The sequence below is a fragment of the Eleutherodactylus coqui genome, chromosome 10 (assembly GCF_035609145.1).
Source record: "Eleutherodactylus coqui strain aEleCoq1 chromosome 10, aEleCoq1.hap1, whole genome shotgun sequence".
In the NCBI taxonomy this organism is placed as follows: domain Eukaryota; kingdom Metazoa; phylum Chordata; class Amphibia; order Anura; family Eleutherodactylidae; genus Eleutherodactylus; species Eleutherodactylus coqui.
In genome coordinates this window covers 101891306-101963394 of record NC_089846.1, presented here as the reverse complement: position 1 = coordinate 101963394, position 72089 = coordinate 101891306, and the positions used below count along the sequence as shown (strand labels likewise).

Genomic DNA, 72089 nt, shown 5'->3' with positions numbered 1-72089 from the left:
TTATAGATAGTGCAAAGAAGTGAGAGAAGCAGGGGTCATTCTAGGAGTACTTCGGCTAATGATGACAATTCTAGGACTGGTCCAGCTATGAATATCACATGTGGCCATCACCCTGGGTGTAAAGACGTTAGTATGTATCCACTTTCCGTACGATCAGCAAATAGTGTTAGCAACTCTACAGGACAAAATTATGGGGCCAGTCAACCCTATTTCAATTACGTGGCATATCACCATGTGCCAGGAATGGATAACCAAGCGCAATCTTGTGGAGTTTGGGGATCTCAGTATGGATCACCTCGGGAAGACTGGAATACCTATTCTGCATCACCATCCAACACCAGTACCATACAGCCATCTGACTTATCACCCAACCAATTTCCTTACAATTCGCCTGGTTACAATTCTCCACATCCGTCTGGACTTGGGATTTTACAATCGACAGAGGGAAATCATACAGTCACAATTTCTCCCGGCAGTCAAAGCCAAAATTCTTATGAATGGATGAGGAAAACGGTGCAATCTACATCCACAGGTAAATGGAAATATATTTGCATGTATTTTTTTTTTTTTTTTAAGTGCGTAAAAACAATTTTCTTTTTTTTTTCTTCGTTTTATGAAAATTACAAATTACACAAAAATTACAAATTATGTGGCCAGGGTGAATTTCAATGTATTCCTTCTTTGCAACTAATGTATTAATAATGACTGAAATGAATGATTTTAAAAAAATCATGTTTATGTATTTAATGGTAAATAAATATACATAATAGCAAATAATAACATAAAAAATATATAAAACCTTTCAAACATTTCCATATTCTACACATAATATGTTTTGCCAACACTGAATAATACCATGATTGTCCCGCGGTTCCCCTTCCCCAGATGATTAACAGACATAGGCACAAGGGATCAGACATTGAAGCTCTATAAATCACACCTCAGCGGCGGGTTACTGACATCACGCAAGTAAATATTGTACGAAAACCCCATTAACACGAGTCAGGGAAATGGTAGTAAAATGGTGCGTTTATTGGAGGGCGTGCCGGGCATAATAAACCCTTAAAAACTGTCAAGCTGATATGACTTCAGCAAGGACTTCTTAGATTTGAGGGGTTTATGGACGTGTAATCACATATTACAGGCCAGCCTAATATATATTAGTAGATTTCAGGCTATTTGATCATGTAACCTACTGAAATTTCGTATAGCGCTGAAGGCGATCTAGATCTGACAACTTTCAAAATTTAGTCATAAGTTGTTAAAAGTGAAAGAAAATCAGAAATGAAAAGAAAATTATCAAACTGTTACAACCTATGGGGGGAAAAGTGTTCGCACAGTATCTCATACCAATAGAGATGAGCGAACGTACTCATTTAGGGCGATTTCGCAATCGAGCACCGCTTTTTTCAAGTAACTGCCTACTCGGGCGAAAAGATTCGGGGGGCGCCGGGGTGTGGGGCAGAGGGGAGTTGGGGAGAGAGAGAGGGCTCCCCCCCTGTTCCCCACTGCCACCCCCCGCCCCCCGGCGCCGCCGAATCTTTTTGCCCGAGTAGTCAGTTACTCGAAAAAAGCTCTGCTTGATTGCGAAATCGCCCTAAACGAGTTCGTTCGCTCATCTCTAGTACCAATAATCGTTACTGATCCTCTTATCTGATCTGTATTCTCTACGTGTTTCTTACGTCTTACGGCAGCCCGCTCACGTCAAATTGGTGCAGGCATAACGGAAAACCTGCAGCAAATATGCAAGGGCCAGATCTTCGCCTAAATAGGACCAATGGGCCATTTATATGTAACGGTTCTCGCTCAAAATTCGTTCAAATTAACGAATTTCAGCATTTATCCTGCAGTGTAAATGCAAAAAAAAACGCTCACTATTCATTCAGTTGTCTTTAAAAACCATCGTTGGATCGCGGGCTTCTCCTTCCGTGTAAATGCTCCCCGCTCAGCGCTTCGCATAGAAGGTGAGGCACTGAGCAAGAACCCAGCGAGAAGCCCACGATGCGACTATAAGTCTTTCCGTCTAAATGCTCTGCACGAGCGCTAACGACCTGAGTGGTGACGACTGTCGGCCCGTGTAAAAGGCCAGTTACATGCGGAGATGCTGCAGAGATAAATCCACCGCAGAGACAGACTCGCTACGGATTTAGAAAATGCTGCGTTTTCCAAAAAATGCTGCAGGTTCGTTGCAGAAAATTTTTACCCATGCGGAAAGGAATTTTTTTTAAATCTGGACATGGCTTGCACCGTAACGGCGGATGCACACGGGCGTATGCGTATGTGCATTGCTATGGAAAGCGCCGGCACCTGTCCACGAGCGGAGAATCATTGCGATTCTCTCCTCGCGGCGGGCAATTCGCAGCATGCTGCGAATTGCCCTGATTCTCCGCGGCCAGCCTATCTATCAGATAAGGCTGACCGTCGGAGATTCGGCAGCGGGTCCAGCTCCCACAGCGGAGATCTGCTGCGGGACTTCGCTACGCCCATGGACAGGGGGACTAAAGGATGAGGAATTTCTGCAGTGATTCCCGCTGTGGAAGTTCCACAGAGTTAGACTCCCTTCATATACTTTTTGATGAAGTTTTTTAGTTGTCTGTTCTGTTTTTGGGCATTTCAGCATTTTTAAATGTGATGCGACGGCCATTTAAATGAATGGGAAGCGTTTTCAACACTGTCAAAAACCCGATAGAACACTGTATACTGCGTTTTACCATGCTTTTTAATGCAGCGTTCTATGCCACCTGGCGGGCGGGGGGGGGGGGGGATGAAAGTGGTGACGTCATCGGCTTGCTTTGCCTGCATTGTTACTGCGCTGAAAGCGTTTTTACTATCGACTTAGTGAGAGTGGCCTAAAAAAATACATGTACATTTTTTTTACTCCATTACACATATTTCATGCACTTTCCTACAGAGAAGGCTTTGCAAAAATGTCAGAGAAAAATACCAAACCTACAAAACATGAGAAGTAAAAAAAATCTACAGTTTATAGCGCGTTTCATGATTCACCTACCGCTAAACATCTGGCCGTAGTGTTATGTTCCAAAAAAACGCAGTGAGTGAAACCACCCTTAGGACGGCTTCACACAGGGGCATGTGCGCAAAATAACCACAGGTAGTGCGCAGTGAATAAAAGCCATTGATTTCAATGGGTTCATTCACATTAGGGTCACGCAGCATGCTCTACTTGTGCATTTTCACACCAAAAGTCCCCATGGAATTCTATGGTGGGGTGTGCAAATGTGTGCGCAATAAGCAAGCGGATGAGTGAAAAACAGTGGAATTCCGCTGGAAAAAGAACACATCTGGAACTCATTCGATTAATTTAAATCGGGGTGTTGTCGCCTCCCACGTGCGTATGAACATGCCCTGCGGGTGTAAAAAGGACATCAAAATACAGCGATACGCATGCAAGAAAAACTTGTCCACGGCGCAAATACTTTATGCGCAATTGTGCATATGCTGGTGTGAAGCTTAGAATTGGCCCTAGCCAAATATGTCTTATTCACTAGATTGTTCAAATGAGCGAAAGTGAGCAATAATCTAACGGCACGCCAGTGACAGAACGGGAAGCAACAGGCAGGCATAAAAATCATCGTCGGCTCGTTCGCTAATCGTTCGGTTTAAGTACCGTTGGGTCAGTCGTTCTCCCTTATACAGCGAATGTGACGACTGTACGATTTCTCGTTTGGACGAGCCACTGATGTATCTGCCTGTATGAGCAGGCGGCCCGAGCGGACGAGTGAACTCTGACATTATTCACCTGTTCAAATGATAATCGTTTGGTGTAAATGGATCCTAAACACATAAATCATTTCAGGATCTAAAACCAATTTTCCTTGCAGGGATTAAAAAGTTAAATCCATGGCAAACATTCGCAGGAGGCACACAGCCTATAAGGCACGCTATGGATTTGAAGAATCTTGCCTTAAAATGGGGGATTTTTACTCTGTGCCTGAATGGTGCTGTAAGGCTGGGTTCACACGGGCCGGATTTTCAGCGTAATTCTTGCAGATTGGCCGCACCGAAAATCCACAAGAATTCCGCTGGAAAACCACAGCTTCGGGTTTTGGAGTGTCTGCGCTGCCTGCATTTCCGCTGCGGCCATCTCTCCCCATAGAGAGGCCGCTGCGGTAAAAAAAAGAATTGACATGCTGCGTCTTTAATTTCCGCGCAGCATGGCCGCAGCATATGGACAAGATTTTTGCAAAATCTCGTCCACTTTGCTGGCTAATCCCGGGATTAGGAGCCGCGGGTGGAATTTCCATACGGGCGATCCGCACGGAAATCCTGCAGCAAATCCGTCCTGTGTGAGCCCGGCCTAAAACTTGTTTCACAGAGATTGTTTGTTTGTTGCTTTTTGTTTGTTTATGAATAGGCATCATTTTTGAGGCAGTTCTTTGAGCCAAAGCCAGAAGTGGATCCGGCAGGAAAGTATAAAGTCTTTCCTTTAGATTTCCCCTATCTTTTCCCGTATCCAAAAAAAAACGGCATGAAAATGTACCCTAAGGGCGCCCACCCACTGGCGTTTTTTTTCACTGCGAAATTCGCAGGTTTTTTTTTTCTGCAGGGGGTCTATGGGACTTGTAATGTAAAAATCGCGATCGCGCAAAATCGCGATTTACCGCGATATTGCGATTTTGCGCGATCGCGATTTTAGCTTTGCATGACCCCTGCAGAAAAAAAAAAACGCTGCGAATTTCGCAGTAAAAAAACGCTAGTGGGTGGGCACCCTAAGGGCTCCTTTCCACTTGCGATTGCATTTTTTGTAAACGCGATTGTCAATGGGACTTTCTATTGTAAAAAACGCAACGCAATGCACCAAAAACGCAGTTGCGTTTTTTACAATAGAAAGTCCCATTGACAATCGCGTTAACAAAAAACGCAATCGCAAGTGGAAAGGAGCCCTAAGGGTGACTACCCACTAGCGTTTTTTTTCTTCTGCGAATTCCCTATTTTTTTTTCCAATTGTCAATGGGACTTTCTAATGTTACCCTAAAACTGCAGCTTTTTGCAAAAAAAATGTGTGTGAATCCACCCTAAAGTCAAATTCTATTCCATACTTAGGGCGCCCACCCACTGGCGTTTTTTTTCCCTGCGAAATTCGCAGCATTTTTTTCTCTGCAGGGGTCTATGGGACTTGTAATGTTAAAATCGCGATCGCGCAAAATCGCAATTTACCGCGAAATCGCGATTTTGCGCGATCGCGATTTTAACATTACAAGTCCCATAGACCCCTGCAGAGAAAAAAATACTGCGAATTTCGCAGGGAAAAAAAACGCCAGTGGGTGGGCGCCCTTAATTGCAGAATTTTGGTGCAGAATCCCCATTGAAAATCTGCAACAAATCGGCCGTGTCAGAATATGACCTTAATATAATGTAATAACCCGATGCTGGTAATTGACTGACCTAGGGTCTATTCCTACAAGGAAACTCTTCATGTCTCTGCAGCCCCACAGAGGAAATCTTATTTCCTAGGATGACAATGAGTTATCCTTACAAGGACTCTTTATAATAGCTGTAATTGCCCCCCTGTAAATTGGATTTCAATGGGAACTTCGGTCGTCTTTCTAAAGAGACAGCACATGGGAAAGACGTAAAATATGTCATGACACGAAATGCTGAGTATGACTTAACGATATGCGATAACCGAAAATGTACAAATGAGCCGGATCCATTTTTAAAGTGACAGTGAGGGTCCGGTGACTTCTGCATATGCTGCACCGCAGAACAGACAGAGGGGCAGCCTCTTCTTTACATGCTAATGCCAGTACTTTGTAAACTCATTGTGAGGTCACATTGTCCATGCTTTAAGGACTATCTGTCATATAGAGGTAGCAAGCCTCTTTTTCTCCACACTTCTTCCCCTTTTCGCTTTGATATGCAATTTTGTCTTCCCATATCCCCATTTCTCCAGAGGTTATACTACCGGAAGGGGTGTTGATTTTCACAGCAAATAAGACACCAAGAGCTTTTATTGCCCCTGGAAGGCTTTTATGACTAAGGGATTATATATACTAAAACCTTGGTTGACATAATCTATACATAGTATATAAAATTGTATTTTATTTTTTTATGCCCTGCCTATTCTCATCGTTTCCGTTAGTTTAGATAGTTTTTGAATACTTTTTTTTTAAGCATCTTCTCAGCATCAGGTGCTACCTATAGATCAATACAGCTGGCAAAGTCATAAAGTTGGGGGTTGAGCATGGGAAGAATTGGACATGAATTGGCTCTTCCTACCAGCGGACACAAAGAGCGCACCAAACGTCTTTTCTTTTTGTGCATGATACAAAAGGAATTTTTGTGAAGGTGCAATAAATAAACCCGGGGGAAAGGAGCGTTCTGTAAAAATAGCGGTAACAGGAAAGAAGCAATTCACTCGAGTAAAGAAAAAAGTAGAAACGTTGTATTTGCCTGCGAATGCTAAATTTACATTTATGACACATATGTATGTTTTAGAGCTATACACTTTGGTAGTACATTTAATTCATGCCACCGGTTGGACTTCAATATCTGATTTTTACTGCTATTTTAAAAATTTGCATTCATGTGGGTCCATCTTTTTACATTAAGGATGAAGCTTATCTCCACAGGTTAGGTGATCAATATCGGATTCTGGGGTTCAACCACAGGGATCTCCAGCAATCATGAAAACTGAGGTGCTGAGCATCCCTGAATGACTGGAGCGGTGTTCACGCATGCACACTACCACCCCATTTATATCAAAGGGACTGCTGGAGATAGCCAAGTACTAAGTGGCACTTGGCTGTCTCCAGTAGTCAAGCATGCCAACTTTATTAAAGAGGCCGTGACCTCTTAATATATTTGGCGCATCTTATTTCACCAGTAATCATTTTAAGATTGGCATATGAAGCATTGGCATAATCTAAGTAAATCTGCCCTGCTTGGTTATGTGTTATGAGTAGTGATGAGAGAGCATACTTGCTAAGGGCAATTGCTCGAGCGAGCATTGCCCTTAGCGAGTATCTGCCCGCTCGAGACAAAAGGTTCGGGTGCCAGCGGCGGGCAGGGAGCTGCGGGGGAGAGCAGGGAGGAACGGAGGGGAGATCTCTCTCTCCCTCTCCCCCCCCCCCCGCTCCACCCTGCTGACTGCCGCTACTCACCACTCCCCCGCGCCGGCACCCGAACCTTGTGTCTCGAGCGGGCAGGTACTCGCTAAGGGCAATTCTCGCTCGAGCAATTGCCCTTAGCGAGTATGCTCGCTCAACCATTTCCCCTAGCGAGTATGCTCGCTCATCTCTAGTTATGAGCAGTAAGCAAGTGGTTCTTCCTGCGATAACACCCGATTTAGCATGTGACTTGTCCAATCCAGACAACCCCATTGAAGTCAACGGATGATGGGTTGGTTCACTACTGCAAAACTATCCAGCTCCTATAAATCACCAAAAAACAAACCTACCAACAATCGAATGGCTATAGGGACCAGACATCATTGAGCTTCAGTACTTAGGGGGAAAAAAATCAATCAGTTATGTTGCATTTTTTGTCTGATTACCTAGGAAACAGGACCGCTGCTTCTTTTGCTGTCACTTTTAGGCTTTTTGTAGGATACATGGCCGCAGTCCTAATTGGAGGTATACTTTCTTTAATGTATATGGGCAGCCTAAGGCCGCCTGCACACAGGTGGATTTGCATTGCGGAATCCGGATCGGGCGTCCGCCTCCAGATTCCGCAGCAAATAGCGTTCATACCATGCTATGGCGAAACATGATTTTCTCTACATGAGTGGAAATTGAATGTGATTTTCCACTCGTGGATGAAAAATCGTGGCATGCTGCGATTCAGTGTGGATTCCACACGGATGGCTTCATTGAAGTCAATGGAAGCCGTCCAACCCCTGGCCCTTCTGCAATCATCATTGCGGAAAGGTTGCGGAATTCGTGTCATCGCCTGGTAATGGCGCGGCATAATCTGTTCTGCGCATGTGCAGCACAAATCAAAAGACTGTGGACAGGTACACGGGGGTCACTGACCAGTCACAGGGATCCCGCATACAGAATCCGACTCGTCCGTGTGCAGGCGGCCCAAGGCTTATTAGTCAGCTGGTCAGATCTTTCAGGTGGGTATAAAAATCCCTGTTTGTGGCGGCACATCTCATGCAAACAGCTGCCAACCAAAATGGTAACAAACAGCCACATCAATGAAAAAAAGTTTTAAACAACTGTTCACGGGGCCCTTCATTCCGCCAATCCTTGTCCTGTGTGAAGTCCTTTTAAATGAGCCGCTTTGGTATTTGGTCAGCCGGCCTAAAAGTGCCCTAAGTTCACTTACTGTACTTTCCCTAACATGAAAGGGAGTCTGACCAGTAGTTTACAGCTCCAGCCTTTCAGAAATGATAAGATCACCTTGTAGCTTCTTTGTCTGCCTGCTATCTGCCTAAAATTAGCACCTCAATAGCATTTAGAGAACTAATTTAGGGCATCTTTGTTCCTCTATATGATTCCAAGCTAACATCAAAGAAAATTAGGAAGGATCAAAGGCAGTAGCACACTTAAGGCTGTGTTGTATTTGTTTGTTATCTTCACAGTTGTGTTTTGCTTTTGTTCCTTTGCTTTTTCCCCTTGAGACGTTCACATCCTGTCTCAGTAATGTAGAACTCACCTGGAGGCAAGTCCCATCCAAGATTTATCACTTCCTTATATATCAAAGTAGAAGCCAATGCACTATGGCACCAGCCATATACAGGTTGATAAGCTGGTTTTGCTACTTGCCATTCCTGAATATATAGAGATTCATAGAGTTTCTGGGTAAAACGTAATTTTAGGTATTCTTGTCAGAGTGATGGTAATTAGCAGGATATTAATTGGCTATCGTATGATGAATGATATTCTCATCTTATTTGTGTAGGTAAGACAAGAACGAAGGAAAAGTATCGAGTGGTTTACACTGATCATCAGAGACTGGAGCTGGAGAAAGAGTTTCATTACAGTAGATACATCACAATCAGACGGAAAACGGAGCTGGCTGCTAGCTTAAGCCTATCTGAGAGACAGGTAAATGCTTCAAGTGGTCTTTAAAATATCCCTCTCTTTACCCTAAAGGTCTTGTGTCACCAAAACAACTGGTGTGCATACCCCTTGATGAAGGAAGCAGAAGTGCACACCAATGACCATCGCCCAACGCTAACCAGGAGAGTCTGGACCCCCATTCTTGTGAGCAGAGGGGTCCCAGCAGTTAGTTCTCCACCAATCAGACACTTAGGCCCAATGTCCACGGGCGGATTTGATTTGCGGAATCTGTACGGGTCACCTGCACGGAAGATCCGCAATTCAAAGTGCCCATAAGGAAGCATTGGCATCCGCAACGGAATTTAAGCATGCGGATTTGATTTGCGGACCGTATGGTGCAGAAAGCAAATCGCAGCACGCTCCATTTAAGTGCGGATTCCGTGCAGACGGGCTCAATGGGTGCAGACGATCCACAATCCGCAAATACAATTGCAGATGCACTGCAGATTAGAAGGTTGAAATCAGGTAGGCAGGTGGGGTTGCGGATTATTTTCTGCGCAGATGATCCGCAGTGCATGCCCGTACATCTATTACATCCGCGATCTCCCGCAAATGGTTTTCGCAGGTCTCCCACATGCGGAATCCGACCCGCTTGTGGACATGAGTTCTTATTGCCTATGTTATAGACAGGTGAGAAGTTGTTTTGATGGCACAACCCCTAAAGCAAGTGATATACAGATTTGCATAAACATTAACCGCTGTACCGTTTATGTATTTTATTGAGCACATTGAATAATTGTTCACGGTGCAGAGAGAAAAAGTAAATGAACCTCTGTGTGGTTGACTTCTTCAAAACTAAATTGACAAAGTGTGTTTCTTCAATTAAAAAGATTAGATTTTAAGTCTGGGTTTCACAGGTGCTTTGCTCATTAAATAAAGGTGCACAAAGTCTGGCTGCTGACGAATCTGCACTTCGGTGAACCATAGCCCAATGCAAACAACATGGGTGTACATCAATCCACGGTTAAACAAACTATCTACAGATGGAAAAAATCAGGACTGTTGCTACTACCCCTAAGAGTGGGTATCCTGTAAGATCCCTCCAAGTGCACAATGGGCAATCCTGAAAGAGCTGAGAAAGAATCCAAGGGTAACAGCAAAACTTATAGAAGATTCTCCAAACAAAAAACACTGAACAAGAATGGTGTTCATGGAAGGACACCACAAAGGAAACCACTGCTGTCCAAAAGAGAACATTGTGGCCCGTCTGATGTTTGCTGGGGACCTCCACAATGCTTCTCGGAAAACATTTGATAGACAGATGAGACAAAAGTAAAACTTTTTAGCACAATTCTGTGTTTAGAGGAAAAAAGAACACCGACACCAAAACCTCATCCCAACTGTGGAGCACGGTGGAGGGGCATCATGGTTTGGGGGTGCTCTGCTGGCTAAGGGCCTGGAAGCCTTGTGATCATTGAAGGGACGATGAAATCTAAGATGCATCAAAACATTTCACAGAAGAATATAAGGCAATAATCCATGAGCTGAAGCTGAAGAACCAACCGATCCCAAATATTGATGAACTGAATCACATTCGTTGGGAGGAATGGTTAGAAATTCCTCCACAACCTTAGGAGAATCTTATTTGTAGCTACAGGAAACATTTGATGAAGGTGATTGCTGCTAAAGGGAGATCTAGAGATTATTAAATTCAAGGGTTCACTTAGTTTTTTTCCCCCTGCTCTGTGGATGTTTACTCTGTGTGCTTAATAAAAGACATGAATGGTGCAACTGTTAGTGTATTATTATTAGTTTTGGAAAAGGATTTTCACCAGTTTTTGGTATTAAAAAAGTAGCAAATAGAGATGAGCGAGCATTACCCTTAGCGAGTACCTGCCCGATCGAGAGAAAAGGTTCGGCTGCCGGCGCAGGTGACAGGTGAGTTGCGGCAGTGAGCAGGGGGAGTGGGGGGGAGAGAGAGATCTCCCCTTCGTTCCTCCCCGCTCTCCCCCGCCGCTCCCTGCCCGCTGCCGGCAGCCGAACCTTTTCTCTCGAGCGGGCAGGTACTCGCTAAGGGCAACCGAACCTCTGACACCGATGTGCACGAGCCCTAAGTAGTCATCAATAAAAAATGATACTTTCGAACATTTAGTGGTTAAAGGTACCTTTACATGCGACGATTGTGGCACAGATAGTCGCTGGAAACCGCAAATTTGGGCAATAGTCGTCCAATGTACACAAACTCACCGACGGGGCACTGAGCAAGAATTCTCACTTGTCAGAGTCACTTGGTTTTTAACTCACCAAGCAGTAAACAGGCAGTCATTCATCTATGAACAACTGCCTGTTTGCAGTGAACGGAGGCGCGGTGGGACGGCTGTAGGGCGCTTATGCTCTATTTTTGTTTATTTCTTTCTTTTTAACTCTTGCAGATAAAAATCTGGTTCCAGAACCGCAGAGCCAAGGAGAGGAAACTCTACAAGAAGAAGATGAATCAGTTTGATGGAACAGGCTCTTTGCAAAGTGATTCAAGTTCAGCCAGTCCTAACCAACTTTGTGACTCTCTGCCACATACAGAAATGCCAAGCTCTTTGTACCAACCGCCACAGTTTGCACACAACTTGAACAATGGCCTACAGCCTAACAACATAATACAGCAAGTTACTGTATAAGTCGGATGAACTCACACAGCTTCTCCCAACCAACTAGGATTGATTAAGACATTAGTGGTTTCGTTTAGTGTTGTCCTGATGTATCGTGAAAGCTGCTCACCCACTATTCTCACCTGGTCACTTCGGGGAATACTTACCAAATAGCAAGCATATCGGTCAAAAAAAAACTCACTAGACATGCGAATGGAGGACGGTAATAAGAAAGGACCTGCTGCCTGTTTATCCCACATCACCACAATGTCCAATGACTTCCCTGGCTCTGAAGTGGTTTGTAAATGAACTGTCAGCGAATGAGAAGCAAAAGTACATACAGTGATACATGACGACTGCGTGTGTGAACATAATGACAATGGGTATAATAACTTTACTGCAAATGTGATAGTGACTATTATAGGAATACTGAAAGCAGTCATACACATTAGATAGAAGTAGGTTGATGGTTGGACAACTATTGAGCAGTCTTCTGCCGAACATTGATTTTGCAGACATGGCCATACACATTTTAGACCCTATCGGCCGTTGACAGATAAACAATATTTAGGTACACAGGTAATCTCAACACCAGGTGCTACAAAAATAGGAAGGTGTCTAATTCCTTCAAATACGTAAATAGAAAGTACTTATTATGCTCCTTGAGTGTTGGAAGAGAAGAGTACTGCAACTTCCAACACTTAAGGAGTGCAATAAGTACTGGCCATACATGTTCAAGGACCCCGGGTGACGGATGAACAATCTGTCTTGGAGCATCCTTTAGTCTAAAGTGTAAGGGCATCTTTACACTGGATCATATAAAACTGTATACAGTTTCCATACACATTAGACTTGTGTTTTACTTGTGCGTTTTTTTTCACGCGATTGTCAATGGGACTTTCTAATGTTAAAAACGCATCGCACAAAAATTGCAAAGCACAAACTTGTGATGTGTTTTTAACATTGGAAAGTCCCATTGAAAAAAATGCAGCGATATCGCAGCGTTAAAAAAAGCGCAAGTGGGTGTGATCCCTAAGGCCTCTCTCACACAGCCATAGGTGTTTGTACGTGTGCCCGCCGGCGCCATATAAAAACGTGTGAATGGGTGCACAAATCTAATGTTTGTGCGCCTGTTCAGATGACACGGGCCCCGGCGCATATACGCTGAGGCACCAATGCCTTTGCCTCCCCTTCCCTCCCCCTCGCTGGCTCACCTCCTCTCTTTTTCCCTCTGGCTGTTTGCAATTGGAGTGGGTGGGATGGGGGTGGAGCTAAGCAGCCGCCCCCTCTCTGCAGCCAGGTATGGGAGGGAGAGGAGCGAGGCAGAGCTTAGATCCATGCCCGTCCTGCCCTTCCCATTGCAAACAGCCAGAGAGGAGGATAGAATAGGGAGGCAGTTTAGCAGTCACGCTGCTAAACTCCCTCCTACCTCCCTTCTCCAGCCACTATCATTGGGTCCCATAGGAGTCCATGCAGCGGCCGACATATTCTGGATGGAAAAATAATTCCAGAACTATCTTTTCGGCCCGACGTGAAAGCGCCCGGCGCTATATTGGCCCGGCCGGGAGCTTTAATGCTGCAGGAATACGGCCATGTGATCGGATGCATTGGAATCCAATGCATCAGATCGTAGCATAAATCGTCCGGCCGTGAAAACGGTGGCCTATATACACTCGTGTGAAAGAGCCCTAAGGGTAATTTTATATGGGTTGATTTTCAGCCTGATGTAAACAACGCTGATGGACAAAGTATGTCAAGTAGACTCATTAACCTTTCCTTTAACATGGGTCAAGAATTGCCGCTATAGGGATGAACTATCTTTTGTCCCCGCAGTCCGGCTATACATCTCTGCATTCACACTGAGTTAATGTACAGACAAACACTCAGTATTTTTATGCTTGCTGAAAATCAATCAATGATCAGCCAATGAATGAGCATTTGCTACGGTAGTTCATCGGCTGATCATTGTGCATTCTACACGGATCGATGATGGGGCGAGCAAACGTTTGGACAACCATTTGTGCCTGATATCGAGCCATAAAGAAGGGCCTTTGAATTCATAAAAATAGATGATTTCAACCTAAACAATCATTTGTCAGGCGAACAATCATTTTAGGTGATCAATAGCAGACCGTCATCAACTGGAAAGAAGTCTGTAGAGTTTTAAACTTTAGTCGGACTGTCAAATGCAAAATCCTTTCCAGAAATCTTGTCTGTCCGTCACCCAGTATCACTGAACATGTTTGGCCAGTCTGAATAACTCTAATGGAATGGCCAATATGGAGTAAAATGTGTATGACTGCACCTGCGAAACAAATGTTCACCAGACAATTGTTCAACAGTTGTCCAACCATCAAACTACTTCCATCTAAGATCTACGGCTTCTTCTAGTTTTTAATATATATATATATAATAATGTATCAAGTGTGCCAACCCAAAACCAAAGTTGACTGTGGAAATATCTGTTTTGCTGTATTCCACAGGCCTAAATGTTCCAATACATGTTGCTCTAGCTATCCAACAACTACGATAGGACACTATTCACATGGACAAACAACAGATGTCATTGTTTCTCTGAACTGTTTGTTGCATTAATGACATCCTCATAATTATTAAAGCTCGATTTAATGTACAAGCTTGTAAATTGCATTTAAAGAGGTCAACCATAAAAAGAGAATGTTTTAATGCCTATTGTTGAGCAAGTCTGGTAATTATGTGAGATCAGGGGTGGGAATTTAATTTGGTTACAGAATAAATCTTTCACATACAAATACCAAGCAAAGATGGTAATTTTGTTAATGTATAAAGTACAATTTAGGCATTGTTCACATCTGACTCAGAGGCTCCACCTTTGCTGCACAGATGATCACTTTTTATGGGGAAATTGCACTCATTGTCAAGAACCATCTGTGTTATAGCCAATAGAGCAAATAAGGGAGATGGAACAATACCTCTGCAGCTCCACCTATTGGAAGGCAGCACTCCTGCAAGTCAATGTTAGACTATTTATACAAGCCTTGTAACAATGACTGGATATCAATTCCCAGTCACTGTTACAAGACTTGTATAAAGAGTCTAACATTGACTTGCAGGAATGCTGCTTTCCAATAGGTGGTGCTGCAGAGGTATTACTCAATCTCCCTTATTTACATATTACCCAGAGGAGCATGAATGGCCTTATAAGTCTTCCCACCCACTCACCTTCTAGGCGCTCTCCCTAAGGTGAAAATATAGTATTCCTGACCCAAGCCAATTGAGCAAAATGTTATTCTACCCTGAGGAAGGACCCTGAGAGGTCTGAAAGCTCACTGTGACATCATGTATTTTTGTTAGCCATTAAAAGATATCATATCTACAAGATTACTTGGTTTCTCTCACTGAGAACAATAACATTGTGTTAAAGAAGAATAATGGGTTTGTTTATGTTGGGGTTCTCTAACGAGGTTAATTAGGAGCCAGCTGGGGGTGAACAATTAAAAACCTCCTGTGTCTGTCCCAGAATGCTCCCAGTCTGGTATAATGAGGCAATACTAGCCTGGAGGAGCCAAGAACACCAAGGGGATGAAAAGAAACCAGTGTTGGGTTTCGAGGTGGCAAAGGGTAGACCTGCACCTTTGATAGTGAGGTAGACTATAGGGCATAGTCAGCGGCCGGACAGGCCTAGAACTTATTTTATGATTAAAATAAGGTCGGGGGAGATAGTTTAGCTCTGCTACATACAATGGCACCTATGGCATGAATACCCGGCCGATATACGGTCATCTAAATAAGTCCTAAGGCAGTAAATGGTTATATTCCATTCCCAACATCTGCTGTAAATGGATGGCAGGTGTTAGGTGCCATTGTATGTAGCAGAGCTAAACTATCTCCCCCGACCTGAAGGCATTCCAGGTTCAGCACATATTCGCTGGACCAGGGAGCACAAACGGTAGACTTGTGCACCCACTCACGCAATTTTCGGTTGTGCTGTGGCCATGACACGGCCGACCAAAAATCGCTACGCTTATGTGACATAACCCTCAGGGTGATATTCAAAGGGTCCATCAGCATCAGACCTCCCAGACAAAGCAATCAGAAAAAATGCTCATGAAGCAATTTTAAAAACAGGGAGATAAGGGAATACTGAATGTGATAAGTATACTGTCAGGGTGGCATGGTCATTTCTGGAGCTTATTAAAAAGACCCATTTGGCCCCAAATCCCTGATGAAGCCACGGAGGTGGTGAAACATGTTGGGGGCTATTTGTTGCTTTTTAATTTCCGTAAACTCAACAATTGCTGCTAGTAAAAATATGTGTTAGATAGGATTTCTCTTTCTTTATATGCCTAGCTATCTAGGAAATATGGACTATGGCTAATATCTGCTAGAGCAGCATGTGGAGGATATTGGATTTTTAAAAAACAATTTTTAATGCATACTAATAAAGATTATATAAGAGATAGTATAATTTGGGCTATTTTGCTTCAGGCAAATTGTGAATTGCTGGAGCCTGAACACATAAGTACCACACAGGTAACTTGGTATTTTCCAATTCACTATCCTTGACTACTATGGTAGATTTTCTAGTATTAACCCCTGCGCTACTCAGTGAACCTGTGATTTCTGTCAAAAATGCTAAAAATGTAACAAAAATGCAAGCATTCATATCAGCAAAACCTACTGTTTATTTTCACAACAAATTACTAATAACCCAATGACTGCAGAGAAATTCTTACCTTAGGCCGCCTGCACATGATTGGGTCGGATTCCACATACGGAATCCTGCAGCGGAATCTGGCCCTGGCAGCAGTGGCGTCTGCGTGTACCTGCTTAGCTGCACGGCTCACCATCGGGCATGCGCAGTACAGATTTTCTTTTTCTCACATCATTAACTAGTGATGACACGGAATCCGTGACCTTTCCGCAATGTCAATATACAGAATGTGTAGTTAACATCTCTCTTCTCCTCCTCTCAGAAGAAAAGACCTGTAGGGAGAGATACAGAATGGACACGGTGCTGACAACGCTGGTCTATCTAAGAACAGGTGGGAGTGTCTCAGACAGATTAGAAGGGTATCATTTCTCGAAGTGTGTTTTTTGCGCAAAACATTTGTGCAGCTCGCATAAGCTGAAAACGCGTGAATGGCTAAAGTTTCATATGCGCAGCGCATGAAACTTTGCCCGTTCACTGGAGCAGCTGATTGAATGACTGTGATTGGTCCCTGCGCTCAGCCAATCAGAGGCAGCGCTTCCAGGAGGCGGGGATTTTTCAATCCCCAGGCAGAAGAAATGATGATCGGTGTCAGGGAGCTGGAGACAACAGCGCTGCTTGGTGATGTTTTTTTTTCTTTCCAGCAACTAGAGGTTATATTCAGGGAAGAGCTTATATTTCAAGCCCTTCCCCGAAAATCCCTGAGGGTGTTGCCTTCATTGCATTGCTTCCGATAGGGCAGGAGCAGCGGCAGCCCCATTGAAAGCAATGGGGGAAGAACACTGCTGTGACAGCTGTAGCAGTAGGAATACCCTGCTGCTTGCAGGAGGACATTTATAAGGTGCTGCCCAGAGGACCTTTTAAATTCCCTGCTGTAAGCAGCGGGTATCTATTCCCAGCACAGGAGTTTCCATTAACTCCTGCTCCCATAGGAGTCAATGGAATCTCCTGCCAGCATGCTGCTAATTCCACGCGTCTGAACGCTTCTATAAGAATCCATTGGTTCTTTTAGAAGCATGCATTATGCTCGTGAAAAACTCACGCTCGTCCGAACAAGGCCTTAAGGAGAGCACCTAGAAGATGTGTGAGGATACTTATAGGGCCATGTTGCTCCTCTGGGAAATATGCAAATAAGGTAAATGGAACAATACCTCTACAGCCCTCCTTATTGGATGGCAGCATGACTGCAAATCAATTTCAAACTCTTTATTCAAATTTTTATCAATGATTGGGAATTGACCAGAAGCCAGAATCCATACACAGACAGCTGTTTCGGGTTTTTACCCCTCATCAGTGTGCAGTAAGATTCTGGTTCGGCTAGTGAGTGGTCTATCAAGTGAGTTGGGAAACTACTGCACACTGATGAGGGGCAAAAACCCTGAAATAGCTGTCTGTGTATGGATTTTGGCTTTTGGTCAAAAAAAGGGAAAATACAGAAAGACATCACAGAAATGCTTCTCCGTACAGCAGTTTGGCTTTCTGCTTGTTGAGGGATGCGGTGCTTTTAACTGCCCTCTTGTATTAGTACCTTGGTAAGTATATGGCTGCTTTCTGAGATTTTTTTCTGTATATTTCCTTTTTCAGTGATTTCACCCAAACACATTAGATTAATGTTTGTGGATTCCAACCATTTAGACAGGGTCCACCAACTATGTAAAGTGGCAATCTAATTGTTCCAGTCTGCAAATATCAGGGAAAGTGAGAATCTGGCAGACTAGATTTCAACATTCCTTTGTTCTGCCAGAAAGAATAAGTTGTTGACAAAAGTGTCTGGTAGTCATATGTCCTTCTCACCCCTACTACATAAACACCTCTACTACATGAACACCCCTACTGTATAAACACCCGTACTACATAAAGCCCCTACTACATGAACACCCCTACTGCATAAACACCCCTACTACATAAACACCCCTACTACATGAACACCCCTACTACATAAACACCCCTACTACATAAACACCCCTACTGCATAAACACCCCTACTACATAAACACCCCTACTACATAAAGCCCCTACTACATAAACACCCCTACTACATGAACACCCCTACTACATAAACACCCCTACTACATAAAGCCCGTACTACATAAACGCCCCTACTACATAAAGCCCCTACTACATAAAGCCCCTACTACATGAACGCCCCTACTACATAAAGCCCCTACTACAAAAAGCCCCTACTACATAAAGCCCCTACTACATAAAGCCCCTACTACATAAAGCCCCTACTACATGAACGCCCCTACTACATGAACGCCCCTTCTACATAAAGCCCCTACTACATGAACACCCCTGCTACAAAAAGCCCCTACTACATAAAGCCCCTACTACAAAAAGCCCCTACTACATAAAGCCCCTACTACATAAAGCCCCTACTACATGAACGCCCCTACTACATGAACGCCCCTTCTACATAAAGCCCCTACTACATGAACACCCCTGCTCCAAAAAGCCCCTACTACATAAACGCCCCTACTACATAAAGCCGTTACTACATGAACACCCCTAGTACATAAAGACCCCTACTACATAAACACCCCTACTACATAAACGCCCCTAATACATAAATGCCCCTAATACATAAACGCCACTACTACATAAACACCCCTACTACATAAACGCCCCTGGTACATAAAGCCGTTACTACATGAACACCCCTAGTACATAAAGCCTCTGCTACATAAACATGTATGCTTGCCTGAGCTGAGTATTTGAACTAACCCTGGTCCCCAATTACCCGTCCTTGTAATCTGCTCTTAGTGCTCATGTCCACGGCCGTATGCGTAAAACACATTTTCCTGCCGTACGCACTGCCGGCAGAGAGCACTGTGCATGCCTGCGTATCACACGCTCACAGACATGCGCCGTCTGATTTTTTTCACCTAATTTCCTGCTCAGAGCGGGCATGTGTATGAAGTTGCTGCCAATACACAATGTATGACGCTGGCACTGCGTACGTACGCAGAGAAATAGAGCATGCTGCGATTGATTTTTCTTGCGTATCATCATGCAGTGTCCACACGCCAGTGTGCTCGGATCAATGAAAGTCCATTGACTTTCATTGACTCCATTCACCACGTATCACGCGTCCGAGCAACGCACATGTGATACACGTTGAAACAAAACCGCCCCGCATCACTTCGGGGAAGAAGCTGTCAGCAGCGGCAGAAGATCACGGAGTTTCTCCCATTGTTTTCAACCGGAGACCTCCCATCACATTGCATGCACCTAGCATGTGGTGCGATGCAGCTGCCGGCCTCATTGAAAACAATGGGTGGTGCGATGCAAGAGCACACAGAGAGATAGAGCATGCCGCAACGCACAAATCTTGTGCGATTTCCTCGCCCGTGTGAAGCTGGTCTAAGGGTATGTTCACACGTAGCGGGAATGTTGCAGATTTTCCTCTGTGGCAAATTCCGTTGCAAAATCCACAGCATTTCCTCATCAAAAACAGAATCAAAATCTACATTATTAGTGCGGGATGTGAGGGCTACTCCATGGGCAGCAGTGAGAGGCTACTGATTGGAACGTGGCAGGAGCGGCTAGCATCCACAGCTGATTTTGAGTCAAAATCCAAACTAGTGGGGATTTTGACTTTATGTTTGATGTGGATTTTACCACAAAATTTTCTGCTGCGGCAAATCGTCCGCACTTCTGCTGTGTGTGAAGTCCTAGAGGTCCTTCTATACCAAGAGATTTTTTTTCCTTTTGAAGACTGTCGATCAATAAGATCAAACCGACCTTCACACAGGCAGACAATCGTTCAGGAAGATGTGCTACTAACAATGGGGATTTTTTTCGTGCCACATGAAACATGTGATGATCCACCGAACAGGTGTTTACTTGTTCATCAGATGATCGGCGGCACCTCCACAGAGCCGCTGATCAGGCAAACAGAAGTTCCTAGGAACATTCTTGCCTTATCTGGCCACGTAAAAGGCCCTTGGGTGTATAGCCAGATTAAGATGGAGACTGCAGTTACTGCAGTTTGCAAATATCCAACAACTGCAGTGTGTAGAAACAGGAATTTTTAACCCTTTAACATTCCTGAGTTGCTGACTGTAAAACTCCTGTTTACACGTACATTGTGATGTGAAGATACACCCTGGCATTGGTCATATTTTTCTCCATGGTTAGCGGTAAATACTACTGCCAGAGCGTGTACTTACAAGAAAACTGCACATGGAGCAATATAAGGCCGCCTGCACACGCAATTGATTTCTGCTCATGTACAAAAAGTACAGTAAAACACGCACATGTGTAAATGCGCTTACCCTGTGTGATACTGGCCTAAGGCCAGGGTCACATGGGCGTATAATTACTGCATATTACGCATGCGCTGTACACCCTTGTGATATGTGGTAACTTGCAGGCAATCAATTACATTGCCGTATGAAGTTCCGATCACAATAGCATATACGCGACCATTTTCGGTCGGCGGTTTTATATGCAGCGTGAAAAGATAGTTCTTGCCCTATCTTTTGCCGAGATACGCTGGAAGCTCCCATAGACTTCAATGGAAGCTTAAAAAAAGGGAGAGGGAGGGAGTTACTTGGCGTACAATGCTGGGAAAAGAAGACAGCAGGCCTGATTTTGCCATTATGGTCATTCTAAGCGTTTTACAGCAATCGATGGTTTTCATTGCTTCAGCATATTTTTTTGCTGATACACAGCAGCGGCCTGTGCGAATGTCTGAAAGTAAGTGAATAAAGATTGGGACTCGATTCATGCGATTATATGGCGCATACGGGCAAATGTAAAAACACGTACAGACTTGTAACCCTGGCCTTAACATGTGTTGTGGGAGGCTGAAAGCAGTTGGCTTACTCTTACTGGAGTTTGGATTTTGCTTGCAGCCCATGCTAAGGGCAGATTCACACAAGCATGGCTTATTCAAACGTCCGTATATCGGCCGGGTTTTCACGCCCGGCCGATATACGCTGTCCCTCTCTGCAGGGGGAGGAGGCGGTGTACTGAGCTGTGTACAGAGCTCTCACCCCTCTCCGCCCCATCTCTGCCCCTCGCCACTATTTGCAATGGGAGGGGTGGGATGGGGCGGAACTTAGCTCCACCCCTCCCATTGCAAACAGTGGCAAGGTACAGAGAGGGGGCGGGAGCTAAGTGCCCATCTCCCAGCCCTGCCTACCGCTTCCCCCTACAGAGAGGGACAGCGTATATCGGCCAGGCGTGAAAACCCGGCCGATATACGGGCGACTGAATAAGTCAGCAAATTTGTGTGCGCAATATACAGGGAATAGAACCCATTGATTTCAATGGGTTCGTTTACACGCGCGTATTTTCCATGCGTGTTTCAGTCCCGCAAAAAAAATGCAGCGTGCTCTATTTTTCTGCACCAATTGAACTCATTAAACTAATTGTCCATTTCATTTGCTGGGAGCATCATTGCGTGTTTTTTTTTTTTTTTTTGCATGCGCAGAAATTAATGTTAAAAATGTACTTGCATGAGCAAATATGCAATGCCCATTCCTCAAAAAACTCAGTCCAAATGCGTGTATAAATACGCCTGCACTTGTGTGAATCCGGCCCAAGGCAGCAGCACAGATCCTCGCTGACATGGTTACAAGTTGTAGATATATTTTCACCCTGCTTATCTTAAATCTGCAGGATATTTAATTCTTCGCTCAGAGTCCCAAATTTGTCTTCTTGTTTGTTCCCTGGCTTTGTTGCATCTAACTTTTGTTCTCCTGGATTCCTGACATGTTCTCACATTCTTAAACCACATGTCATCATATCAGTTTATCTGCAAACCTGCAGTGCATTACAGCAGGCACCAGTATGTATCCCTGGCCGTCTGTTTCTAATGGGTGGTCATTATGCAAACCTGTAGACCAGGTTCCCAGAAGACAATAAATCCATTTACTTCTAGTAACATTAAGAGTGAACATAACTAGCAACACTTTGACTGGCTATATTTTTCTTGTGAACCATGGCTATAGCTAAGTCCTACATCTGGGCAAGAAAAATGAAAAAAAGGACGTACAGAATGGGAGGAATTGGGCTAAGCAGCAGCACATGTGAAAAAGACTTGGGTATACTAATAGATCATAGACTGAACATGAGTCAACAATGTGATGCAGCAGCAAAAGACGTATTAAGAGAAGCATAGAGTCTAGATCACGTGAGGTAATTATCCCCTGTACTCTTCCTTAGTCAGACCTCATCTGGAATACTGTGTCCAGTTCTGGGCACACCAATTTTAAAAAGACAGACAAACTGGAGCAAGTTCAGAGACGAGTTAAAAGATGGTGAGCGGTCTGCAAATCATGTCCTAAGAGGACCGGTTAAAGGATCTGGGAATGTTTAGCTTGCAGAAGAGAAGGCTGAGAGGAGACTTAATAGCTGACTACAAATATTTGAAGGGCTGTCACAGTGCAGAGGGATCAGCCCTATTCTCATTTGTACAAGGAAAGACTAGAAGCAATAGGATGAAACAAAGGGAGGAGACACAGATTACATATTAGACAGTGAGGGGGATCAATGAGTGGAACAGGTTACCACGGGAGGTGGTGAGTTCTCCTTCAATGGAAGTCTTCAAACAAAGGCTGGACAGACGTCTGTCTGGGATGATTTAGTGATCCTGCACTGAGCAGGGGATTGGACCCGATGACCCTGGAGGTCCCTTCCAACTCTACCATTCTATGACAAGACTGAAAGTTTTCTTTCTCTTCCTTACGCCACCCCATGGCTGGTGAGCATGTACAAAATTTAGTGTCAAAATATATTGCACATTCAGGCCTCCTTCACGCGACCATATGCGTTTTTACGTTTGACCGTACGCGCTGAAAAGTCGCATGAATGAATATTCACATGGGTGGCTGCAGCGTATCGGTGAAAAAACGCACTGCAGCACAGAAATCCCTCAATCGGCAGAAATCCTGAAAATTACTTCTAACGTTTAAATAACTCCTTTTTTTTCAGCTTCCATAGGAGTCTATGGGAGTCTTCAGTGTATCTCGTCCAAAGATAGGGCAAAACCTATCTTTGGACGCAGCGTATAAAATTGGCAACCGAAGTTCTATTTTTGATGGCGTGATTGTTTTTTATGTGGCTACAAATCGCTCATCTGAACAGGAATCCATTGGAATCCAATGATTCAGATGGCCGCGATTTTTGCCCAATGGAAATGGTGGAGGCACTCTGTTATCCACTGGAGCGAAAATCAATTGGAAGGTATTGTTAACATATTGCATTGTTACCCCAGACTAAAACAACTTCCATGATGTGAAACCGGTTCTAGTATAGGGTAACATCCGCCATTTAAATCTGAATATAGTCCCAATTTTTTTAAGTGACACTGGACTCCATTTTTATGAGCCAGCTTAATGCTTTACATACAGCTTCTACCCTGCCATAAATTAAATGGCTTTTAGGGTGGGGACTTCAGACAGGACAGCTGGGAAAAGGCAGCACCATCACTTACAACAAGGTGGAGTTGGTCGCAGGCTTCTTTTTGCATTGCAATGCTAATGGAATTTCAAAGGCGGCGACTACAACTTCTACCTCCGAAGAGACAAGTTGTTAGCTGGGAACTTCACCACCACCACAAGCAACTGACAGATACTTGGGAGAAGTGATAGGAATATAAGTGAGGACAAGAAGAAGACAATGAAAGGAACCCCATGATTTTGGAATAATCATGTCCTAAGATTTACAACCCGACAATGTATGTAAGTTACTTTGTGGACCAGGAGAACAACATGTACCCAGAATGTAGGAAGTACACAAATGGCAGCTTACCGGTGCAGAATGTTACAGCAAGCTCCCACTACACAAATTATATGGGGAACCATAATGGGCATAGTACGGACAACCATGGACATCCACCAAGCCTATGGGAAAATAACTATGGAATGGCAGAGGAAGAATACAATTACTATGGCTCTGGAATCAGTTCTCCCATTATGTCTGGAGTGACGATTTATGACTCTCACGATTATAGAGACAGGCACCTTCTTGGATCTGGGGAAGTGCCTCTTAATACACTGAATATTCAATCATCAACCAATAACGAAAGACACCAGCCTTATGACTGGGCGAAGAGGACAATGCACCCCAATCCTGCAGGTAAGCTCCGCATGCTGGATATGACTTTATATTTGTATGGAATATTGGGATTCAAATCAGGAAAAAACATTACAAATACTAAATTACGTTACATTACATATTTTTTCTTACTCTCAGTCCCCGAAGTAATATACAATTGTGATAAGAATTTAAGTTAATAAATTGCATCAGCAAACACTTAGGACTCTATATATGCCTGTATATGCTATAAGGCACTTAGACATAGAAGAGAACATTGTGCTGTGTGCAACAGCAAGTAAAAAGCAGATATTATATACTGACAAAATGTCTTAATTTTACCCAAAAGCACTTGTCTAAGATTAATGTATTCTGTGAAATACACATATTAGTCCCATTACCTCTACACTATATCTACACAATGTTTATTAACACACCTACATATTGGAACATACAATACAGCATTAGCTTCATTGGTAAAATCTATCTATCTACTATCTATCTCATATCTATCTACTATCTATCTACTATCTATCTATCTCATATCTATCTATCTACTATCTATCTATCTCATATCTATCTACTATCTATCTATCTATCTATCTCAGATCTATCTACTATCTATCTATCTACTATCTATCTATCTACTATCTATCTCATATCTATCTCATATCTATCTACTATCTATCTATCTATCTCATATCTATCTATCTATCTCATATCTATCTACTATCTATCTATCTCATATCTATATCTATCTATCTATCTCAGATCTATCTACTATCTATCTATCTCATATCTATATCTATCTATCTATCTATCTATCTATCTATCTATCTATCTATCTATCTCATATCTATCTACTATCTATCTATCTCATATCTATCTATCTACTATCTATCTATCTATCTCATATCTATCTACTATCTATCTATCTACTATCTATCTATCTCATATCTATCTATCTACTATCTATCTATCTATCTCATATCTATCTACTATCTATCTCATATCTATCTACTATCTATCTATCTATCTATCTCAGATCTATCTACTATCTATCTATCTATCTACTATCTATCTATCTACTATCTATCTATCTCATATCTATCTACTATCTATCTATCTCATATCTATCTATCTATCTCATATCTATCTACTATCTATCTATCTCATATCTATATCTATCTATCTATCTCAGATCTATCTACTATCTATCTATCTCATATCTATCTACTATCTATCTATCTATCTCATATCTATATCTATCTATCTATCTATCTCAGATCTATCTACTATCTATCTATCTACTATCTATCTATCTACTATCTATCTCAGATCTATCTACTATCTACTATCTATCTATCTACTATCTATCTATCTCATATCTATCTATCTCATATCTATCTATCTATCTATCTATCTCATATCTATCTATCTCATATCTATCTACTATCTATCTATCTCATATCTATATCTATCTATCTATCTATCTATCTCAGAACTATCTACTATCTATCTACTATCTATCTATCTCAGATCTATCTACTATCTATCTATCTATCTACTATCTATCTATCTACTATCTATCTATCTCATATCTATCTCATATCTATCTATCTATCTATCTCATATCTATCTCATATCTATCTATCTACTATCTATCTATCTCATCTATCTATCTCATATCTATCTATCTACTATCTATCTATCTATCTCATATCTATCTATCTACTATCTATCTCATATCTATCTACTATCTATCTATCTCAGATCAATCTACTATCTATCTATCTATCTATCTATCTACTATCTATCTACTATCTATCTATCTCATATCTATCTACTATCTATCTATCTCATATCTATCTATCTCATATCTATCTACTATCTATCTATCTCATATCTATATCTATCTATCTATCTATCTCAGATCTATCTACTATCTATCTATCTCATATCTATCTACTATCTATCTATCTCATATCTATATCTATCTATCTATCTATCTATCTCAGATCTATCTACTATCTATCTACTATCTATCTATCTACTATCTATCTCAGATCTATCTACTATCTATCTATCTATCTATCTACTATCTATCTATCTCATATCTATCTATCTCATATCTATCTATCTATCTATCTATCTATCTATCTATCTATCTATCTATCTACTATCTATCTATCTCATATCTATCTACTATCTATCTATCTCATATCTATATCTATCTATCTATCTATCTCAGATCTATCTACTATCTATCTATCTATCTATCTACTATCTATCTATCTCAGATCTATCTACTATCTATCTATCTACTATCTATCTATCTACTATCTATCTCATATCTATCTCATATCTATCTATCTATCTATCTATCTATCTATCTATCTCATATCTATCTATCTATCTACTATCTATCTATCTATCTCATATCTATCTCATCTATCTATCTATCTCATATCTATCTCATCTATCTATCTATCTCATATCTATCTCAGATCTATCTACTATCTATCTATCTATCTATCTATCTTACATGTTCATTTGCGCGCTGCATATAAAGACATGCCTGTTGAAATGGCTAATTAGTCTTAATAACTTCCAGACGTGTCCTTTTTCCAGTGGAATCACGCAGTAATTCACACATCTCCTTCCGTGTTGCGCGCATTTGTGCATCCCATTGACTTCTAAGGGGACCTACCGTGTGCAAAAAAATAGAGCACGTTCTATTTTTTTTTCCCGACTGAAATGCATGTGCAAAAAAGGAAATAGGAATGGACGCATAGAAACCAATGGGTTCTGTTCTCTGCATATTGCGGGTTTAAATTTTGCAAGTGCAAATATACCCATGTTAAGGGGCTTTGAGGCCTCTTTCACACAAGCGTCATTTTGGCGTAGCGTAGGTGCTTCAAAAATCTCATCTTAAAGAACCTATGGTTTCATATGGGCTCATTCAGATGAATAATTTTTGATGCACCTAAAAAAAATTGTGCGTCAAAAGATAGGACATAGGCACAATTTTTTGACGCCGAGGGACTCACTTCATTCCCGCTGGGGACCCCCTTCATCTCTACGGGGATTCCCTTCACCCCCGCCAGGGACTCCCTTCATCCTCGCCAGTGACCCCCTTCATCGTTGTGGGGATTCCCTTCATCTCGGGGCTACGGCGTCAGTGCACTGCAAGACACTGCAGCCAGACGTGCAAACTTGTGGAGAATAGCCACAACTTGGTCACAGCTATTCTTCGTTCATACGATTTAACACTCTGATAGCAATTTTTTAGCGCGGCTGATGGAGCACTAAAATGACGTTTGTGTGAAAGAGGCCGGAGGGTGGATTTACACGTGAAATAGCTGGGGTGGATTTTTGGGTGTGAAAATCAGCACCAATAGATAAAGAGAATGCACATGAATGGCGTTTTGCTAAATCCCATTCAGCAGATTCTAACTTGCTGAAACCCTGAAACAGAAATTGTTGCAAATTTGATTCATTGTATTGAAATCCATGCAAACATCCAAGTGTAATTCATCATGTTAATTGGGGGCTTACGGTGTATTTTGGGGGGATTGCTGTAGACAAAATAGTTAGGCTGTGAAGTGATCCTTCACCAATCTATTGATACCATTCATGTTGTATATTTCTATGTGTTGTAGTATGTTAGAATGAAAAGGCACTGCTGACTATGGCACTCCCAAGTTCTTGGTTCAGGGAAGACCCGCACTCTAAAGGCTAAGGCCTCATGTCCACTAGGTAATTGTATTTTCAAAATCCGCATGGGTCTCCCGCACGTGTGATTCGCATCCGTAGGGATGCATTGGACACCGGCAGGTAAGTAAATACCTGCGGATGTCTTTTTTCCCTGCCGCGTGGATCGCACGTGTGGGAAATCACCCGCAGCATGCTCCATTTTCTGCGGGCTTCACGCACAGACAGCTCCCTCAGGCTTCTATTGAAGCCTATGGAGGTCGTCTGGATCCGCGGCACACCCGCAGCTGAATTTCTGCTGTGCCACAAGAGAGCAGGAGTTAGAAAAAAAAAAAAGAGTGCATGGCGCATGCGCGGCACGCTGCCGGCGTGCCAAGCACATCCGCTGGGCAGCAGGAAAGAAGATCTGGTCGGGACGTACGGGAAGCCGCAGCGTACGGATAGGTAAGTAAGATCAATTTATAGGCGTCATGTCTGCGGGAAAGGAGGGACCTGCTGCGGGATTCTGCATAGAGAATCCGTGCGGGCCCGAATTTCCTAGTGGACATGATGCCTTAGACTTATAATGTACACCAGCAATGTACAATAAAACACAGCAGGACACAAGGTAGTATATAGCGATGCGCTGTATACAAGGTTTCCATCTGAAAAGTTCAGTCCAAATAATGCATTTAGCAGGAGGTTAGACCCTTCCAACTCTATGCTCATCCATCCAAAACATTTTACCTGAAGCAAGCTTTCACGCCCGGCAGATATACACTGCCCATCTGATGCATTGTTTTACAATGCATGAGTTCAGATGGGTGTATTCCCGCGGTGTAAAAGTGGCCAGCCAAGACAGCGCATAGGAGCACACTTCGGCCGGCTGCTTTTACGTCGGCCAGGAAAGATAGTTCAGGAACTATCTTCCTTGCCGGAATACGGCGGCGGCTCCCATAGACTCCTATGGGAGCCTATGGTAGCTGCCAGAGAAGGGAGGTGGGAGGGAGTTTAGCAGCATGTCTGCTAAACTCCCACCTCCTTCCCTTTTTCTCTTAGCTCACTAGCTAAACTGTTTAAAAGTTAGATAAAAGATGTTTTTGCTAAAGTCTTTTGAATCTTGCAGCTACAATTTGTTGCATTGAAGCAGTAATCGCCTCATAAATTACGTCTACACATTCGTATGACAGGTGTAATAGCACCATTCACATAACAAGATTATTGGAGGCGTAATACTATACAATCTATGCGTTAGGCTCTGTTCACACCATGTTTTTAATCAACATTAAATTATTTGCATATAAAGTTGAAATTTACAAATTTTCATCTCTTTGCAAAAAAGCATAAAAAAATAATTTAAGTAGCTCAACACAACTAATGTGTGGAATCTCTAAAATCAGCACAAAATACCACTGTTTACTGCAGTCTCAGAATTATTCAATCCCATCATTCCCAGCAGCCTCAGTCCTTAGTAGACCAATCTTTGGTTGTTATGACTTGATGCCAATGTGATGCATAGCCAGACACCAGTTTCTGATAACATTCTTGAGGAATCCTCGCCTATTCTTCATAGACAATGGCCTCCAGTTTATTGATAGTTTTGGGTTGGCATGCTGCATTGGCATTCTTCAAACCCCACCTGACATTTCCTATGGTGTTCAAATCAGGCGACTGTGATGGCCACTGCAAAATCTTCCAGGACTTCTGAAACCAAGTCTTGGTGGACTTTAAGGTATGGTTGGGTCCACTATCCTGCTGGAAGGTCCAATGACTCCCAAGTTTCAGCTTCCTAATGGAAGGCATGATGTTTTCTCCTAGAATTTCCTGATACTAGATTGACTCCGTCTTGCCCTCCACACACTGCAGATTTCCAGCGAATCCACAAATCAAATCCACTCGTGGACATTGGGTCTAAAGGTGTACATCTTTAAGTTTGGGCATTCAAGCCTTTAGCGTTTAGTTTGCACCTTAGGGCTCTTTCCCACGAGCATAGGCATTTTTACGTGTGCCTGCCGGCAAGGTAAGAACGCGTGAACGGTTGCATAAATCCAATGTTTGTGCACCCGTTCAGATGACAAGGGCCCCGGCGCATATACGCCAAGGCCGCAATGCCATTGCCTCCCCTTCCCTCCACGGCTCACCTATTCTCTCCTTCCCTACGGCCATTGCACTCACCCTTCCCCGCCCCTTGTCTGCAGCCAGCAATGGGACCTGCCCCGTCCCCTCACATTGCAAACAGCTGGAGGGGAGGAGAAAGGCGGAGAGAAGTTGTAGGGAGTTTAGCAGTCACATTGTTAAACTCCCTCCCACCTCCTTCTCTGGCCGTTGTCATTGGTTCCCATAGGAGCCCATGCAGCGGCCAATATTCCGGGCACAAAGATAGTTCCAGGACTATCTTTTCTGCCCGGCGTTAAAGCGCCCGGCACTATATTGGCCGTCTGGGTTCTTTTTCGCCATGGGAATACACCTGTGTGATCTGATGCAAAGCAATCCAATGCATCAGACCGTAGCGTACATCAGCTGGCCGCGAAAACGGCGGCCGATATACGCTATTGTGAATAAGCCCTTACTGTGGGAACAAAAAACCTCAGTGAATACTGTCACTAAACCTTGGGCCAGGCCTTTTCAGTCACTTAACTGTTTTTGGCCACCTACCTCCACATGAATCTAATGGCAGCCGGTGACGGCTTCCTCTTTCTACACGTATGAAGTGTTGCCAGTGTATCTTTAACCCTGGACTTGTGCACTATGCTTCCAACTGTACCTCTAGGAAGGTTCAGAGCCTCTGCTACCATTCTGTATGCTTTCTCTTCTTTTGTGCAAGACAACGATCTCTTCTCTTAACTTTTTGCACCCCTGTCTTGACTAAGGGCCCGATTACACAGAACGATCATTGCGCGAAGCTGAACGATAATCATTCAGTGCAAACCCTGCCAGTGACTGAACGAAGAACGATAATTTGTTTGCTGGTTGTTCGTCATTCAGTCTATGGCCTCAGTCACACGGGCCGTACCTGAAGACGGACGTCTCTCTGCAGCGCCGGGAGGAAGAACATGTGACTGGCTTCATTGCCGGTCATGTGTTCTTTCATCAGCGCTGGAGAGAGACGGCCGTCTTCAGGTACGGCCATCTTCTAACTGTCAGTCACACGGGCGCATCGGCGGTGTACGGGTGCCAATGCGCCCGTGTGACTGAGCCCTATGCATGCATAATAATCAAGTAACCGTCCTGTGTAAACCGACAGTCGTTCATCTAAAGGCCCATTTAGACAGAATGATTCTTGCTCAAAATTCGCTCAAAAGCTGTCTTTTGAGCGATAATCGTTGTGTGTAACTGCACTGATATTGTGCAGTTTTCATTAAGCCGACGGTTATCGTTGTCTGTCAGTGTGCTGAAAGACAATGATGAGCCTTATCAGGGATTCACAGCGGGATACAGATGATACTATTGTTTCAGCTGTATCCCGCTCCCTGATGACAAAGAGTATGAAGAACAGAGCGGTCCACGGAGCGCTCGGCTGTATAACAGCCGGGCGCTCCGTGCAGAAAACATCTGGATGCAGAAGACTAGCAGGGATACCCCGCTTATCTTCTTCATCCTCCGCTCAGAGTGCTTAGCTGTATAACAGCCAGGCGCACGCAGCGGGGAACAGCTGGATGCAGAAGACAAGCGGGGATACCCCGCTTGTCTTCTGCATCCTCCGCTGGCAGCGTAAGGTGATCGCTCATCTTGAGCGATCATCTTGCGCTGTAAATGACACAATGATTATCGCTCAAAAGACATCTTTTGAGCGATAATCGTTGTGCCTAAATGGGCCTTAAGAATGAGTGCTTGCTTACTGTGAATGGAGGCGGCTGCCGATAACAGTATCCGGCATGCTACTCTATTTACTGAACGATTACACTGGGGAACAAACAAAAAAAATCCCGGTGCCTGGAATTTTAGACCTTATTCTAGGTATTTTTGTGCCTCTGATTCCGAAAATCCCATCCATTTGGTTCTAGGAGCTCCAGTTTTTGAGATATGCCTGATGTCATTATCTATTTTTGTTATATTACTTTATTTTCCCGCCAGCATTTGCTTACTATTAGTACATATGATACATATCGCCACCGCTGCGCATCAAACTTGGGTTAATGAAACAATGTGTAAAGACACTGAAGAGAGATGGAACGGGTTTCGGCTACAAATGTAGAAAATTTCCTGCAATCAGCCTGGAGAAGCTAAAAGCAGGTAAATGCGATGGACCACAACTCGAGGCGCGTGCGCGGTCGTTGTTTTTTAGGGTTGTAAAGCATTTCCTTAGGATCCATAAGGCCGTAAACTGCGGTGAACTTGTAGAGAATACGCTCACTTCTGTTTCTGAACACCTGGGTGTAACATGAGCGTCACATTGCAGGACCTGCAGTCATTGGGAATGGATTACCAGATTGTCTTGGTGATGTATGTAAGTTTTTCCCACCTCCAGTCCTCAGGGACCCCCAACAGGTCATGTTTTCAGGATTTCCTCAGTATTGCACAGGTGACGTAATTATTGTCGGTGCCTCAGACATTGCCACAGGTGTACTTACCATAGGATACCCTGAAAACACGACCTGTTGGGGTCACTGAGGACTGGAGTTGAGAAACACTGATGTAAGTGATGAACAGGGTGAATGAAGGAAATAAGGACCGTGGAAGAACAGTGCTGCGGATAGCCCTTAGCCATATTTCTAGGATGCAATTAAATGTCATAGTCATTAAATCCCTAGTCAGTTCAGGTATGTAATGTGTTTAATTTCAAGCACACCTGATGAGCTAATGAAGTCGCTGATTGCAACTACACCTGTTTTGCAAATGTGTGCTCAAGTGTGTGAGGGATTCTATTCAGAGGGTTGAATAATCAGAAACTGCAGTAGTAATTAAAGGTGGCACTTTGCATTGAAACCACTTGTTGTATGACATACAGCAAAAACCGCGTAAGGCTAAACCCCTGACCGGCTGTGGCAGCCAATGGCTATATAACATTACCATTAATGTCAGCAAAATATGTCAGCAGTAAACAGCTGAAAGATGGTAAATTTGGCAAACACATCTAATTTTCACTGGGGGTTAATGTGTATAAATGTATTAAAAAATACCTATTAAAGTGGTTGTACCAAAAATCAACTTTTCCCACCTATCTATAGGATAGGTGATATAGCTCTGATTGGTCATGGTCTAACTGCTGAGACTGCCACCGATCCCAAGAACTGAGCTCCCGTATCCTCAATGAGGTCATGCTATCTGTTGCCCCCACCATCCTGTGAGGTTGAGATTGAATGGAGTAGTGGTCATGCATGAGTGGTGACGTTCCACTCATATAAGGGTTCACCAGGAACTCATTGAAGCTGACTAGAGTGGCACCGTGTATGTATGTGTGACTGCTGTCTTCTCCTCAATGTGGGGGGTGCATTAAGGCTGTAGTAAGAAGAGGAAGGAGACAGAGGACTGCCGTTCTCGGGATCCAACTCCGCTACAGAAAGTCAGATTCATTCCCGCTACATGGGAACATACCCTAAAAGCTGTTAAATAGATCGTTAATAGAGATGAGCGAACGTACTCGTCCGAGCTTGATACTCGTTCGAGTATTAGCGTGTTCGAGATGCTCGTTACTCGTGACGAGTACCACGCGATGTTCGAGTTACTTTCACTTTCATCTCTGAGACGTTAGCGCGCTTTTCTGGCCAATTGAAAGACAGGGAAGGCATTACAACTTCCCCCTGCGACGTTCAAGCCCTATACCACCCCCCTGCAGTGAGTGGCTGGCGAGATCAGGTGTCACCCGAGTATATAAATCGGCCCCTCCCGCGGCTCGCCACAGATACATTCTGACATAGAGGAGGGAAAGTGCTGTCTTGGTGGAGCTGCTATAGGGAGAGCGTTAGGAGTATTTTAGGCTTCAAGAACCCCAACGGTCCTTCTTAGGGCCACATCTGACCGTGTGCAGTACTGTTGAGGCTGCTTTTAGCAGTGTTGCACAATTTTTTTTTTTTGTATATCGGGCGTGCAGAGCATTGCGTCCGCAGTCTGCAGTCATTGTACAGAGTATAGGGGCAGTACTGGTGAGGCAGGGAAAGAGATATTCAGGCTATATACGCAGTGGGCTTTTTCCAAAAAATTGATCGCCGTCATCCCACCAGAGGGAAACAGTATACATAATATTATACGTTGCCTACAGTATCTATCTGCTGGGGGTTGAAGTCCTAATTAATACGCAGCTAAGCGTTACAGCAGGCTTGCGCAAAATTGTTTCCTGGATCTGCTGTCTCTGTTACATGATCGCCGTCATCCCGCCAGAGGAAAACAGTATACATAATATTATACGCTGCCTACAGTATCTATCTGCTGGGGGTTGTAGTCCTAATTAATACGCAGCTAAGCGTTACAGCAGGCTTGCGCAAAATTATTTCCTGGATCTGCTGTCTCTGTTACATGATCGCCGTCATCCCGCCAGAGGGAAACAGTATACATAATATTATACGCTGCCTACAGTATCTATCTGCTGGGGGTTGTAGTCCTAATTAATACGCAGCTAAGCGTTACAGCAGGCTTGCGCAAAATTGTTTCCTGAATCTGCTGTCTCTGTTACATCAGCGCTGTCATCCCACCAGAGGGAAAGAGTATACATAATATTATACGCTGCCTACAGTATCTGTCTGCTGTATCAGCTCAGCATTTAAAAAAAATAGAAGCAAAATACTTAAGGCCTATTACTGCCCTTTGGCCACTTGACTGCTTCTGCGCTGTGAATTCCACTAGCTCAGTCATACGCACCTACGTCTCACTACAGGCGTGCGCAAAATTGTTTCCTGGCTCTGCTGTGCGTTCTGTAAGGGAAGTCAGCCTCCAACCACAGGCCAATAAGCGGCACATTTAATTACAGCGTTCTGTTTCTGCACTACTGGTAATACAGCATGCTGAGGGGTAGGGGTAGGCCTAGAGGACGTGGACGCGGGCGAGGACGCGGAGGCCCAAGTCAGGGTGTGGGCACAGGCCGAGCTCCTGATCCAGGTGTATCGCAGCCGACTGCTGCGGGATTAGGAGAGAGGCACGTTTCTGGCGTCCCCACATTCATCTCACAATTAATGGGTCCACGCGGTAGACCTTTATTAGAAAATGAGCAGTGTGAGCAGGTCCTGTCGTGGATGGCAGAAAGTGCATCCAGCAATCTATCGACCACCCAGAGTTCTGCGCCGTCCACGGCTGCAACTCTGAATCCTCTGGCTGCTGCTCCTCCTTCCTCCCAGCCTCCTCACTCCATTACAATGACACATTCTGAGGAGCAGGCAGACTCCCAGGAACTGTTCCCGGGCCCCTGCCCAGAATGGCCAGCAATGGTTCCTCTCCCACCGGAGGAGTTTGTCGTGACCGATGCCCAACCTTTGGAAAGTTCCCGGGGTCCGGGGGATGAGGCTGGGGACTTCCGGCAACTGTCTCAAGAGCTTTCAGTGGGTGAGGAGGACGATGACGATGAGACACAGTTGTCTATCACTCAGGTAGTAGTAATTGGAGTAAGTCCGAGGGAGGAGCGCACAGAGGATTCGGAGGAAGAGCAGCAGGACGATGAGGTGACTGACCCCACCTGGTTTGCTACGCCTACTGAGGACAGGTCTTCAGAGGGGGAGGCAAGTGCAGCAGCAGGGCAGGTTGGAAGAGGCAGTGCGGTGGCCAGGGGTAGAGGCAGGGCCAGACCGAATAATCCACCAACTGTTTCCCAAAGCGCCCCCTCGCGCCATGCCACCCTGCAGAGGCCGAGGTGCTCAAAGGTCTGGCAGTTTTTCACTGAGAGTGCAGACGACCGACGAACAGTGGTGTGCAACCTTTGTCGCGCCAAGTTCAGCCGGGGAGCCACCACCACCAGCATGCGCAGGCATATGATGGCCAAGCACCCCACAAGGTGGGACAAAGGCCGTTCGCCACCTCCGGTTTGCACCGCTGCCTCTCCCCCTGTGCCCCAACCTGCCACTGAGATCCAACCCCCCTCTCAGGACACAGGCACTACCGTCTCCTGGCCTGCACCCACACCCTCACCTCCGCTGTGCTCGGCCGCATCCAGCAATGTCTCTCAGCGCACCATCCAGCCATCGCTAGTGCAAGTGTTGGAGCAAGTACGCCGCCACACACCCGCACGCTCAAGCGTTAAACGTGCACATAGCCAAATTTATCAGCCTGGAGATGCTGCGGTATAGGGTTGTGGAAACGGAGGCTTTCAAAGGTATGATGGCGGCGGCGGCCCCGCGCTACTCAGTTCCCAGTCGCCACTACTTTTCCCGATGTGCCGTCCCAGCCCTGCACGACCACGTCTCCCGCAACATTGTACGCGCCCTCACCAACGTGGTTACTGGCAAGGTCCACTTAACAACGGACACGTGGACAAGCACAGGCGGGCAGGGCCACTATATATCCCTGACGGCACATTGGGTGAATTTAGTGGAGGCTGGGACAGAGTCAGAGCCTGGGACCGCTCACGTCCTACCCACCCCCAGAATTGCGGGCCCCAGCTCGGTGGTGGTATCTGCGGCGGTGTATGCTTCCTCCACTAAACCACCCTCCTCCTCCTCCTACGCAACCTCGGTCTTGCAATCAAGATGTGTCAGCAGCAGCATGTCGCCAGCAGTCTGTGTCGCGCGGTGTGGCAGCACAGCGGTGGGCAAGCGTCAGCAGGCTGTGCTGAAACTACTCAGCTTAGGCGATAAGAGGCACACGGCCCACGAACTGCTGCAGGGTCTGACAGAGCAGACCAACCGCTGGCTTGCGCCGCTGAGCCTCCAACCGGGCATGGTCGTGTGTGACAACGGCCGTAAACTGGTGGCGGCTCTGCAGCTCGGCAGCCTCACGCACGTGCCATGCCTGGCCCACGTCTTTAATTTGGTGGTTCAGCGCTTTCTGAAAAGCTACCCACGCTTGTCAGACCTGCTTGGAAAGGTGCGCCGGCTCTGCGCACATTTCCGCAAGTCCCACACGGACGCTGCCACCCTGCACACCCTGCAACATCGGTTTCATCTGCCAGTGCACCGACTGCTGTGCGACGTGCCCACACAGTGGAACTCTACGCTCCACATGTTGGCCAGGCTCTATGAGCAGCGTAGAGCTATAGTGGAATACCAACTCCAACATGGACGGCGCAGTGAGAGTCAGCCTCCTCAATTCTTTACAGAAGAGTGGGCCTGGTGTGCAGACATCTCTAATCGTTAACCAATATCCATACTGCATAATAAAATGTTCTTTCCATTTTCTCATCTCTGCCCTGCACAGGAAGGACAAGGACAAAAGAGAAATACCGGATGGTCTACACCGATCATCAGAGATTACAACTTGAGAAGGAATTTCTCTCCAATCGATACATCACCATTCGAAAAAAGTCTGAAATTGCATCGAATCTGGGTTTATCTGACAGACAGGTAGGCTAGTTATCACTTGCCTTGCTATATTTAGCCACACACAACTGTTGAATCTATGTACTTTGTGTTATATGGATGAGTAATACCGCACTCACAGCCTGCTATACCGTACCTTTGTATGTGTCCAATTTTATCTGGAGTCATACAACGTTTTCCTTCTACTGGATTTATATGCAGCCAGCAAGAAACAAAAATGGTGTCATTCTCCAGTGTATACCTACAGCAGAACATGGACTGTCAATAATACAGACCTGCCGTAGAGGATCTGTGCATGCAGTTTTGTAGTGTATGCATAAAGGGCACTGGCTTAACTATAGAGGATGCAGGGGATGCGGTCGCACCCGGGCCCAGGAGCCTTAGGGCGCCATTAGGCCTCTCTTCCCCATATAGGGATCCCAGTACTATGAATCAAGCATTATAGTTGGGGGCCCTGTTATAGATTTTGCATTGGGGCGCAGGAGCTTCAAGTTACATCTGTGAAGGGTCATGTAACTTTATAATGTGCATGAGCCCTAAAGACCCCAATACACATTAGACTAGTTGTCCAAACCTGTTGATTTCATCTAGTCCAGACAACTCTTGTAGGTTTATGGAGGCCTCCCGCCAGATGATGTTGAGGGTAACAAAGATCAGACTCATTGAATTTCAACACCCAATCCCTTTTACACCCCTGGAGATAAGCCACCACCAAAGATGTCTGGCTACGACATTCTGTACCCCTTGTAAAACATGTGAACGATAAGCCGAACTGAACATCCATGTGCATGGGGGGAGTTGGGAGAAACAGCTGTCAGCCCAACCCAACTACTGTAGGTGTGTAAGCACTTGAAGCCTACATAAAGCTAACATGTCTCAGCCGTGGATACTATGATTTTCATCATTTTATATGCAATTAATAACTTATGTATAAGTAGTGATCAATAAACTAACTGCCTATTTTTGTGTATACAAATACCCTGTTTCCCTGAAACAATAAGACCTACCCCAAAAATAAGCCCTACCCTGACATTTCAGGATTTTTGGAGAGGCTTAAAATATAAGCTCCCCCCTCCGAAAATAAGCCCTAGCTTCACTGCATAAAAAAAAACCAATACATTACTTAACAGACTCAGTCCACGTCCCTCTCGCTGCTCCAGCGCACTTCCTGCAGTCCTCAGCCGCCCCCAGAAGATGGCTTCCTGGTTACGAGATTCATAAATCCTGCCTCCAGAAAGCGATGGCTGTGATTGGTTCTCAAGCACTGCTTAGCCAATCAATGCAGCACTCGATGAACCAATGTGGTAGCTGTGATTTGTTCATCCAGTGAGAACCAATAACAGCCATCAGTTGTGGAGGCGGGATTTATGAATTGGCCAATCAATGTCATTGCTCAGAGACATGGACCAAGCCTGCTAGGTAAGTTTAATAAGACATCCCCAAAAATAAAATCTAGTGCCTCCTTTGGGGCAAAAAGTAATATGACAGGGCTTATTTTCAGGAAAACACTGTAGCTGTAAATCGCAAAATGAAAATATAATTTCAATCAATTTTATGTTCTGTGAAATGTGGTTTAAAAAGTTTTTCATGTTTTTTTTATTACTGCAGGTAAAAATCTGGTTTCAGAACCGACGAGCCAAGGAAAGAAAAATAATCAAAAAAATAAGGCAGTTTGATGACAATATGTGTTCTGTACAGAATGACTCTGGATCTGGCAGTTCAGCAGATATGACTGCTATACTATATTCTCAGTCACATGCAATGGGGGGACGACAGTCGGTAGACAACAAACCACAAATTGCAGTCTTACAATGAACAGCTACAGAACTTTACCCTAATATGAAAATCATAACTAGGGGTGCAAAAGGAGACACAAAAATGACAAACCAAGACCTACACTATGCTGACAAACGTACTAGGACACACATGGAAGGCGATGAAATTCAATTTTATTTACATTTTTCAATATAGTGTTGGGCCACTTTTGGCCTCAATGGCTGCAGTAATCCTCCTTAGCATACTTTCTACCAAACTCTGAAAGATGTGTGAAGGGATTGACTTCCATTCCTCAAGGAGAGGTTCTGATACTGATGCAGGGGATGATGGGCGTGTTGAGCATGCAAGATGTTCTAGTTCGTCCTAAAGATACTTGATGGGATTGAGATCCGGACTTTCGGCTGGCCAATGAAACTTACAGACGTTCTGCTACTCAAACCAAGCGTCAAGACTGCATGCTGTATGACATGGTGTTCGGTCAAGTTGGTAGACACACGAAGCTGTACCAAAGTATTGTCACAGGGTAGGTGATGCCACATTGTCCAGAATATCTCTGTAGCCATTGGCATTGAGGCTGAACTTCACTATAACCAATGGTCCTAGTCTTTCCCAACAGAAACAATCCCACACCATAACAGAACCTCCTCCAAACTTCACTCTTGGGATGATGCAGATGCATAGAAACTACTCTCCTGGCAACCGCTACACCCAAGTCCAGCCATCCATTTGGAAGATGGACACCTCTTTGCATTACCTGCTGTGATGTTATGTGCGGCCGCTCATCCATGGTAGACCTTCGCATGCGGTTCTCTACGGATGGTTCTGGTGCTAACGGATGTTCCAATGGCCTGTGAGATCTCCTGAGTGAGTGTTTCAGCAGACGATGTGCGTGATGCCTTCACAGCTTATAGAAGGCTTTGTTGTCCACGTTCTGTCAGTTTATGAGGTCTTCCTGAATGTGGCTGCACCGCACAGACCAGTTGTTTTCCATCTCCGAACAACATGGCCAACAGTGGACTCTGAAAGTGCTGCAATGTTCTGTACTGATTGGTTGCTCGGGTGACATCTTACCATCAAACTCTTGGAAGTCTTTCAACTTTACACTTTGTGATGCTCTGATGGTCTCTGTACGGAGATATGTCTGTGTGATATTCTTCTCTATGCCTAATGCTCACACATCCGATTTGCCTATTCCACTTCACTTAACAACACGGGATTGGTGAATGCCTATGTCATATGGAAGCAGCACAAATGCAGCATATACTGAATATAACTCAAATGGGTTCAAGGAATAGGTTAAACTTTACTGAATAGATAACAGTGCTTCTAAGATCATTATGATACGATGCAGGATGACTGATACATTTTAGAATAAAGAATGATTAACTCCCCAATTAATGTTTTCTTTTGTTCTCTTTAATGTGTCATGGCCAAACAGAAACCATGTATGTATGAGGAGGAGGAGGTGGATTAATGATTATGTTGCCGAGAAACATTTTTTCTTTTTTTTTAAATGTACCGTATATTCCAGCGTATAAGGCGACTGGGCGTATAAGACGACCCCCCAACTGTCGCCTTATACGCCGGGAATACGGTGTAGGAAAAAAAAAACCAGTACTCACCTCCCACGGCGTTCTGTGGCGCTGCTGCAGGGTGGCGCTCCCTCCTCATCGCCGACAGCGCATTTCTTTCTCGATGTGGGGCTTCAATGCCCCACCTGCAGAAAGCTAATGCTGTGATTGGCTTACTCAGGCAGCGTCAGCCAATGAAAGCTGGCGTTGCGTTAGCCAATCACAGACATCATTGAATGGCTGTGATTGGCTGACACCGCGTGAGTTAGCCAATCACAGCATTAGCTTTCTGGAGGCGGGGATTTCAAGCCCCGCACCCAGAAAGCAATGCTCTGTCGGCAACGAGGAGGGAGCGACAGCCTGCAGCAGCGCCACAGAATGCCCTGGGAGGTGAGTACTGCTTTTTTTTGCACACTCTTTTTTTTTTTTTTTTGTATTACCGGCGTATAAGATGACCCCGACAGATTTTTAAAAGGCCGTCTTATACGCTGGAATATACGGTAATGTTAAGTTTAAAAAACAGATTAGGAAATCATAATACAAGGGGCTGCTGATAAGTCTTTGACTTTACCCGGAAAGAAATGAGATAGGAAGATGAAACTTTACATTTATTCCACATACTCTCCACTGATGTCAACTGATTGTGCCGTGGTCGCTTGTGCAGTGTGAGCGGAGGCGTTGTCTTGCAAGAACAAGATTCCTTTGGACAGCTTGCTGCGCCTTTTGGCCTTCAGAGCTGCCTTCAATTGGTCCAAAAGTTCAATGTAATACCTTGCATTGATAGTGGAACCATTGTGAAGGTAGTCGACTAGCAGCACGCCTGCCTTATCCCAGAACACAGACGCCATTGCCTTAGTGGCTGATTTTTGCACCCTAAACCACTGTGCCTCAACTCTTTTGACTGCTCCTTGGTTTCAGGGTCATACAAATAAATCCAGGTCTCATCCATAGTGACCAGTCGATCCAGGAAGTTCTTATCGGTCCGGAAACGCTGACAAATGGACCGGGAAGTTTTCACTCACATGCTTTTCTGATCTGTTGTCCAACATTTGGAGACCCACTTTGCAGATAGCTTCTTCATGTTCAAATGTTCATGGATAAGGACACAAACACGTTCACCAGAAATCCCCATGATGTCTGCTATTCCTTTAGCTGAAATTGGCCGATTCTCCAGTATGAGGTTGTGCGCAGCATTGGCGATCTCCGGAACAACAGCCTCTCTCGGTCGTCCAGGATGTTCCTCATCATTGGTGCTGAAGTGGCCCGTTTTATATTTGGCAACCCAGTTCTTAACTGTAGAATATGAATGGCATTGATCCCCCAATGTCTGCGACATATCACCATGAATATCCTTCGTGGACTTTCCTTGCAGAAACAAGAATTTTATCCCTCCTCTGCTCTCATTTGCTGTGAATATCGCCTTAGACTCCGCCATTTTGTTTTCCCGCGTGCCGAGATCACTGTTGCCATACGCAAACACAAAATTTTGAAAACATATATTAGACACATAAGGCTTTCATGGGATGTAACATTCATTACCATCTATATAACCTCTAGAGTGCTGGAACTTTTTTCTTCCTTTTAATTGTATTTGTCTATACTGTTAAATCTAAAGTTCTGCACATGGACAGAGGAAATACTTGTAACCATTACACACTAAATGGGAAACCACTGGGGAACACTGACATGGAAAAGGACTTGGGGATTAACTGTAAACTTAACTGGAGCAACCAGTGTCAGGCAGCTGCTGCCAAGGCAAATACGATCATGGGGTGCATCAGAAGAGGTCTGGGGGCACATGACAATAACATTGTTCTTCCTCTTTACAAGTCGCTGGTCAGACCACACAGGGAATATTGTGGACAGTTTGGGGTTCAAAGATGGGCATATATTAATAAATGGTGAACTGCAATACCCAGAGAGGTTATCAAAATTGTAGATAATTATTTTAGAAAAAATATGGCCGAGGTGGAACTTAATAAGGGCTCCTTCACACTGGCGATCGCGATTTTGCCACGAGAAAATTGCGGCAAAATCGCTTTTTTTTTCCCTGAAAGTTTTGAGCGGCAGCGTTGCTTCTTCTCACAAAAACATTGCTGCCACTTGCCATTTTCTTGTACGTTTGACTCACACGATTTTGCCGCAATTTTTTAGTGCGAAAGTTAATAGGACTTACTAATGCTAGAAACGCATCACATCACACGAAAATCGCAAGTTCGTGCTTTGCGATGCGATAAAAAGGAGGCTCCATTGGGAAACATGGGAGATAAAAAAGCAAATATAGGACAGAAATATAGGACAAGCTGCGATTTTCTTTTTCTCGCAACATCGCAGGAGTAAAAACATCACAATTAAAAACATTGGTTTTATAATTCTGCATTTTCACTCTCGCTCACATTACGCAATTTTATCATCAGTGTGAAGGGAACCAAACTATGTATAAATATATCAGGGGCCAATACAGAGATCTCTTCCATCATCTATTATACCCAGGACTGTAACAAGGAGGCGCTCTAATAACTATGTATAAATATATCAGGGGACAACACAGAGATCTCTCCCATCATCTATTTATACCCAGGACTGTAACAAGGGGGCGCTGTAATAGCTATGTATAGATATATCAGGAGATAGTACAGAGATCTCTCCCATCATCTATTATACCCAGGAATGTAACAAGGGAGCACTGTAATAGCTATGTATAGATATATCAGGAGATAGTACAGAGATCTCTCCCATCATCTATTTATACCCAGGACTCTAACAAGGGGGCGCTCTAATAACCATGTATAAATATATCAGTGGACGATACAGAGATCTCTGCCATCATCTATTTATACCCAGGACTGTAACAAGGGGGCGCCCTAATAACTATGTATAAATATATCAGGGGACAATACAGAGATCTCTCCCATCATCTATTATACCCAGGACTGTAACAAGGGGGCTCTCTTATAACTATGTATAAATATATCAGGGGACAATACAGAGATCTCTCCCATCATCTATTTATATCCAGGACTGTAACAAGGGGGCGCTCTAATAACTATGTATAAATTTATAAGGGGACAATACAGAGATCTCTCTCATCATCTAAGTATACCTAGTACTGTAACAAGGGGGCGCTCTAATAACTATGTATAAATATATCAGGGACAATACAGAGATCTCTCCCATCATCTATTTATACCCAGGACTGTAACAAGGGGGCGCCCTAATAACTATGTATAAATATATCAGGGGACAATACAGAGATCTCTCCCATCATCTATTTATACCCAGGACTGTAACAAGGGGGCTCTCTTATAACTATGTATAAATATATCAGGGGACAATACAGAGATCTCTCCCATCATCTATTTATATCCAGGACTGTAACAAGGGGGCGCTCTAATAACTATGTATAAATATATCAGGCGACAATACAGAGATCTCTCCATCATCTGTTTATATCCAGGACTGTAACAAGGGGGCGCTCTAATAACTATGTATAAATTTATAAGGGGACAATACAGAGATCTCTCCCATCATCTATTTATACCCAGGACTGTAACAAGGGGGCACGCTCTATGTCTGGAGGAAAAAAGGTTTTTACACTGACATAGAAGGGGGTTGTTAGTGACTGCAATACATCTTTTAACTGATCTCACTAATGGGCTGTAGGCCGCTTTCACACAGGCGTCAAAATCGCGCAATTTTCTCACAATGCATCGGTGCTACAAATCACATGTATGTGAAGCCTGTGCTTTCCAGTGGGTTCTTTCACATTAGCGATGTTTTGTAGGCTGCTACATTGCAAGAAAACAAAATCCTGGCATGCTGAAAATTGCCGCGATTTGCTATGTTTTGTAGTCTGTTTGACTATTGAGCCTTCCTTCGTGTTGCATTGCACGAAATCACACTTTTTGTGTGATGCGATACAACTTTTACAGTAGGAAGTACCACTGTTTCCCCTAAAATTAGCCCTAGCTGCATTAAAAAAACAAACAAAAAGAAACCAAATACATTACCTAACAGGCGCTGTCCGCTCCACCGCACTTCTCCTCCGGCAGCTTCTCCGCACTTGCTTGTAGTCTTCAGCTATCGTTTCCTGGTCAGGGGGCTCCAGGAAGTGCTGGCTCTGATTGGTTCTCGAGCATTGACAGCCAGGCTCCTGCTCTAACAGCTAAGAATGGAGAAACTCATCTTAAATGGATAAAATACAAAATAAGATTTAAAAAAAGCAACATAATAGGTATTACTTCATATGTAGTGAGCCAGACAATGAAAATATGTTATTTATCTTGCATAGTGAATGCTGTAAATACAATCTAAGGGTGGCTTCACACGAGCGTGTTTTTGCGCGTACATAGGTGCGCACCCATGTACGTGCAAAAACACGCGTGAATGCAGGTCCGTGCATTGTTTTCAATGGAGCCCCGGCTGCTGACGGCGGCTCCATTGAAAACAATGCTCTGCCGGCACCCCTGCATTCTTTTTCAGGGAGGGGCTTTACATATAGGCCCTTCCCTGAAAAAGAAAAGTTTTAGTGTAAAAAAAAAAAAAAAATATATATATATATATATATATATATATATATATACTTACTTACCCGTCCGCCGCTGCCGCAACCCCCGCGGGGCTCCTTCATCCCCGCTAGTAAAAAGAATTCCCTGCTGCTGCACCTGCCACATCTGTGACAGATGCAGCAGAGGAATTCTTCAATTCTCTACAGCAGCTCTCACACATGTCAGCTGCAGTAGAGGACTCTGCTGCAGGCAATTGATTTCAGGGAAGGGATTTAAATATAAGCCCTTCCCTGAAAATCAAGTAAAAGGGGTTTAAAAAACAAAAAAAAACAAACTTACCTCCCTTCGGCTGCCGGGGCTCAGCCACGTCTTCTCCAGCTGTCCCCTGCACTGTGGTGTCGATCTATCAGCAGGTGGGGATTTAAAATCCCCGCCTGCTGAAAGAGCTGTTTGTGATTGGCTGACGTGCTCAGCCAATCACAGGCAGCTCTCGCCAAATGAATGACGGGCGAGAGCTGCCTGTGATTGGCTGAGCACCTCAGGCACACAGGTATATTGCCAGGTCAGATTCATTCTGAGAACTAATTCTCCTATAGGGGCAACTTTTTTAATATGTCAAATCAGTAACTCAACTAACCCTCGCGCTAATGTTACATCAGGGTGACATCTGCCCCAGCAATGCTGATTTTATATGGTAAACCACTATATGGTTTCACCTGAACCGAGGAGTCCTCATTATAAATACCAATGGGGGATTGCTCCTGTCAAACCACCCTGAGCAGCTTCTACGAGGAGGTAAGTTCTAGTCTGAACTGGGGAGAGTCACTGGATCTTGTATATCTGGACTTCTCCAAAGCGTTTGATACTGTGCCGCATAAAAGGTTGGTATATAAAATTAGAATGTTTGGTCTGGGCGAGAATGTGTGTAAGTGGGTAACTGGTCAGTCATAGAAAGCAGAAGAGGGTTATTAACCCTTTTTTTTCCCATTTTCATTCCCCCCCCCCCTCCTCTTTTAAAAAATCGTAACTCCTTTATTTATCCATCGACGTCGCTGTATGAGGACTTGTTGTTTTCTGCGGGACAAGTTGTATTTTTTAATGGTGCTAATTAATATACCATATAATGTACTGAAAAACTTTAAAAAAAAACCTAAGTGGGCTTTGGGTACAGTCTCTCACATATGGTGAACGTGCCCATCAGTGAAGGCCCTCTGGAGACAGGTGGCCCACCTGATATTTAGAGTCCTGGGTAAAACATCCCCCCTTATCCCATCGGCTTGCCTCCTGGTGGATAAACCTACAGGCTACAGTAACCAACAGCACAAACTCTCACAATATATTTGCATGGCGGCGAGGGTCTATATCACATCCCAGTGGCCATCGTCTTCTCTCCATATGGAACCAATTTTAGCCCGAATCTCCAAAATGATGTTGTACGAGAAGCTGTCCGCCATGAGGGAAGACTGCATGGAGAGTTTCCTTAGGACCTGGCTGCCCTGGGCCATGTCTGTGGCTATCCCAGGGCCGCCCCGGATGCTTGCCTCCTTAACTAAAGTGGTGCAGATATGTAGTAGGGGAACGCAGGGAGGAGGGTCCCACGATTCTACTAGATTGGGGTGCTAGCCGACTAGATGTAGTACCAATATGTAAATCTGCAGCTCTGCCTGTAACAAAAATTGTATAAAATTTCAATATAAAGTTTTTGGAACTAAAAAAAATTCTAAGTGGATTAAAATGAAAACAAAAAACGACATTCCGCCATCTTTCGGTGCGTCTTGTTTTCCTACGGCACACAAACTGCAACAAAAATCAAACATGATAACTTTATTCTACGGGTCCGTACGATTACTACGATACCAAACTTGTATAGTTTTTGGTTTTTTTTTGCTGTACTACTTTTTTTTTTTTTAAGATTTAATTTTATTTATCTCCTGCTGCCATCTTGTGCGCGCAATACCTTATTTATTTTCCCGTCGACATGGTTGTGCGAGGGCTCACGTTTTGTCCTGTAGTTCTCGTTGGTACCATTTTGGAGTACGTACGACTTTTTGATCGTGTATTTCTGGCATTATTTTCTTTTCTTTCTGACGACATTCATCTTGCGGGGTAAATAATGCATTATTTTGATAGATCGGACTTTTACAGACGCGGCGATACCAAATATGTATTTTTGTTCTATGATTTAGGTGATTTTATTGTAATTACGGCAAAAGGTTTTTTTTTACTTTTATTATTTTCTTTTAGTTTTAAATAATTAGTAAAACTTTATTGTCCTTATTTTTCCTTTTTTTAGCCCCCCTATGGGGCCACAACTTGCAATGCTTTAATTGCGCCTGCATAGCATTACATCATACTGCGATGGGGCAGGCAGTCTATCAGGCCACCCCATGGGGACGGCTTGATAGGCATTCTAGCAAGAAAACCCTAGTGCCTTTCAGAAGCCCCCTGGCTGCCATGACACCCGCACGGCTCCCTGCGATCTCATTGCAGGGGGGGGGGGGGGGGTACGGTTGGGGGATTTAAATGCCGCTGATCGGCGCTGTTGTCGCTGGGTGTCGGCGCCTGCGCGGTATGAAAAGAGATTGCCACGCCGTGAGCTTTTCTGCTCACAATTGCATATTCCGCGGGCGGAGAAAAACTTGTAGCACGCTCTATTTTGCTGCGGATTTTGCACGGACGGCCTCTATTGAAGTCAATGGAAGCCATCCGACTCGCATCCCATAACACTGCATAGGGGCGTTATTGATTTTGCGCCCATAGAGAACAACGTAAACACCAAAAATGTTTGTTAAAAAAGTATGAAAAGCAAGCCACAAATATTTCTGTACAGAAGACATCTGTGTGATTCCACTTCTCCAAATAGCAGTGTCAAGAAATAAACTTCCTAAAGCTGCAAGAAGAAGCCGTAAAGCGAGAGGCCGCGCTGAGGTTTCCCTCACAACTCCATCGCCTCAGGCAGCCCCGCCCCCTGCCGCTGTCACGTGACGCGCCCGCGCTCCCCCCGCTCCGTGTTGTGGTGACGTCATGAGCGTCTTGCTACCCAACATGGCGGACTTTGATACCATTTACGAGTTAGATGAAGAAGAGGAGGAGGAGGGCGAGGACCGGGAGAGCGGCGGTGGCGGCGGCCGGGTGGTGGACGAGGAGCACCTGCTTAGATACGCCCCGGATCCGGTGGTGGTGAGGGGAGCCGGACATATTACCGTGTAAGAGACGAGTGCAGCAGGCCTGCGTCTATATACTGCTGTGGTGACGTCACGTGACCGGGGCCCCTATAGCAGCCTCCTATAGGGGTTGTTGTTTCTATAAGTGGTGCAGTGTGGGATCTCTCACCGTATGAGGCCGTGTTCGCAGCCGCGTCCGTTAAGCCCCCGTTTTATGGCCAAGCGGACGGCGCTGACTGTAATGGTGGCCGTCTGCTCTGCGCCGGTTTACCGGATAGTAACGTCTCTTGTGAAGGACGTTTCCTTGCGGTATTTAGTGCCGGCCCTGCGGGCCGCTGTACTCGTGTGGTACCGGCACGCTCACATCAGAAGATTGGCGCGGCGCATTGATTTAAATAGTTTTGTTCACGGCGTATTTTTTTTCTCCGCAATCGCGTGACTGACTTTACTGCATCATCCGGCCGCTGAAGGGCACGGCGGGCGCCAATGTGCAGGAAGCCGCGGAGTCGCTGTGTGTTTGCGCCCTTCTCAGCAGGTCGGAGGAATTATATTTGCGTGTGCAAATTCACAGCGTGTTCAGATGAAAACACAGAGCGGCCGAAAAACACGAACGGACGGACGCTATTATAGTAATAATGGCCCCCCTGGTGGCCCCCAGTAGCAGTAGTAATAGTGGCCCTACTAGTAGCAGTAGTAATAATGGCCCCCCTGGTGGCCCCCCTAGCAGTAGTAATAGTGGCCCTACTAGTAGCAGTAGTAATGGTGGCCCCCCCCGGGTGGCCCTACTAGAAGTAGTAGTAATGACCCCTGTGGTGGCCCTAGTAGCAATAGTAATAATAATGGCCCCCCTGGTGGCCCCCCTAGCAGTAGTAATAATGGCCCCCCTGGTGGCCCCCCTAGCAGTAGTAATAATGGCCCCCCCTGGTGGCCCCCCTAGCAGTAGTAATAATGGCCCCCCCTGGTGGCCCCCCTAGCAGTAATAATAATGGCCCCCCCCTGGTGGCCCCCCTAGCAGTAGTAATAATGGCCCCCCCTGGTGGCCCCCCTAGCAGTAGTAATAATGGCCCCCCTGGTGGCCCCCCTAGCAGTAGTAATAATGGCCCCCCTGGTGGCCCCCCTAGCAGTAGTAATAATGGCCCCCCTGGTGGCCCTGCTAGTAGCAGTAACGGTGGCCCCCCTGGTGGCCCTACTAATAGTAGTAGTAGTAATGACCCCCATGGTGACCCTAGCAGTAATGACCCCCGTGGTGACCCTAGCAGTAATGACCCCCGTGGTGACCCTAGCAGTAATGACCCCCGTGGTGACCCTAGCAGTAATGACCCCCGTGGTGACCCTAGCAGTAATGACCCCCGTGGTGACCCTAGCAGTAATGACCCCCGTGGTGGCCCTAGCAGTAGCAGTAATGACCCCCGTGGTGGCCCTAGCAGTAGCAGTAATGACCCCCGTGGTGGCCCTAGCAGTAGCAGTAATGACCCCCGTGGTGGCCCTTGCAGTAATGACCCCCGTGGTGGCCCTTGCAGTAATGACCCCCGTGGTGGCCCTAGCAGCAGTAGTAGAAGTGACACCCGGGGTGACCCTAGTAGTAGTAGTAATGACCCCCGTGGTAGTAGTAGTAGTAATAGTTATCCCCATAGTAGTCCCAGGGGGGCTACCTGGTCTGAGGTAAATAGCACCCCCCCCCCCCCCCCCCCAGGCAGCACCCCTACAGCTATTCCTCTCACCCCGCCTGTACCCCCCCCCCCCCCCCCCCCCCCGGTCAGGCAGCCACTGCTCAGTCTGTGCCTGCTGACCTCTCACCTCGGTACAGGGGTTATCCACGTATCAGCCATTAGGTCAGAGCAGAAGTGTTGGGCCAGATTCGGCCTGCAGGCCCTCTGTGTGACGTATGGCCGTCTCTATAGGTGACACAGGTCTGTAAGGGATAGCTGTATGATGGCTTGGGGTCTGAGGGGTCATGAGAATGGCGCACCCCGAGTCCCGTAATGTGCGGTACAAGACCGGCTCTACACCAGTGTATATCAGCTTTGTCTACAGTCCGTGTTTTGGGGTCCGTCATGTGACTCTGCGGATCTCTTCACAGGGATGTATTCGTCACGGTTTTTATTATCTGCGTTTCTGCTTCCTTCCTGTTATCATTTTCTGCAGGACAGATACGGATCAGTAGAACATAAAAACAATCCGGAGGTGAATACTGCTGCCGTCCGGTTATGTCCTTCGCATTACGGATGCGTTATAATACACTTGTCTGAAACGGGTCAGAGGGCGCGTTCACACGTGGCGGATGTGGGTGCGGATCCATAGCAAAATCTGCACCAAATCCGCTAGGTGTGAACGCACTGTAATACAACGTATAGAGTTACGCAATATGTAGGCAGTCAAATTGACAAGAGTCTAATTATACATCTATTAACCCCTTCACACCCCAGTACATTCTGGGTTGGAAGCCATTCTCGCCTCCTATAGGTGGCGCAGTCTCAGAAGCTGATCCGGCTGTGACTGACAGGTGTCGTCCCACTGCAACAGCGGGGATCGGTGAGAACACTGATCCCTGCTCTTAACGCCTTACCTGTGGTGATCAATATTGAATGCGGCATGTAAAGGGTTCACAGAGGTGGGTCGCTCCCTCTGTGATGCCGTCAGCCCTCTGCCACGTCATCAAGCACTATCAGTGCGATCGTGGCATCGTAGGTACAATTCGACTACTAACCTTAGGGATCGGGATGGAATTTTTTTCCCCCAAAAGGGCTAATTGGCTCCTGCCTCTTGGGGTTTTTTGCCTTCCTCTGGATCAACAACATAGGAGGATAAACAGGCTGGGCTAGATGGACATTGTCTTAGTTCGGCCTAACGAACTATGTTACTATGTTACCTTGATGTCAGTTTTAATAAATACTTGTGTTTCCATTACAGTAAATAAACAGTTCTGAGTATTTTTTCTTAGAACTCTGCATTGTGCAGTTGCTCTGTTATTCCTCCTGGAAATGTAGAACTCCGATAACAACTGGTTATTACTGATCCCTTTGCAGGGTTCATACGTGGAAAACCTGGAATTTGATTAGTCATGGAATACCTGAAAAATGTCATGGAATTTTCTGACTAGTCATGGATTTTCGGTTTTTGCCAGGAGTCGAATCGGTGCTTCTTTTTATATCTCTCTTAGGCGCATGCATGCGGATCATGCAGCGGAATCCCACCTTGTTCCCGGTTGTTGTAGACCTGTCCGGATTCTTCATACTCTGTATTGCTGGTGCACATGCGCAGTACAGATTATTCCGCACCGTCGCTAGACAGTAACACGGACTCTGCAGCCCGCCCGGCTTCCATTGCACCCGAAAGGGATTTTGCGAGAGGTTTAGAATTGGGTAACATAAAGAAGAAAGGCATACTCCCCTACTTTAGTGGCTCCCGATCCAGCGCTGGGGTCTCGGTGCCTGCCATTAGGAAGTCGGAAGAAGCCAGTTATGCAGTGTGCCCTCTGAAGCCTGTGACTGGCTGAGTGGGCACATGCACAACCGGGTTCCTAGCAACAGGCATCTGAACTTTGGCGCTGGACTGTAAGCTGCTGAAGGAGGTGAGGATGCTTTCTTCTTTTTTTATTTTTACATAAAGCCGGTTTCACACGGATGACTAAATCGTGTGATTTTTCTCGTGATGGACTGCGCTACAAATCGCATGTATGTGGAGCCCGTGCTTTCCAATGGGTTCCTTCACTTTAGCGAGGTTTTGTAGGCTGCTACATTGCAAGAAAAACAAATCGCAGGTTGCTAAATCTTGCCGCGATTTGCAATATTTTGTAGCCCATGTTTCCCTATAGAGCCTTTCTATGTGTTGCATCGCATGAAAACGCAGACATCCTACTGTAAAAGCCCTAAAATAAGCCCTAGCTGCATTAAAAAAAAAAACAAATACATCACCTAACAGGCACTGTCCGCTTCCCCCCCACGCCTCTCCCCTGAAGCTGCGGCAGTCTTGCTTGAAGTTTTCCCGCAGCGCTTCCTGGTTTGGAGATTCAAAAGCCCCACCTCCTGGAAGTGCTGGCTCTGATTGGCTGAGCCACGGCGCTCAAGAACCATTCAGAACCCTTAGCCTAATGAAACATGGTCAGAGTGTTCCTCATGTAGCCGGTGAGTCGCCACAAAGACATTAACAATGGAGTAGCTGGAAAGAGGGGAACACATAGGAGTCGGGGTCAAAGGGTAAATGCAGCGCGGTTCACGCCGGTTAGATATAGAGATTTGCGCAGTAATAGGCTGCATGTTTGGATCTCCTGTGGATGAACCCCATGAATCGGTTCTAACTGCTCACAACTCCTGTGTCTGTCTTCTTCCTGTAGATTTGGTCTAAGCAACAAGTTTGATGCAGAATTCCCCTCCGTCTTAACAGGAAAGGTAAGATTATTTCTATCTCCCAAAGATAAGTGTCCTCTATAACCGGAGAAACCAGCAATATGTTGTACCAGAACTGCCTGGTTCAGCCGCTCCACTTCTATCTAGTGTTTATATAGTCGCATACATTCAGTAGTCGTTGGCTGTTCTTCCCATCCTCCCCGTATACACGTCGGTCCAGACGAACATTCATTGGAGAAAGGGTATAAGCTACTGTGAAAAGCAAGGATTGGGCATGTTGAGCTTCAGTATGCCTGATCTGGTAAAGCGCCTGAACATCTTTCTACAGACTGGATGATACGTTAGTCCCCCTGAAGCTGGTGGGTTCAGTTGCCTTCGTCTAATGTGTATGGCCACCTTCAGAGTGGTTCCTCAGTCTTAGTATGGCTGCATTTTAGTGCCTGCTACGGCCTGAACACCCAACGGTTCTACTATGTGCGGGGCGGTTCAAAGAGAATGGTGTGACAGTAAAGCAGATCTCTTCATCCCTGAATGCATACAACAGCCAGACTGACATGAAAAGATAGAACTACATTTCTAGTGCCCTTTACAGATGTTGGATGTGGGCACAATTGGTGACCCTAGGCGAGCTGTAAGAAGGCATCTCCGCTGCAGTGAAATCGCTAATGGAGGACGTGCCGGGACACTTTAAGCAGAACTGGACGACCAACTTGTCATCTGCTGTGTCCACATTGAACACCTTTCATGTCATTCTGGTTGACGCACCAAGTCCTATTCTCATCGTCCGCTGACCGTAGGCATTGTGTCTTTCTGTTGTCCGATGCAAGTTGCGCCAAAGAATCTCTGGTGCAACTCGGCCGTCGAAATAGGTCCTTAGTACCAAGAACTGTGAGTTCTCTACAGAAGTGTCCGTCTGCTCTCTCACAGGGCTTGGGAACAGCTCTGCGCCCGTCTCTCTGGAAGGATTACCTGCAGGATTTTGTGGTGATACAATTTGTTTTTTAGCTGATTCTGTATGAAAAATCAACTCTTCGTACGATCATTACATACAAGTGGAAGAACATGTAGTTACAGCCGGCCGTAGGCACCATATTGTATAGAGTCCATCGGGGCGATCCGTATACGGCCCTACAACCATTTCGCTTTGTCATTTTTTTTGTAATTGAAGGAATGCAACGTATCTAGTTTGTAGAACTGACGCGTTTCACAACTTATGATGCAAGCACATTTGACATGGGTATATTCATAGGGTTCCATGCACCCAGTGTGCCCGTAGGCGTATGACAGATGGTGAGCATTTACTAAAATATTGTATAGGAAACTTAGTCTACCGCACTTTCGTACATGGAGGGATAAAGTTAGAAACAACCAATACACCAAGATTAGAGATGAGCGAGCGTACTCGGAAAAGCACTACTCGCTCGAGTAATTTGCTTTATCCGAGTATCGCTGTGCTCGGGTCTGAAGATTCGGGTGCCGGCACGGAGCGGGGAGCTGCAGGGGAGAGCGGGGAGGAACGGAGGGGAGATCTTTCTTTCCCGCTCTCCCCTGCTCCCCGCTGCGACTCACCTGTCAGCCGCAGCGGCACCCGAATCTTCAGGGACGAGCACAGCGATACTCGGATAAAGCAAATTACTCGAGCGAGTAGTGCTTTTCCGAGTACGCTCGCTCATCTCTAACCAAGATGTATGAATGCACAGTGGCAAATGTCATGGTCTTCTGTTGAAATGTTGGTTTCATGGCCTGTACACCCTTCAGGTACGAACGGAGGGCTCTGGCCCTAGAGGGAGACAAAGCCGCTTCCTCTTCCAATGCCTCCAACAATAAGGCATTGTATTGAGCGAGCAGCTTGTAGTGTCGGAGTGTAAGTCATAAAGTGTCCCCGCTGATTGATGGGGTCATAATGGCCTCTTGAGGTTTTTGAGGGCTCGCTGTGCCTGCTGGGATTTGCTTAGTGTTTCTGTTTGCTGCCCTGGCTGTATCCTGCCATAAAGTATTATGGCCCTCATTTACAGAAGCCTGAAGGAAATAATCCTGCTTTTCATGGTAGACAAATACAACCAGAATGAAAAGCTCTTCTCTTACTTAAATTGGAGGGGAACAAATGTAGAAACGTGACGTAGCAAAGCGAACCCTCCCCTACTGTCTTGTTTTGGGGTTTTTCTAGCCTTGGTGTTTTATTTGCAGTACTTTGGCTGTATATGGCGGCTTTCACACGGGCAAGATTTGTGCGCTGCGGGACACACACATCTCGCGGAATCTGAATTTCATTTTTTTGAATGGGGTCATACACATGAGCAATGCGGGCAAAAATCGTGGCATGCCCTGTCTTTGCGTGTTCCTCGAACGCGTCGCCCATTGATTTCATTGGGACCTTGAATGCATCGCCGAGCTCCCCCATGCCGTGTGATGCGAGGTTTCCCCATTGAAATCAATGGGAAGCACTTCTGATCCTCTATCACGTGTGAAACTCGCTCAATAGAACACGCATGCACGATAAGCAAACTAATAATTGTTCGGTTGTTGCCGTGTTTACACTGAACGATTATCATGTATTTTCGCTCTTTTTGAACAAATAATCGTTCTGTATAAAAGGCCCCTAAGGCTAATTTCACATAGCCGAGCGTGATATGGGGCCCCACGTTGTGTGCGCCATCATCTGAATCCACTTCAGGGATAAAGGGAATCCCCCGCCGCGGCTGTTAGCCATGGTGTAGGATCGCAAAGTTTGTCCCACTGTTTTCAATGGGAGACCTCGCATTGCATGTACCTGGCATGCTGCCGCCAGCCCCATTGACAACAATGGCCGCTGTGATGTGAGAGCACGCACAGAGATAGAACATGCCACGATTTGTTTCCTGCATCACATTGCGGTGCCATGTGGGAAAACATCACTCGTGTGTCTGACCCCATTCAAAAGATTGGGGCTCGTATTTGTGCGTCTCGCAATGCACAAATCTCACGCAATTTGCTCGTCTGTGTGAAGGCAGCCTAAGGGTAGAATTGGCCCGCAGTACGCACCAAAAGAAGTAGCTTAATCTGCCGCTGCAGAATTCTACTACAAAATCCGCGGATTTTGGTGTGAAATTAGCGGCAGAATTAAACTATTTTTAACTTTGCATCAAAATCCGCACGGAGGCTGCAGATTTGGGTGCGAATTGCGGACTAATTCCACCCATATGAAAACGCCATATAGTTACCCAAAAATGTCTATTTTTCTCCTAATTCCCAAAGCTATTTATTACATTTGTGACCAATCTCTTCATTGGATACCTCCTCTGTGGAGCTGGAGTTGAACAGGCCTTGGGGAAGTGTTTCTTGGTCTGTGATTGGCTGATGGTTTCCACTTGGGAAGAGAACTTTGAAATGATGTGATTGATGTTCCGCATGTTATTGCATCTCTCCTTTCATACGCACGTAAATGTGTTCTAGTCGTTAGCATAACATTTAGCAATAAGTCCTCCAAACACGGCCATGTCCATGGATTCCGCTTGTACGACTTGTAGGAGAGAATACAATTAAAATGATGTAATGTGGACCTTTTGGATTGTCGCCCTACCGGTGTGGAAAGATACAATTGGCACAATTCTAAGAATTCTGCTTTGTGGCTGCAGGTCGCTCCTGAAGAGTTTAAGATCAGCATCGGACGTGTGAACACTTGCCTGAGGAAGAACCTCCCTCTCAATGTGAAGTGGCTGCTATGTGGCTGCATCTGCTGCTGTTGTACGCTGGGCTTAAGTCTGTGGCCTGTTATATGTCTGAACAAGAGGGTAAGTAACTGTATCCTGAAGATACTGTATCTTAAAGAGACGGATACATTTACTATTTTCACACCATTCAGTTGACAGGGATAATATCTGCTATGCGTTTTATTTCCTGATCACAGTTACGGAGTTAAAGGGGTTTTCCCGCGGCAGCAAGTGGGTCTATACACTTCTGTATGGCCATATTAATGCACTTTGTAATGTACATTGTGCATTAATTATGAGCCATACAGAAGTTATCAAAAGTTATTCACTTACCTGTTCCGTTGCTGGCGTCCTCGTCTCCATGGTTGCCGTCTAATTTTCGCCGTCTAATAGCCAAATTAGACGCGCTTGCGCAGTCCGGGTCTTCTGCTTTTCTCAATGAGGCTCCGTGTAGCTCCGCCCCGTCACGTGCCGATTCCAGCCAATCAGGAGGCTGGAATCGGCAATGGACCGCACAGAAGCCCTGCGGTCCACCGAGGGAGAAGATGCCAGCGGCCATCTTCACCGGGTAAGTAAGAAGTCACCGGAGCGCGGGGATTCAGGTAAGCGCTGTCCGGTGTTCTTTTTTAACCCCTGCATCGGGGTTGTCTCGCGGGACAACCCCTTTAAACTTGGAAAACCCATTTCCATATACCCTAATAGAGAATTCTGAGTTAATAGGGGGACTCATGTTCGGGATCCTTCTCTCTTGGCCAGAGAGACCATCAGTGGCAAAACAGGTCTGTCTCTCTCTGGCAGACTTGTCCTGTCTTGCATTACTCAGGCAATCTAATGATATGAATGAAGACTCTACAATGCAAATGTTTTTCCTGTGGGGGTGCTGCAGGGAAGCTGAGCACGGTATTAGTGTATCTTGACGCCACCGGAAGCTAGGGGTTTGATAGGGAGAACGCCCCTGTCACACCCTTAGCTCCCAATAGGGTTCAAACACGAATGTCCTAGCAGCACAGTGTGCATTGATGACTGGCTGCCCTGGTGCCTTAGGCGGACGGTGAGAAGTAACCAGCCAAACACTGCAGAGATGACTTGGAGCTCACCGCCCGTCCCCGGATTCCAGCCGGAGTTGCGGCAGCCGACGCAGGCCCTTTGTTCCAAGACGGCTGCTGACCCACTCACCGCCATGTTGCTGCTGGACGTGCATCACTTCTACCGGCGAAACAGCCGGCATCTGAGTGCTGCGTGCTGGCAGCCTGTCTGCTTCGTGACGGGCGATCCACCCCCAAACGGCTGCAAATATTTCCGCTGCCCACGCATCTGCTGCTGCTGCGCCAGCTGGTCGGCCGCCCCCTCACTGCAGCATCCTACCAGCCCCCGCATCATCTGCTTTTTCTGCCGGCTGCTCCCACACACGTGCTGCTCCACTGACGGGACAAGCGTCCAGCCGCCGACTCCTGTCTCCTACGTCCCAGCTGTCATCCAGGCTGCAGCGTTAGTGGCCTTCCAGAACCTACAGGCAAGCAACCAATTACTGACAGGGGGTGTCACCCCACTGTCAATCTTGACTCCACAAGGACTTCCTGGTGGCGTCAAGATACACTAATACCGCTGAGCACTTGTGGTGGAGTTGTACCTGACATTGCTGTCTGCTGAATGCCCTAATACACTTTAGATAATCAGCAGCTTCAGGAGATGTATGGCAGGTTTCCCCATAGAATACAGCTGATTGCTCGGTGACACTTTGAGATTTAAAAAAAACCCTTTAAGAGACTTTTTATTTGTGTTAAATTTTTACAGTTTCTACAGTTCATGATTTGTGGTTGAAGAGGTTGTCTAGTTGTAAAAAATATTGCTGGCCTTTCTATTAGGCCATTAGTTGTAGATTAGCGGGAGTCTGCTACCCCAGACCCCATGAATCAGCTGTTTCCTGAGTTGGTATGCTTGTGCTTGTGCACTGAACTATTTTTTGCAGGAAGCAGACAGCTCTGTTCTCGCTGCAGTGGCCTGGCTTCGTATTACAGGGAAAATCCCCATTAATTTCAATGGGATCTATGCCTGCCATACCAAGCCTGGCCACTGTAGTGGGAACAGAGCTGTCTGCTTCCTGCAGAAATCAGCTCAGTGCATGAGTTCATTGGCTCAGGGAATAGTACACCATCAATCTGCTATTGATTCCCTGTCCTGAGGATAGGCCATCAGTAGTTCACTACTGGACAACCCCTTTGACAAATCCCAAGTGTATAAATGCACAAATGCATGCCAGAGCTGTTTTATATTATGTACTTTTTTTTTTTTAATCTCTTTGTTTTGTTCTGCTAGACAAGAAGATCCATTCACAAACTGCTGGACTGGGAGAATAACAGGTTATATCACAAGGTATGTGATGGATACAGAGTATCCACTTTGTAACATGCAGATGACGCGGTCTCCTATATCATGATTCATTTGTTTCCCCTTTAGCTCGGCTTGCACTGGAAACTGAGCAGAAGGAAATGTGAATCAAACAATATGATGGAATATGTGAGTATTATGTATCGGCTAGCGGAGAGAGTTACCGCCTTTACATACGCAGTTTTGATTTGCTGTAGATGCCGCTGTATGAGCGCTCATTATCTGCGAGGCGACCTGTAGACTTTTTTGGTACGATTTTTGGTGCGGAGGTACAATGTTTTAATCTCTTGTTGTTCAGCTGCTTCTTAGAGACAGGGTGACCAAAAAAGCGCATTGCTTAATTTTTTTTAATCGCTGCATTCACCATGCGGGATTAACCCCTTAAGGACCAGGCTGTTTTGTACCTTAAGCACCAGACACTTTTTAGGGATTTTACCCATGTGGTAGTTTGACTGCCCTTTTTTTTTTTTTTTTTCCATGACACATATGGATATTTTTTAAATTTTGGGGTAAAATGTTAAAAAGAAAATAATTTTTTTCTAACTATAACTATATATATATTTTATAAAATTTATTTTATTTTATTTTTTTTTAATTAGTATATTCACTCTAAAATAAAGTATGGGAACGGGTTCCTCATTTTGTTTTGGATGTTTTGATGTATAATATATATGGTTTTGGATTACGGGTCACATATAGCGAGTGTTTCGGTTGGCGTCGGCTTTGGGTTATTTTCTTTCTTATGTATATATTGTTTTATTCTATTTTTTTTTTTTTAAACTTATGTATGTAATTATTGTTTTTACTATGTATGTCCCCCATGACGTCATATAAGACCTCTAGGGGAGATTCACGTGTTTTTGTTTTATTTGACATTTTTCCGCTGTAGCTTCTATTGGCGCTGCATCCATAGGAGTCCCAGTTACAGGGAGAAACATCCCCTTGTAGTGACAGCAGTCACTGGCAAAGTGGATCAGGGTCTTCTAGGACCCTGCAGCTCTACTGTAGCAGGGAATCTCGGCGGTCATGTGACCCACTTGGCTCGCATAGTGGAAGAAACACTTCCGCTTTCACTTTTTAGTACATAGTACACAGTGCACGATGAGCGCTAAAGAAAGGAGGAGGCATAAATGGTTAAAACCCACTTCTCCCTCCTCCTGGTTATCAGCTGTTACTAACAGCTGACAACCCGTCCTGCTTCTGATTGGTTGTGGAAGCAGGAGGCTTTAAACCCCACCGTAATTTTACATACGGCTGGGCTTTAAGCCCGGGACCAAGCGCTGTAAATTTACAGCGCTTGGTTCTAAATGGGTTAATAAATGATATTTTAATAAATTGGACTTTACGGACACAGTAATGCTAGTTCTTTTTTTTTTTTTATTTTACTTTTACATTTTGATACGATGGCTGGGAGAGGTGTTTTTAATATTTTATTTTTTCTAATTTATAACCTTTTTTTCATTTTGAAATTTATAACCTTTTTTCAACTTGCAATCATTTGATTGCTTGTACAGTAAAATGCAATACCACAATACCATGGTATTGCATTACACTGTATTTTTACTGACATTCTATTAAGACTTTCCACCTGCTTGTCTTAATAGGCAATCAGTCATGGTAGCCCTAAGGTCTTTCAGAAGGCCCCCCCCCCCCTTCCTGGCTGTAATGACACCCTGATGGTAACCTGCTTCCTCATCGTGGGGGGACATTTCAGTTACGATTGAGACATTTAAATGCCGCTGTTAACGACACTTAAGGGATTCTTTTTAAATAACGGCCCGTGGTCACCAGAGAGCCTATTGGTATAGTGGTACAAGTTTTGCGCTGTGTTCCAAGCTCATTTCACTGCTCTGTGCATCTGTAGACCTACTTGTTGACGATCTTTCTATGCATTTATTTTTCAGGTCATATTAATAGAATTCTTACCAAAGTATCCTATCTTTCGACCGGACTGAAGAGAACCCGTCCCCACATTATTTCATGTTTTTGTTACCTGTCATTCCTACCCTTAGTGCCTTTTTTAGATGGTCTTGGAAAGAAAAAAAAAAAAGGTATACTGTACTTCAGTTGTGTTTTAAAAACACACAAGGGGGTCTTTTGTATCGCTGTATGGTGACCTAATAGATCGGTATTTTTTATTATGTGTAGAAAGAACAAAATTTTGCACACTTATTTTTTTATGTTAAGGGAAGCTTTCTGTCTTGCACTTCATTTTACCCCCGTGCAGTGAAAAAAAAAAACATGTCAAGCAGCTTGCGTCACTGTCGCCACCTCGCACGGCCGGGGGTCGCGTATGTGTGTGTTTACATGCTCTGTATATACGTTACTACACATCCCTGTATACAGTTGAAGTTAGGGAGTGTACATTATTAGTGCTGCTTTCAATTTAGCTTGTTGCCTTACTGTTCCTACATTTGGATTCACTAGCGCTTACCTACTTCATGGTCTCAGCCCATTTCCATTATGAAACTGCTGCAAAATTTAGCCAACTTTAAAAAAAAAAAAAAAAAAAATCTTTTTGTTTTAATGCAGAGAGGACACTTGTTGTTCTCCATCTGTCCTAGCCGGTCATGCAGCATCTCCACCTGACTAACATACGGAGTCCATAGCCTCTTTAGAAAGGATTAGACTTCATGCGGATCGGGACGGATCTATGTATACAAGCTATAATTTCTTATATTCTAACGGATTTGATGTGTTTTTACGACATCAAATAGGAAATATACCTATAAATATATATACTGCAACAGATTATTTAACCAAAAAAACCCTGTAAATATCGCCTTTTCCGAACTGCAAGTATTATACATATGTTTACAGAATGTAATATAGCTGTTACAATGTTGCCAATGATTCCTTATCAGTTTTGTAAATGTAACACGCAGGCTCGCCTGATTGTATGAACCATTTCTCTCATTTATGTTGACACGAACCACGTTTCGCATCGCTTTGTGCTGCTGGTCTCTTGTACGCAGAGGCTCATTTTTTGGTAAAGCCATATCAGATGGTCAGAGAAGGTAAGGGGAAAACTGACTTAACAATGTGCGTTAGTAGGTAGGTCTTCTCTCTGCCCTGTAAGGGTCTTCAGAACTTGCTGTGACTGTCATGGTCAATACGTCTGGAGAAAGGTTTTGGGCCCCCCTGCAAACCAGTTTCAGTGTTAGACACTAAAGATGTATTCACATTTCTGCCACCGCAAATCCCTTCCTTATGTTGGCATGGGATTGTGTCTGCGGATCGTGCCCACGCAGATGAATATGACAGTTTACAGGTATTTCCGCGACAAATCTGCCCCATGAGAATATACCTTTTTTTATAAGTTCTCTCCTTAACCCTTTCCAATCCACTGTCTGACGTCTGAAGACATTATGATTTAAGGCTGTACAGCTCCGATGTTGAAAGACGTCCGTCAGGGTTCTCTTACTGTATATTGCCAGCCGCTCTGCTGTCGCAGCCTATCCAACGTGTCACCTCGTGCAGTACTGGCTTTAGCCAGCAGATAGCGCTATTGTATAACGGCAGAAAAAGAGTAAGCTCCCTAGGAAAACCAGGATACAAATTGGATTGGAAAGGGTTAAAACCGCTTCTGTGCCGGCACTTTGGTGAGGAAGAAGCCTGTAGAGCAGCAGAGGAACACGCTCATATAAACATTTTTTTTGTATCCTGTATGAACTATTCATGTAATTATTTTTTTTTTCCTTTTGTTAAAGGGGTTTTCTGGGGCTATAATATTGATGACCTAGCCTCAGGATAGGTTATCAATATATGAAGATTGGTGAGGGTCCAACAACAGACACCCTCGTCAGTCAGCTGCTTGCAGTAGCCTCTCCGTGCCGGAACTAAAACAGGTTGTAGTGGCCAGGAATGGTACTGCAGCTCTCCCATTCACTAGACATAGTCCGGGAAAAAACCCTTAATTGAAGAGTAAGTTGGATTAGAAAAAAAAAAGTTTAAACAGTGTCTGGAAATGGGAAAGGATAGCTTGTTTTGCATCCTTCGTTCCCCATATTTCCATGGTACATAGAGAGCATGGTTTCATGCACAAGTCCAAATTAAGGCTTCCTTTAGCACGCTTCTTTAAAAGGGCATTCCCTCTGTAATGCATAGAAGTAGAAGTCCCCGAGTTGTTCTTATGTGACATCTTTAAAGTAACACTCCAGATAACTGATACTGTGTATATGCCTACTGCAGGGACTGAGGAGTCGGTGCATGACTCAGGAATTCAAAGGGAGACTGCCTGTGTCATGCATTGTCTCGTCTTAGACATAGCACAGTATACGGGTTGCGCCCAGAGTCATCTTTTTAGTAAATCGCATGTCCACGGGCGGATCGGATTGCACATGCAGATTTTCATCTGCGGAAACCTCTTGCGAGAAATTACGGATGTAATGGTTTTTCCGCGCAGATGTACACGGATGTGATGCGCATCATCCATGCAGAAAAATTCCGCAACCCCCACCTCCCAGCCTTTTCCCCACCTCCCTATTTGATTTTACCCTTCAAATCCGCAGTTGTATTTGCGGATGCACTGCGGATCATTCACGCCCATTGACTTCTATTGAGCCCGTCCGCAGAGAATCCGCACTGAAATGGAGCACGCTGCGATTTGTTTTGCGCACCAAACGCTCCGCAAATCAAATCCGCATGCTTAAATTCAGTTGCGGATGCCGATGTTTCCCCATGGGCACTTTGAATTGCGGGTGACCCGTGCGGATTCCACAGATCAAATCCCCTCGTGGACACTGGGCCTAAGCGTTATCTTGATCTATGAAGATTGTAGCTATTGCTACATCTACCATCTTATTCTCTCTCCCTGCTCTACCTGTGTGAAGGTCTGTAGAAAGCTGGGTGACTTCCTCTGTGGGTGCGGAAGCGGCTGCCATTATTTGCACTTGTCCAAGATAGGAGACCTTAAGGTCTAAAGACAAGTAATGCTTTCAGTAGTGCCATTGAAATCTTTTAGACAAAATACCCTTTGTGCCAGAGAAGTCTATATATCCAAAATCCATCCTTGTAGAATACCCGTCTCTACTAAACGGTCACCACAAAGTCACTGCCACCACAGCACTTTCCAGCATGCTCAATGCATCGCTCACGTGTATTTGTATAAACGCAGCATAAGTCACCCCAAAGTAATTTTATTCTTCAGCCCCTTGCATGTAAATGCCCGGTCACAACTCATCTGGATCTTCCTATGTGTGTGCGCAGTGAAGCGAGGTGAAGTCGAGGTGTATACACATCCCTTCACTGCGCACGCACCAGGAGACGCAAGCCGAGTGCTGCACAGCCCATGGGTGCAAGAAGTACTGACATTAGCAGAGGGAAAGAAAGAAAGCAGCCAGCGGCACACGTAAATATCCACACGGTGGGGGAGAGGAATGTAGATTAGGTGCCAGCAACAAAATGACTACTGACCCACCGATCTTCAATAGCAAATCCAGCAAAAGAAGGCAGCGCAGCACTCGGGAACCCATGTCCACCTTACAAACATCCAAGAAGGTTTATTGTCACTCCATAATATCAAACAGATATGCGATGTTTCGACCCAAACGGTCTTTGTCAAGCAATCTACATACAGGGCACGAAAGAATAAGGCTAACTTCACATGGGCGAGCGCGATATGCGGACCTGAATCCCACCCCCATATCATGCTTGCCATCCATGTGAAGGCTCTGAAGATGCGAGGCTGTTTACATGTGAAAACAGCCTCGCATCACTTCGGGGATGCAGGGATCCTCCGCTGCAGCTGTCAGCCCGCGACAGAGTTTCTCCGGTTGTTTTCAATGTGAGACTTCACATTACGTGCACCTTGCACATAGGGGCGACGCTACTGCTAGTCCCATTAAAAACACTGGGCGGCGCGATGCGAGAGCACGCACACAATAGGACCTGCCGCAATTTGGTTCCTGCATAGCATTGCGGTGCCATGCGGGAAAAAAGTCACTCATATGTATGACCCCATTCAAAAGAATGCTATCACAGAAAATGGCCGTTACTTACTGGGTGAGGAGTGCATATAGATGCATCCTCCTCTCACCATGCAGGTAGCTGACCACCAAATGGAGGAGCGAATAACACCTGTCAGGACACCGATATAACAACCACTCACACTGCCTCTTGATAATGAGGAGGGTGGATGCTTGGTGTTCACTCGCACACATAGTGGATACAGGATGCCAGACCATTCTGATATATGTAGTTCACCATGCAGACCAGCAACCTATTAATGACACCGTAATAATTCAGCGGGTTGCTCTGCACTTCCATCAGTGAACCACATTGGTACTGCCACCCTGGGCTCCCCCTGGAGTCTTAATGCCACGCTGCATGTGAATGATAGATAATAAATGCAAGGCATTGGTTGGATGTTGGCCAGGATACATGAGCCCACTAACCACTTCACGGTTCCTTGCGTTGTAGTGGGTCCTTACACTAATATAAATGCATCACAGAAGGGGAAATCAAGAATTAAAAACAATCACAGAAAATGGCCGTTACTTACTGGGTGAGGAGTGCATATAGATGCATCCTCCTCTAACCATGCAGGTAGCTGACTACCAAATGGAGGAGCCAATAACACCTGTGCAGGACACCGATGAGACAGCCACTCACACTGCCTCCTGATAATGAGGGGGGTGGATGCATTCAAAAGAATGCAGATCCTATTTGTGCGTCTCACAGCGGAAAATCTTGCACGATTTTCTTGCCCGTGCGAAGCCGGCCTTAAAGTAAGATTTTGGGGTGACTCCTATTCTGTGCTTTTGGACAAATACATGTGTTTGTACCGTACTGGACAGCGCTATGCCAGCGGCTTGATTAGACATAAAATGTAGATGCCAGTACCAGTAGTAAGAAGTGCCATGTGAGATGAAGCCAACTAACACCTTAGGGGTATCTTTTTAGGTGGCAGATTGGTTCCCACAACTGAAGGTCTGCTCCATCCACCTGAATGGGGGGGTTTCTGCAGCGGGTGCCTGTATATGACTACTGCAGGCCTCATTCAGATGAAGGAGAGCTAATGAAATGTCTGCAATAAGTCGCCCTCCTTTTTTTTTTTTAGTTTCCCCTTAAGGCACCAGATAACATGTGAATGATGTATGTAGCTTTTCTCCACGTGCGGAGTGTAAAATGTGTATCTTTAGCTATGGCCGATGGGGAAGTCCCACTTGTGTGACACATTGGAGTTTGTATGCACTTTTCATATAGGCATCCCAAAACTGTTAGATACTGAAGTGCTTGTCTGAACAAGAAGTAAAGCAATACTTTCCCTTTTCATGATGTTTGAACCACTAAACTGAATGTATAACGAGCCCTTTTATTCAAGTTGTGTAAACTTTTTTTTTGTTGTTTGTTTTTTCCCCTTTTTATGTTTAATATAATAGAAAAAGTGCAGACATTCAAAAGTCTTATTGGCTAAAAAAGGGTCTTTACTAGAACCTGCAGATATCTTCCATGGTTTACATTTAGATTTGCCCGCCAAGTGTTCTTGAACATTTAGGCTGGGTTCACACAGGGCGGATTTTCCACGGAATTTCCCTGAGGCCGCTAATCCCAGGATTAACCAGCCATGTGGACAAGATTTGTCAAAAATCCTCATCCACGCGGGGCGGACAATTAGTTGCGGCAAAGCTGGCATTAGCCGGCGCTGCAACACAGATTCCCGGGATGCAGCATGTCGAATTTTTTTTTTTTCCCTCCCTTTTTGCGGCCTCGCCCCTCTCTATGGGAGAGCCAACCGAAACGGAAAGCATGCAGCGAAGCCGCTCCAAAACCTGCGGTTAAATTATGTGGGTTTTGAAGCTGCGCTTATTCCACGGAAATCTCGAGCTTTTTCGCTGCGGCAAAACCGCTAGATTTCCGCGGCAAATCCACCCTTTGTGCACCCAGCCTTATAACTACTTCCTGTGCACCATAAGTGGTGCTGGGCCTGCAGGGGGAGGTCAGCTCTCTGCCCAGTCTGTAACTTCTAGCCATTCGGAGTATTCAGGATTATTTCAATGCCAAGGGCCTGTTGGGATGAGTCCCGACACGGTGGGGGAGCCTTCAGGGACTTTGCTATGAATTAGCATCTTTTGTGTGGATTTTAATGCGAACCTTGCATTTCAAAGGGTGAAAATCCATGTAATGGATTGCTGGGAAAGTGAAAATCTGCAGCATGCCAAAATATATGCTACCTGTGAGTGCGGTTCCCTCACATGTATCTGCTGCAGATCTTCAGACCTATTTACCTTCACCTCGGAGATCTAGTCTGCGTTATTCCCCCACTGACCGTCCCACCATATTTCTCAGTGTCCATAGCTGCCATATCCCACTTGGATAAGCGGCTGAGTATACTGTGCAGCTATGATGAAAGTGATGCCATAGTTGGGTTCATTACTCAAACCCTCAGTATTGTCCGATCAGCCTTAGTTGTTCTCCACCGATTTTTATATATATATATATATATATATATATATATATATATATATATATATATATATATATATAAATAAAATTAAAGGGACCCTGCCATGTACTGTATGCTGTCCTCACTAGGGGCAGCATCCAATGGTGACAGACTTGCTAATTTCAGCGGTCTGTCACTTCTAGGGTAATGTGCAGTACTTTTTAAGAACTTACAGCTCGTTCCTGCAGCTTCCAGCAAGAGATGAATCGTTTTTAGGCCGGTCTCACACAAGTGGATAGTAATTGCGAGTGATTGATCCGCAGTTCAATCAAATGCATTGAATTATACAGTTCCGCTCACATTACAGTCGGGATTCAGTTGTCCACTCGCAGAAAATAGAACGCAGCATCTTCTATTTCACCGCAGAATCCATAACAGAACTTATTGTGCTCTATGGTCGCGGACATACACCCAGCCCATGTGCAATTACATTGCGTATGAGCTGCGGGTTATCTGCGTCATCGCAGCTTCATGTACATGACTGGATCCCTTTAAACTGCTTACTAGAGGCCACATTATTGTATTAATTGGCTGTAAGCAGTATTTCCGGAGCTGTGATGATCTGACAGTCTTCTTGTTGGCCATCGGAAAGCATTACATTAAAAAGTGAAGTATTCTATGCAGCAAACTATACTCAGAACTTTTCCCCAAATACTTTCCTTGCACAATGTTACATAATCAAGCAACATGGAGCCAGATTGTGTTTTGTTTTTTTAACTTTCCCTTTTCAGTAAGGATTTTTTTTCAGAGTGTTTCGGCCTTAGTATCCAGCCGTTTACTGTGTATAGTGTCTGCTTATCTCTCAGGTTGCTGACAATCGACACTCCATCTTTAGCAGGTGTTTCGCTGGATGCGCACAGGTCATGTTGGCGGCACTTGGACTTCATATTGATAATTTGCTTTTACTTCGTAGTTTTATTAATGCATTAGTTTTTTTTTCTATTTTTAAGTGAGTTTAAAGCCGTCGGCACTTATGAGTAAACTTACGGGCTTAAAGGGGCTGACCTGCTGAGTCCGGGGATGTTGTATACTTCCATTCCCTGCTATGCGCTGTCCAAGCTGCGGTGCGTCCCGTGGACTACATGACCCTCGCGTAGAATGAGTCAAGTAGTCTTCTCAGCCTGTGCACATATACAAGTAGTCCAAGGGATGCATCCAGTGGTGGATCTGACAGGGAACAGCGGGGAACATAACATATAAACCCGCCATGCCTGGACTCCGTCTGTCAGCTTCTATGGCACCACATGTTTAGTTTAGGGGTGATGGGAGCCGATGGATTTCCTTCCCTTTTGAAGGGTTTGTTCATCGTTGAGCGTTATCTGTTGATCTTGAGATATAATGTGAAAAAGAAAATAACTAAATACATTAAATGATCTTGCACTGATTTTGAGTTGCCGCCTACATTGTAACCCAGCGTTAGTGGATTACTCTGCAGTTTGTGACAGAAGCCTTACAGTGGAGCTGAGCGCCTGGAGTTTAGTGATGCACTTATTGCTACATCCGATTACTATATAGCACCTAGAGTAAAGACTAGTGCATCACAGAAAGGGAAACCAAGCAATCACTGAAAACGGCCTATACTTACTGATACAGGAGGGCAGATATCTGCACCACCTCAGCATGCAGGCAGCCAAACTGCCCTCCTGTATCGGTAAGTATATGGCCGTTTTCAGTCATTGTAGAGTAAAGACTAGGATGCAAATCGCCAGCAAAGAATGCTGGATGACTTTAGCTCTGAAGCCATCAGGATTCTGAATGCAGCGCTGTGCTGTAGTAGAGACTGTAACTCATGATGGCCAATTTCGACACGATTATCGCTCAAAAGCCGTCTTTTAAGTGATAATCGTTGTGTGTAACTGCACTGACATCCTGCAGTTTTTGTTCACTGTGCTGAAAGACAACGATGAGCCTTATCAGGGATTCACAGTGGGATACAGCTGATACTATTGTTTCAGCTGTATCCCACTCCCTGATGACAGGCGGGGTATGAAGAACAGAGCTGTCCAGCTCTGTTCTCCATACCCCGCTCGGAGCGCTCGGCTGTATAACAGCCGGGCGCTCCGTGCAGAAAACATCTGGATGCAGAAGACGAGCGGGAATACCCGGCTTGTCTTCTGCATTCTCCTCCCGAAGCACTCGGCTGTATGACAGCCGGGCGCTCCGTGCAAAAACAGCTTGATGCAGAAGGCAAGCGGGGACACCCTGCTTGTCTCTGCATCCTCCGCTCCGAGCGCTTGGCTGTATAACAGCCGGTGCTCAGAGCGGGGGGGAATAGCTGGATGCAGAAGGCAAGCGGGGACATCCAACTTGCACTGTAAATGACAACGATTATGGCTCAAAAGTCGCTTGAGCGACATCTTTTGAGTGATTATCGTTGTGTCTAAATGGGCCTTTACTTAAACTTGTATGTGGATTGAATTGTGTGTAAGCTGTAAAATGGTGTGAAGAACATCATAAACTTGGGTTGGGCGCAGACGCGGTAGAAGAAAAGTTACATTTAAAAAAAAACCTCTTTCCCATACATGTGCAGCTGTATTTAGTCCATGTCGGTTGTTTCTTAGAAAAAAAGAAAAAAAAATAAGGCACAGAAATGACATCTGTAATTTTTATTTTTGTCCACCGACTTTTTTTTTCTTCTCATCGTCCAACACGGATAGAAAAACACTGTCAGAGGCCTTACAGAAAATGCGCCTACACCATCACACCAATATGATGTTCCATAGCTTCCGTTTGGCAGTGCTGCCACGCGACCTGTGCGCACCCGGCTTTATGACGAGCCCCACATTATAGGCTTCGTCAGACTGTTCCATAAAGGGAATATTTAAGACTGATCTTGTGTAGCGGTTTTATTTCTAAGCTCTGTTAAACAGGTCTCCACATGTCCAGCCTCCCTCTTCCCGCTGTGACATCATGTCTGGGTCATTGCCAATGTGGTGACTTTTTAATGATTTTTTGTTTAAAACCTTTCTGTGGGTTCTAACTAACTGCACTTGTCATACGAGCAGCTGAAATGCATGTATAGCGTCATGTGATGTTAGCCGCGACATGAAGCTGGCGGAAGACTCCATGTGTCCGGACACTACAGAAACGGCTTCTCTTATTGGAAATCACACAGTGACAAACTGAGCCTCTTCATTGCCAGCTGTGGGGTCAACGGATGAAAGGACTGGGTGACGGATGTGCCAAAATATGTGAAACAGTATATGAGTGGAACTTTAACACAAGATGTGTCATTTTGGTCAAACTGCATTTCATCTGTTCAAATAAAAGTTACCTAATTCCTATGTCCTCTGGTCGTGTCCATTTACCGCTAGTCAATAAGTGAAGGCGCCATTTGATCACTTTCTCCATTGAAATAAGTTACGTTTTAGGATTTGTCTACTCTTCTACAGTGGATAAGGCCTATAAGGGGCTATTCCTTTCAGTGAGGACTGTAGATCACCTCTTCGCTCAGGGGTTCCGTTATGGGAGCAGAAAAGGGGAACCCCCGTGGCCGAACAGGATCTGTCTTATGACTGAACCGAACGATTGACTATAATGGGGGCTGTTTTGGTTTCTGCTCAGCTGTCTGGTGTTTAGCGGCCGAGAAAGTGTGAGTGCAGCCCCCCCCCACCCCCTTTTTTTTTTTTTCATGGAACTTCCGAAGGGTCGTTCCAGCACAGATGTGAAAGCGGTGTACATCCTACTCAAATAAAGGTTGTGTATGGGATTAGACAAGCATGGCTGCTTTCTTCCACAAACGGGACCACAGCTGTAGGACTTGTATCTGGTTCGCAGCTCGAGTGAAGTAAATGGGGTTGTTGCTTTACCGCACACAACTAATGGGTGGGGGTGTTTATTCTCGGAAGAAAGCAGTCATGTTTTTCTAATCCTGGAGACCCCCTTTAAAGTAGGTGCGAGCACTCAAGAGAAAAGTCCAGCCTGAGTTTAAAAAAAAATAAATAAAAAATTTAAAATTTCATCCCAGGTCATTTTTGGAATCTTATTCTGTGATGCTTTATGTGAACATCAGTGTTGATTAACACACTGTGGCTGGAACTTTAGCTTTGTGACATGAGTTTACATTACTTGAAAAGCAGTGTTTTCGAGTTCTGATTTTCGTCACAGGTCCCCCTTAGGGCTAAAGCCCACAGCCGGATCTCTGATGCGTTTTACGTGGCACAAATCCGTGGCAGTGTTCTGCAGCTATTAGGTTCTATTGACCCTAATAGCTCAATGTTCACGCTGCAGAACTCTGCAACGTAAAAAGAAAATGGGGCATGCTCTATTTGCCGCGGGAATGCGTGCGGCCGGCTTCCATTGCTGTCCCGCTATACTTGCTCTGTAGCACAGCAGAGGTAGCGCGTGAATACACTCACAGCCGGCCGTGTCATCCGGCACGTCACATGCTGTACTGGGCATGCGCACCAACCCGCTAGGCAGGACGTTGACAGCGGATCCGGAGTGTTGAGTATGAGGGTTTTGGGGGGGTGCCGTGACAGATATTGCGCTGGCGGAATCCGTCATGGCCATAGGCATTAGGCCTTAGCGATATGGAGATCACTGCAGTAACAATATTTACTCTCTTCTGTTGGTTAACCCCTTAACGACCGCCAATACTACTTTTGACTGCAGCCTTTAAGAGGCTTTATTCTGATGCGCTGTTTTGACGGTACAGCGTTGAATGGCTGCAATTGGTTCATCAAGCGCTGTCTCTGATTTGCTGAGCTGCAGCACTTGAGAACCAATCAGAGCCTGCGCTTCCTGGAGGCAGGAATTTTGAA

General features: G+C 45.0%; 3 protein-coding genes across 4 annotated transcripts; all 3 read left to right on the top strand.

The window, feature by feature from the left end:
- The first annotated feature begins 87 nt into the window (after window positions 1–87).
- CDX4 (caudal type homeobox 4) lies at window positions 88–11641 on the top strand. Its single transcript, XM_066579859.1, has 3 exons — window positions 88–532; window positions 8869–9014; window positions 11402–11641. Exons 1-3 carry the CDS (start codon window positions 88–90, stop codon window positions 11639–11641), a joined length of 831 nt encoding a protein of 276 aa, XP_066435956.1.
- A 12224-nt stretch (window positions 11642–23865) lies between these two features.
- LOC136579802 (homeobox protein CDX-4-like) lies at window positions 23866–40560 on the top strand. Its single transcript, XM_066579858.1, has 3 exons — window positions 23866–24389; window positions 37317–37462; window positions 39047–40560. Exons 1-3 carry the CDS (start codon window positions 23987–23989, stop codon window positions 39251–39253), a joined length of 756 nt encoding a protein of 251 aa, XP_066435955.1. The 5' UTR covers window positions 23866–23986; the 3' UTR covers window positions 39254–40560.
- Window positions 40561–48317: 7757 nt separating this feature from the next.
- On the top strand, window positions 48318–67302 carry LOC136580795 (cysteine-rich hydrophobic domain-containing protein 2-like). 2 transcript variants are annotated; one of them, XM_066581652.1, is made up of 6 exons: window positions 48318–48499; window positions 52791–52845; window positions 56418–56573; window positions 58809–58865; window positions 58950–59009; window positions 60785–67302. In XM_066581652.1, exons 1-6 carry the CDS (start codon window positions 48318–48320, stop codon window positions 60833–60835), a joined length of 561 nt encoding a protein of 186 aa, XP_066437749.1. In that variant the 3' UTR covers window positions 60836–67302. The 2 variants fall into 2 exon arrangements, with proteins under 2 accessions (XP_066437749.1, XP_066437750.1); XM_066581653.1 differs by lacking the exon at window positions 58950–59009.
- Window positions 67303–72089: the final 4787 nt, after the last annotated feature.

Excerpts from the sequence above, each read along its gene's own strand:
- CDX4 (XM_066579859.1), top strand. The coding sequence starts at position 88 with ATGAATATCACATGTGGCCATCACCCTGGGTGTAAAGACGTTAGTATG. Across the intron at positions 533-8,868 it reads GGTGCAATCTACATCCACAG|GTAAGACAAGAACGAAGGAA; the intron begins GTAAATGGAAAT and ends TTATTTGTGTAG. Across the intron at positions 9,015-11,401 it reads TAAGCCTATCTGAGAGACAG|ATAAAAATCTGGTTCCAGAA; the intron begins GTAAATGCTTCA and ends TAACTCTTGCAG.
- LOC136579802 (XM_066579858.1), top strand. The coding sequence starts at position 23,987 with ATGTATGTAAGTTACTTTGTGGACCAGGAGAACAACATGTACCCAGAA. Across the intron at positions 24,390-37,316 it reads AATGCACCCCAATCCTGCAG|GAAGGACAAGGACAAAAGAG; the intron begins GTAAGCTCCGCA and ends TGCCCTGCACAG. Across the intron at positions 37,463-39,046 it reads TGGGTTTATCTGACAGACAG|GTAAAAATCTGGTTTCAGAA; the intron begins GTAGGCTAGTTA and ends TTATTACTGCAG.
- LOC136580795 (XM_066581652.1), top strand. The coding sequence starts at position 48,318 with ATGAGCGTCTTGCTACCCAACATGGCGGACTTTGATACCATTTACGAG. Across the intron at positions 48,500-52,790 it reads GGAGCCGGACATATTACCGT|ATTTGGTCTAAGCAACAAGT; the intron begins GTAAGAGACGAG and ends TTCTTCCTGTAG. Across the intron at positions 58,866-58,949 it reads ATAACAGGTTATATCACAAG|CTCGGCTTGCACTGGAAACT; the intron begins GTATGTGATGGA and ends TTTCCCCTTTAG.